This window comes from Schistocerca piceifrons, chromosome X (assembly GCF_021461385.2).
Source record: "Schistocerca piceifrons isolate TAMUIC-IGC-003096 chromosome X, iqSchPice1.1, whole genome shotgun sequence".
Taxonomy (NCBI): domain Eukaryota; kingdom Metazoa; phylum Arthropoda; class Insecta; order Orthoptera; family Acrididae; genus Schistocerca; species Schistocerca piceifrons.
Window position 1 is genome coordinate 971605312 of NC_060149.1, and position 72089 is coordinate 971677400.

A 72089-nucleotide genomic window follows, 5' to 3' on the forward strand; every position below is an offset into this window, starting at 1 on the left:
AACAGAAGAAATACTGAATTTAATTGATGAAAGGAGAAAATATAAAAATGCAGTAACTGAAACAGGCAAAAAGGAATACAAACGTCTCAAAAATGAGATCGACAGGAAGTGCAAAATGACTAAGCAGGGATGGCTAGAGGACAAATGTAAGGATGTAGAGGCCTATCTCACTAGGGGTAAGATAGATACCGCCTACAGGAAAATTAAAGAGACCTTTGGAGATAAGAGAACGACTTGTATGAATATCAAGAGCTCAGATGGAAACCCAGTTCTAAGCAAAGAAGGGAAAGCAGAAAGGTGGAAGGAGTATATAGAGGGTCTATACAAGGGCGATGTACTTGAGGACAATATTATGGAAATGGAAGAGGATGTAGATGAAGATGAAATGGGAGATATGATACTGCGTGAAGAGTTTGAGAGAGCACTGAAAGACCTGAGTCGAAACAAGGCCCCCGGAGTAGACAATATTCCATTGGAACTACTGACGGCCGTGGGAGAGCCAGTCCTGACAAAACTCTACCATCTGGTGAGCAAGATGTATGAAACAGGCGAAATACCCTCAGACTTTAAGAAGAATATAATAATTCCAATCCCAAAGAAAGCAGGTGTTGACAGATGTGAAAATTACCGAACTATCAGCTTAATAAGTCACAGCTGCAAAATACTAACACGAATTCTTTACAGACGAATGGAAAAAGTAGTAGAAGCCAACCTCGGGGAAGATCAGTTTGGATTCCGTAGAAACACTGGAACACGTGAGGCAATACTGACCTTACGACTTATCTTAGAAGAAAGATTAAGGAAAGGCAAACCTACATTTCTAGCATTAGTAGACTTAGAGAAAGCTTTTGACAATGTTGACTGGAATACTCTCTTTCAAATTCTAAAGGTGGCAGGGGTAAAATACAGGGAGCGAAAGGCTATTTACAATTTGTACAGAAACCAGATGGCAGTTATAAGAGTCGAGGGACATGAAAGGGAAGCAGTGGTCGGGAAGGGAGTAAGACAGGGTTGTAGCCTCTCCCCGATGTTGTTCAATCTGTATATTGAGCAAGCAGTAAAGGAAACAAAAGAAAAATTAGGAGTAGGTATTAAAATTCATGGAGAAGAAATAAAAACTTTGAGGTTCGCCGATGACATTGTAATTCTGTCAGAGACAGCAAAGGACTTGGAAGAGCAGTTGAATGGAATGGACAGTGTCTTGAAAGGAGGATATAAGATGAACATCAACAAAAGCAAAACAAGGATAATGGAATGTAGTCTAATTAAGTCGGGTGATGCTGAGGGAATTAGATTAGGAAATGAGACACTTAAAGTAGTAAAGGAGTTTTGCTGTTTGGGGAGCAAAATAACTGATGATGGTCGAAGTAGAGAGGATATAAAATGTAGGCTGGCAATGGCAAGGAAAGCGTTTCTGAAGAAGAGAAATTTGTTAACATCCAGTATTGATTTAAGTGTCAGGAAGTCATTTCTGAAAGTATTCGTATGGAGTGTAGCCATGTATGGAAGTGAAACATGGACGATAAATAGTTTGGACAAGAAGAGAATAGAAGCTTTCGAAATGTGGTGCTACAGAAGAATGCAGAAGATTAGATGGGTAGATCACATAACTAATGAGGAAGTATTGAATAGGATTGGGGAGAAGAGAAGTTTGTGGCACAACTTGACCAGAAGAAGGGATCGGTTGGTAGGACATGTTCTGAGGCATCAAGGGATCACCAAGTTAGTATTGGAGGGCAGCGTGGAGGGTAAAAATCGCAGAGGGAGACCAAGAGATGAATACACTAAGCAGATTCAGAAGGATGTAGGTTGCAGTAGGTACTGGGAGATGAAAAAGCTTGCACAGGATAGAGTAGCATGGAGAGCTGCATCAAACCAGTCTCAGGACTGAAGACCACAACAACAACAACAACAAGTGGCACAGAAGCAATGAGGCCTTCATAGATCACTGGAGGAAGTTGGAACCATATTTATACAATCAGGCCACTTCATTCCCATAAATTCTGGAAGGGGGGATGATCTCTGATGTTATGTTAAATCACATCCTAGATCTGTTCAACCAGGTTCAGGGCTGGCGAGTTGGGTGGCCAACACATTAATTGGAACTCACCACTGTGTTCCTGAAACCACTCGATCACATTCATGGCCTTGTGAAATGGTGCATTGTTTTCATGAAAAATGCCACACTCAATGCAAATACTTGCAGAAAAGGCTTCCTGACACTTAAACGTTTACTCAATGGGAAACATGATCGTCACGAAGGAGTGGACCTAACATGAACCATGGAACGTGGCACTGGTAGTGAGGCTTGTATGCCTCAGCAATACAGATAGTCGTTCCGTAGGTGCAACCCCAACGGAGGGGTATCTGTTGTGGGGCCAGACAAACATGTGGTCCCTTAAGAGGGGCAGCAGTCTTTTCAGTAGTTGCAGGGGCGACAGTCAGGATGAATGACTGATCTGGTCTTGTAACATTAACCAAAACAGCCTTGCTGTGCTGGTACTGTAAACGGATGAAAGCAAGGGGAAACTATAGCTGTAATTTTTCACAAGGGGATGCAAATTTACTGTCCATTAAATGATGATGGTGTCCTCTTGGGTAAAATATTCCGGAAGTCAAATAGTCCCCCATTCAGATCTCCAGGATGACATCATTATCAGGAGACAGAAAACTTATGTTCTACAAATTGGAACATGGAATGTCAGACCCTTTAATCAGGCAGGCAGGTTAGAAAATTTAAAAAGGGAAATGGATAGTGTAAAGATAAATATGGTGGGAATTGGTTAAGTTTGATGGCATGAGGAATAAGACTTCTGGTCAGATGAATACAGGATTATAAATACAAAATCATATAGGGGTAATGGAGGAGTAGGTTTAAAAATGAATAAAAAACAGGAGTGCGGGTAAGCTACTATGAACAGCATAGTGAATGCAGTATTGCAGCCAAGATAGACACAAAGCCCACACTTACCACAGTAGTACAAGTTCATATGCCAACTAGGTCCCCAGATGATGAAGAGATTAAAGAAATGTATGATGAGATAAAAGAAATTATTCAGATAACGAAGGGAGATGAAAATTTAATAGACATAGGGGATTGAAATTCAATAGTAGGAAAAGGAAGAGAAGGAAAAGGAGGAGGTGAATATGGACTGTGGGTAAGGAATGAAAGAGGAAGCCGTCTGGTAGAATTTTGCACAGCTTTGGGCCACCCCCAAAAACTTACTTTTTCATATTTGGTGCATTGTGCTGCCACCTACTCCATATCAGAGACCTCAGTAGTCATTATACATCGTGAGAGAGCAAAATGGGGCGCTCCGCGGAGCTCATTGACTTTGAATGTGGTCAGGTGATAGGGTGTCATTGGTGTCACATGTCTGTATGCGAGCTTTCCACACTCCTGAACATTCCTACGTCCACTGTTTCTGATGAGATAGTGAAGTGGAAGCATGAAGTGTGACACATGCCGCACAAAAGCATACAGGCCAATCTTGTCTGCTGACTGAAAGATACCGCTGACATTTGGAGAAGGTTGTAATGTGCAATAAGCAGATATCTATCCAGACCTGAAAGAACTGCAAAAAGGTAGGAATTGTAAGAGATAGGATCTGGATAAAGTGAAAGGATCAGAGATTGTAGAGTGTTTCAGAAAGCACTAGGGAACCATTGACAAGGACATGGGTAAGAGATACAGCAGAAGAGAAAGGGTAGCTTTGAGAGATTACTAGTGAAAGTAGCAGAGGATCAAGTAGGTAAAAAGACGAGGCTAGTAGAAATCCTTGGGTAACAGAGGAGATACTGAATTTAATAGATGAATGGTGAAAATATAAAAATGCAGTAAATGAAGCAGGCTGAAAGGAATACAAACGTCTCAAAAATGAGATCGACAGGAAGTGCAAAGTGGCTCAGCAGGGATGGTAACAGGACAAATTTAAGGATGTAGAGGCATATATGGCTAGGGGTAAGACAAACACTGCCTACTGGAATACTGAAGAGACCTATAGAGGGTCTATACAAGGGCGATGCACTTGCGGGCAATATTTTGAAAATGGAAGAGAACGTAGATGAGGATGAAATGGGAGGTACGATACTGCGTGAAGAATTTGACAGTGCTGAAAGACATAAGTTGAAAGAAGGCCCTGGGAGGAGACAACATCCATTAAAACTACTGATAGCCTTGGGACAGCCAGCCTTGAAAAAACTCTGCCATCTGGTCAGAAAAATGTATGAGACAGGCAAAATACCCCCAGACTTCAAGAAGAATATAATAATTGCAATTCCAAAGAAAGCAAATGTTGACAGGCATGAAAATTACCGATCTATCAGTTTAATAAGTCATGGCTGTAGAATACTAACATGAATTCTGTACAGTCGAATGGAAAAACTGGTAGGTGCTGACCTCAGGGAAGATTAGTTTCGATTCCGTAGAAACGTTGGAACACGTGAGGCAATACCGACCCTATGATTTATCTTAGATGATAGATGAAGGAAAGGCAAACCCACATTTCTAGTATTTGTAAACTTAAAGAAGCTTTCGACAATGTTGACTGGCATACTCTCTTTCAATTCTGAAGGTGGCAGTCGTCAAATGCAGGGAGTGAAAGGCTATTTACAATTTGTACAGAAACCAGATGGCAGTTATAAAAGGGGAGGAGCAAAAGGGAAGCAGTGGTTGGGAAGGGAGTGAGACAGAGTTTTAGCCTATCCCTGGTGTCGCTCAGTCTGCATATTGAGCAAGCAATAAAGGGAACAAATGAAAAATTTGAGTAGGAATTAAAATCCAGGGAGGAGAAATAAAAACTTTGAGGTTAGCCAATGACATTGTAATTCTGTCTGAGACAGTAAAGGGCCTGGAAGATCAGTTGAACAGAATGGACAGCACATTCAAAGAGGGATATAAGACGAACATCAACAAAAGCAAAACAAGAATAATGGAATGTAGTCGAATTAAATTGGGTGATGATGACAGAATTACATTATGAAATAAGACAATTAAGGTAATAGATAAGTTTTGCTATTTGGGGAGCAAAATAACTGACGAAGGTTGAAGTAGAGAGAATATAAAATGTAGTCTGGCAGTGCCAAGGACAGCATTTCTGAAGAAGAGAAATTTGTTCACATCGAGCATACATTTAAGTGTCAGGAAGTCTTTTCAGAAAGTATTTGCATTGAGTGTATCCATGTATGGAAGTGAAACATGGACGAAATGTGGTGCTACAGAAGAATGCTGAAGATTAGATGGGTAGATTATGTGACTAATGAGGAGATACTGAATAGAATTGGGAAGAAGAGGAATTTGTGGCACAACTTAACTATAGGGTGGCATACAAAATGTGTTACCAATTGTTTCTTTTACAATTTACACCACACATTAGATACTCTGCTGGGATCTCTACAGCAGTACCAGCAGAGCTTGGAAAAACAAATGAGTTACGAAATGACATGTAATTCACGATACTGCCACTAGGAGACTAGTAACCAGCAATGGCTGACAATGGAAGACTGACAACACAGCAACGATCGGCAATTGTGTTACTTTTTCATGAAACAAAAAGCCTTGTTGTGACTCAGAGGCGTTATCGACAACAGTTTAACACACGATGGGTCCATTGCAAGAAGACCATTCACGGGTTGTACGATAAATTTGTACAGGAAGGAACAGTATTGGAATCGAAGCGACCTCAGCCTAAGCCTGTTTGTTCGCCAGAGAATATTTAAGCAGTATGAGTTGCTGTACAGAGAAGTCCCAGGAAATGGTGTAGAAAGGCAGCAGTGAAGCTGGGAATACCCAGTCGCTCCATTCAATGCATTCTTAAAAGTGGCCTCCACATGTACCCATACAAGATGACCTGTGCACAGAAGCTCACTGAAGAACACAAGCAGCAGAGACTACTGTTTGCTCAGTGGGTGGAGGATAGGGAAGAAACTCTCAACAACGTTTGGTTTTCAGATGAGGCGCATTTTCATTTAGATGGTGTGGTTAACAAACAAAATGTACACTTTTGGGCCACTGAAAACCCACAAGTGCTTCATGAATGACATTATGCTCCGAGGATTACACCATGGCCAGCAATTTCCAGTCATGGACTTACTGGACCCTTTTTCTTTGAAGAAACTGAACAGCGAACGTTATTTGAGCATGCTTCGCAATAGATTCATTCCACAGCTTCTTGCTACTGCCTTGCCCTTCAACACACAGTGATTCATGCAAGATGGAGCAAGGCCACATGCTGCAAACACTGTGTTGGAGTTTTTACACAAGCATTTCGACATGCTGATCATTTCACTCAGGTTTCCAGGTTGCTTCAATGATGGACAAAATTGGCCCCCCAACAGTCCAGACCTCAATCCATGTGACTCTTTTCTTTGGGGGTACCTAAAGGAAAAAAATTTCCTGAAATGTCCACGTGATTTAATGGAGCTCAGAAGAGTTATTCTTTAAGCTTTCAGTGAAATTAGGGAAGACATGTGCTGTAGGGTACTCACTAACTTCAGCGTTCCTTTGAAGAAAGTTGGGAATCAAAATGGTGGGCATATTGAGCATGTACTGAGATAGAACAAATCTCCATGGACGGCTCTTCATTATAGCATATGTTCCTTTCGGATTGTATTGACAATAAAGTTTATATTCAAAAACTTAATGGTAACACATTTCGTGCGCCACCGTATAGAAGAAGGGACTGGTTGGTAGGACAGGTTCTGAGCCATCAAGGGATCATCGATTTAGTATTGGAGGGAAGGGTGGAGGGTGAAAATCAGAGGGAGACCAAGACATGAATACACTAAACAGATTCAGAAGGATGTGGGTTGCAGTAGTTACTCGGGGATGAAGAAGCTTGCACAGGATAGAGTGGCATGGAGAGCTGCATCAATCCAGTCTTGCCACTGAAGAGCACAAGAACAATAGAAGGGGTGGATGTGCTTTGCAACCAGTTTACAATACTTCTTTTGTGACACAGTGCCTCACACAAGCTCCACTGGACCCATGGGTGCCCACGTGGTTGTTTCCCAGAGTATAATGGAGGTCCCTACAGTACAGGAGTCAAGAGGCTGTTCCCCTTGTGGGTGACGGAAATGCACCCTCCCAAAGGCACGATGAAGGTATCAGGATTCATCAGACCACGCAGTGCTCGGCCATTGTGCCAACATCCAGCGCCAATAGTTACATACCTATTTCAGTTGTTGTCGATGTCATGGCGTGGGTCATCAGCGGCACAGACTCATCATTAGGAGTGTTTGGAGCATTGTGCATTCAGACAAAATTGTACTCTGCCCAGCATTAATGTCTGATGTTAGTTACATCACAGTTTGTTGCCTGTCTTGTTTTACCAGCCTGCCTAGCCTATGATGTCTACCATCTGTGATGAGGAGTACTTGCCCAACCCCATAACGTCTGGCCATGGTCTCACCTTTGATTTGCCATGTGTTGAAGACAACTGCCATAGTACTACTTCAACACCCAGCAAGCTGTGCAGCTTCCAAAACGTTCATACCAAGCCTTCAGGCCATCAAAATCTGCTCTTGGTCAAACTCAGATTGTGCGCATTTCCTATTTTACAACAAGACAAGATGCTCACTGATACTCCATGCAACGTGTGTGTGTCTGACTAGAAGACAAGGTGAGATGCTATTGCCTGGATGAGTTTATACTGACAGTAGATCAGTGATCATAATGTTTTGGCTGCTGTGTATATGGATTTAGTATTATGACTTCCAAGTGGATGCTGGGCAATGCCAAGGGAACCATTCTGCAACATTTGAGGCAACTGTAAAATGCATCAATTTATTACAAGGGTGTGCCAGAAAATAATGCCTCCAAAATTTTGATTCTGTTCTTAATATCAGTTGTCATGCATATGACACTGATGATGTTACCACTTTGCTGACACAGTATGCAGCACCCTCCTGATGAACAGTTTTGAACTGCAGGGTGTGTGTGTGTGTGTGTTATTTAACTGTGTCAGCATGTGAGAAAACCCTCAGACAACAGAGCACCAATTCAAATAGTTCATCCACACGTGGAGCACCCTCTCCTTCAGCATGACAATGCCAGACCATACACAACTTTTTTTTTTGCACCTGCAACAGTCTGACGCCTTTGATTCATTATTATTGATCATCCTCCATACTGACCCGGTTTGAGCCAATGAATTTTCAACTGTTTGCAAAACTTAAAGAACACCTTCAGGGACTCAACTTTGATAGTGATGAATTAGTGTAAGCATAGGTGAGGCTGTGGATCTGCCAACGAAGTCAAGCATTCTACAGTGACGACGCCAACAACCTTGTGTCTCACTGGGAGAAAGGTGTTCAGTGCCACGGTGACTATGTTTCAAATACACTCCTGGAAATTGAAATAAGAACACCGTGAATTCATTGTCCCAGGAAGGGGAAACTTTATTGATACATCACATGATCACACTGACAGAACCACAGGCACATAGACACAGGCAACAGAGCATGCACAATGTCGGCATTAGTACTGTGTATATCCACCTTTCGCAGCAATGCAGGCTGCTATTCTCCCATGGAGACGATCGTAGAGATGCTGGATGTAGTCCTGTGGAACGGCTTGCCATGCCATTTCCACCTGGCGCCTCAGTTGGACCAGCGTTCGTGCTGGACGTGCAGACCACGTGAGACGACGCTTCATCCAGTCCCAAACATGCTCAATGGGGGACAGATCCGGAGATCTTGTTGGCCAGGGTAGTTGACTTACACCTTCTAGAGCACGTTGGGTGGCACGGGATACATGCGGATGTGCATTGTCCTGTTGGAACAGCAAGTTCCCTTGCCGGTCTAGGAATGGTAGAACGATGGGTTCGATGACGGTTTGGATGTACCGCGCACTATTCAGTGTCCCCTCGACGATCACCAGTGGTGTACGGCCAGTGTAGGAGATCGCTCCCCACACCATGATGCCGGGTGTTGGCCCTGTGTGCCTCGGTCGTATGCAGTCCTGATTGTGGCGCTCACCTGCACGGTGCCAAACACGCATACGATCATCATTGGCACCAAGGCAGAAGCGACTCTCATCGCTGAAGACGACACGTCTCCATTCGTCCCTCCATTCACGCCTGTCGCGACATCACTGGAGGTGGGCTGCACGATGTTGGGGCGTGAGCGGAAGACGGCCGAACAGTCTGCGGGACCGTAGCCCAGCTTCATGGAGACGGTTGCGAATGGTCCTCGCCGATACCCCAGGAGCAACAGTGTCCCTAATTTGCTGGGAAGTGGCGGTGTGGTCCCCTACGGCACTGCGTAGGATCCTACGGTCTTGGCGTGCATCCGTGCGTCGCTGCGGTCCGGTCCCAGGTCGACGGGCACATGTACCTTCCGCCGACCACTGGCGACAACATCGATGTACTGTGGAGACCTCACGCCCCACGTGTTGAGCAATTCGGCGGTACGTCCGCCCGGCCTCCCGCATGCCCACTATATGCCCTCGCTCAAAGTCCGTCAACTGCACATACGGTTCACGTCCACGCTGTCGCGGCATGCTACCAGTGTTAAAGACTGCGATGGAGCTCCGTATGCCACGGCAAACTGGCTGACACTGACGGCGGCGGTGCACAAATGCTGCGCAGCTAGCGCCATTCGACGGCCAACACCGCGGTTCCTGGTGTGTCCGCTGTGCCGTGCGTGTGATCATTGCTTGTACAGCCCTCTCGCAGTGTCCGGAGCAAGTATGGTGGGTCTGACACACCGGTGTCAATGTGTTCTTTTTTCCATTTCCAGGAGTGTAAATATACAAACATGAAGAATAAATATGTTAAATATTAAGTTTGTTTTAATTAAAATGCTTCAATAATTTCCGAATAGAAATTTTGTGTCATTACTTTCCAGCATGTGCTCATGCCCAAAATATACACCAATTAAAAATTAACATTTAATTAATTTGGCAAAGAAGGTGGCTTTCAACTGATACAATGTTAAGGTCATAGGGAAGTTCAGTTCATCAACTAACACAGCACACAGAGTATGAGAAGACTTCTTGTAGGTAAAAAGTTACATTATGGGCACCATTTGGATGTTTTGGTTAACATTAGGCTGTGCTACTGATCAATTTGTTACCACATCCTTTACTTGGCTTTCACATTTCTAGACTTTGTCAGCTCACAGCCACACTGCCACTTTTGAACATAGGCTAAGCCTTGAGATGCACTACGAATCAGACTCCCACTACAACCAATGTTACAAGGGGGGAGTGGGTCTAGAACAACATGTTAACCTTGTAGCCTTTGAATAGTTCTCCAGTTTAGGTCCAAAGTCAATGGATCTTCAAACTGCTTTTCATTTACATGATGTGTCTTGTGCATACATATCATCCTGAATGCCAAACCATCATTACATCAGGGTTCAAAGCCAAAGCCTGAACTGTGTTGGGTCTAACCACTCTTTTACTGTATTTAATAAAATTTAGTATATTTATTTTCCTATCATTTCCTCACAGTGATTGTTTAGGATTACTGTTGTGATAATGCTTGTCAAATGAATTGCAAGCTGTTCACATAGTTTGTATAATCTATAATGAAGTACTCACATATATTCAAATGCAAATGCTGCATTAATGCTATCCCAGTACTTCTGCAGTTGCACTCAAGATGTATGTTGAAACATATTTTTTCAGCACAGATAGTTCACAAGTAGTTTGCGTGATTGTGTCAGTGCGCTCAATTCTCATTTGCAGGATAAAAATACTAGTGGCACCAAGTGAATTTGTTTGCTGCTGATAGGTGAATACTCTACAACTGGTTGCACTACGTCAGATTTCAAGTGACATGTATATGTAAGATTATTTACACCAGTAACTTTAACATTGTGACAGTTTCACAAACAGTATGAGTAACAATGTGCAGCAAATGCAGAAAGTGGTTATGAACAAACCTGTCAATATTTAATGTGTAGCCCCATGGCTTCATCAAAATTTTGCTGAAAAAACATACAAATTCATTCTGCTGTGTAACAATTTATGCTTCCATGTGATATTTGTCTGAAATTTAACTTTGCTGCTGAGAGTTCTACTTACATATGGTTCACATATTCAAAGTACACAAAATGTACTTCTCAGATTAGTGACCATGCAAGTGTCACTTCAAAATTATTCATAAATAATTTATTTTACATTACCAGTAAATAATTACAATTCTCATTCCATACCACGATACACTGCAATAATGCATTAACTGCAGCCATACCATTTATAAATTTAATGGCACTGCTAAGGTTCACTACAGTCATAATCATTCTTAAGTTGCACATTAAGGTTGTCATTCAAAAGAAGTGTATCAGAGCAGAATATACCCACTTTATGGCAACCAGTTTATCAGTATAATTGGGTTGTGCATTAAAAAAGTTTTGCATGTTTACTAACCATTAAATTGAAACTATTGCTCAATTCTATGTGAGGTTTAATACAAGGCTTATTTCAATGCACTGTGCAAAATGTCATATTTAAGACAGTAAGTTCATCAGTTTAGTAAACCGAATTATTCATGTTTCCAGCTGTATGACATCAATTGTATGTATTCACGCATCACACTGCATACAGAAATTAATGAAACCCTGTTAAGAAATACAAGTAAGCCACTTACTATGAAGTGTAACTCAGTTTGTACTTCATCAGTTTCATCTTTTTTTATCCACTTAGTTGGCTCCTGGTCCATCGCTTCAGTTCTACAGTTTGAAAAGAAAAAGCAATCAGATAAGAAAAGTTTTTGCCCACTCAGTTTCTATTTTTACCATGAAGTATAGCTCAAAGGCAGTATTGTCACTCATATATTGCGTGCAGTAAATGGGTGATTACACACGAAACAGATGCAAAGTGGCTGAGGAAAAGTGTGTTCATTGATATAAACTCATTCACATTTTGCAGGTCATGATGAGTGAGAACAATCATAAAATAACACGCAATTGAAACTGAGCATTTAAATTTGCTACTGCTTCTTTGTAACACTGGCTCATGGATACCATCCTGTTGTGACAATTATGGAAGATGTGTAATTTTGTGTGCATGCATTAACTTCAGCATTACAAACAATCACAGCAGGCAATAGATTGCAGCAATATTACTTAATAACATCAAATATTTCATTCTATACTTGGTTCATTGTGTTAATTTCAGTGTGATAGGGACATGAAGAAAATCCGGATATACGGATTGTTTATCAGTGAATATGCATTTTCAACATAGGCATTACCTTGAAACTTACTTCATCTGTATTCATTCACGGATGTATGCTCAATTTACAGGAAGCGTCATCATTTTAGAATCTTTACCTGCTATTAAAGGAAACCAATACCTGCACTGTAGAGTGCACATTGCAATGTGGAAATTCTCATTCTTGATTACCATCAAGATTAAACATTGGTTAGCATTTTCTAACAAAACTGATTTACTGAAACGACTTCATACTAACTGTAAATATGATGAATGATCTATTGAGTTCTGATGACATGTAATGCTTTACGTTAGGCAGATTATAGTTAATCTGTACCTTGTATCTCGCCAGTTCGTAAATGATGTTGCAGTACTCTTATACAGAACTCCATTAAAACCCACACACTACAACAAACTGGTATTTACATATGATTACACAAATACTAACGACACGAATAATCAAAGCACAGTGAAAACTAACAAAATGCAACAGAATTGCAGCATTTCCTTTCATGCGAACATACTCAAACCATGAAATGGTGTAGCTGTGGGCACTTTAAAAAATGCTTACGTTAGCCCTAAGATCTGGAGCCGCTTTATGTCTACATCACATCACAGAAAATTATCATCACAATCATTATTACTGCTAAGTAAGTCAAAATAACCGTACTAACATGGACAACCTTTGAATTTCACTGTCCGCCTTTTCTCGTTAGCCACGAAGTATATGAGGAGATTGCTCCTGACAGCACGTCACACACTCAGCCGTTTCTTTTACGAAGATACACGTAGCGATTTTAACGGTCAGGCCAAAAACAAGCACTAACAACTCAGGTATTTAGTTGTTACGAACATAACCTGAAAAATTACAACATTCACACACTGTCACCAAGCACACTATAGGTGATGTGATCACAATTAAATACAGAATAAAATCTCATCCTTATGTACCCATTAAAAATTAAAACATAAAAAAGTCAGCAGCCTCAAACAGCAGAGTCATCACAAGATATTCGCGAACTAGTACACTCATCAAACTCAACTGTTACTGTGATAGAAATTAAGTACCATGTTAATTTACTTCCGAAACACTTTTCTTCACTTATTCTTGTTTGCAGTTTGAATAGGAAAAGCGAAGGACAGCTTCGCGTGTACGCAAACGTTTGTTTTCATTCTTAAATTACATTGTTAAATGCGCGGGATCATCAATTAAGTAGTGCACAATACTCAGTATTTACGTTTATTAGTGTCATTTAGACTCGATACATTGAACATAGCGGTTTTTATACATTTTATTAGGTCATTTTTCGCGTGTACGTGAACGTTTGTTTACATTATAAATACGAGGGTTAATCAGTTTAAGTCAGTGTTGGATGCTTAGTATTCACGCTTATTAGTGTCATTTAGGCTCGTTACATTGAAGGTAGCAGTTTTTATACGTTTTATTAGGAAAAGTGATACTGACGGTGAACTCTAACGCCACTTGCATACGTTTGACTAGCGTTAACAGTTAAGTAGACGTAAAATATGTGGTAAATTAGTGTTACACTAAAATGTCTGAGTAAATCAATGTTACAATAAAACTTCTGAGCCATTCTTACATACGGTTTAGTTAGCAGAAATCTAATACTCTCCTCGCCATTTGCTTATTTTCCTTAGCTTGTTGTGGGCATTAGTGATCGCGTACTGTGAGCCTATGGGTTCCTATAAAGTAGAACTCGTATTTGTGCTTTTCATTCTGAACTCTTATTGTTAGCTAAAGGTTTTGTTTTGTACCTGCATCTGTCAGTGTACAATACTCAGTATTTACGTTTATTTGTGTCATTTCGACTCAATACATTGAATGTAGCCGTTTTTATAGTTTAGGTCATTTTCGCATGTACGTAAATGTTTGTTTACACTGTAAATGCGAGGGATAACCAGTAGGTGTAGTTTACCGCTGGTTACTGTTTAACATTTATAAATAACATTCACTATATAGCCCCTAGCAGTATACTGTAGGTCACTGTTTTTTCCTGTAGTATCCACTTGATAGCCCTAGCAGCAAAATAAGCACCAGATCTAGCTTCTACCATAAATATTTATTGTTTTTCATTGTTGAGTGTCCTTTTGCCACCTAGAGTGTAGTTGTTAACCTAGTGTGGCAGTAGGCTTCCTTAAGTTTCTTATAGTAAATCACCTATTAGCTAGATGGATAGGGACTGTGTCTGCTGTGTGCGGATGCAGGAGGAGTTAGCCACAGTCCAAATGCAGCTGGAAGCTTTGTTGGCCACAGTCAACTGGCTCCAGAGTGCCACCTTGAGGTGCGGTGGGGATGGGGTACCTGGAGCAGCCTTTTCTGTACTAGATGTGCGGGCAGGGGGGCGGGGAAGAGATGTCACAGCTCTCTGTCACTGAGCTGACCTACACTAGTAACATAAAACTGTTTATTTGCTGCCATTAATCATCAATGAGGAAAGAAGTCAACAAACCTAACTCAAAAACTTCATAAAAAGACTGAAAGCATTACAAAAACACACACACATGGAAAAATATCCTAAATGTAAAACCAAAATGAACTCCCAACACTGAAAAGATAGTCAACAAAAATGTAATAAAGGAGAAATTTTTAAAAAGAAAATCTGAAACTAAATATAATGTGTCATTTCTTATTAATGTGCTCTATTTGTATGTATACAGTCAATTGAATAAAGTTGAAAAAAGGTTCAAGTCATGGCTGTGATAGAAATTTTAATTAATTTCTTCAGCTTCTACAATTATTAAAGATAAAGCTGATTCTCATACACCTCAAGGAAACTTTAAAACCATCAGTTCATGAAATGAAAGAAAATGATCTGTTTTATGCCCAATTGTGCAATAAAATCTTCAAAGAAATGTAAATCCAAGTGTATGAAATATCTTTATTGATTTATGAATATTTCAATACCATAAACAGAGGATCATTTATAATTTTTGTCTGTCTGATGCAGTGTATGCGGTACTTTCACTCCTGTGCACTTCACACGTGTAAAAGAGACATCAAGGGACTCCAAACCCCCTGTTTGCGTATTAGTCAGTACAGTATCTTCTCTGAAAAATAACATGAAGAATGACAGAGAGCTTGGATCATTCCCTGGCTGATTGCTGTGTCCTAAGGACAAGTCTTCAAATGCGTGATTAAGTGGACTAAAATGATTTTTTTTCTAGTCAAATTTGTCACCACCCTTTCTTCCTCGGACAGACTATCAATTACATCTTGTTGACACAAGACTACATGTTACACTTGTTGAGGTACATGACTTCAAGACTGTCATGGTCAGAATCTGTGGAGAAGTTACCACTTGTATCAACATCGAATAATTCATCCCCACTGTCATGCTTCATATCTTCATAATTTCATCCTCAATAGAAGGGAATAACAACAACAACATATTCAATAGAAGGGCTGAAGATAAAAACATTTGGATCAACAGAGGCATCCAATCCAACCCGTCGGCTTTGATCCGTGACGTAAGCATGTTGTGGTGTGTGACGTCATGACGGTGCGGAGTTTAGTTTATGAGTGTGTTGTGTTTGTAGCTGTCGTCTTGTTGCAGTTGGAGGTGTCCTCAAGTGGTGTGTGTATGGTCCGTGTATTATGTGGTGTATTGGGTTCATTTGGTTATCACTGCTTGAAGTGTGCATTTATCGGTCATGACTGTTATAGAAGAACAGAAATTGGTATCAGTGAGTTAAGAATTAAGTTTGTGTTGTGTTTATGTTATTGTGATGTCATTTGCTGTTTGTTGAGTGGTAAGTCATTTAATTTAATTTGTGGCTTCTTTTATTTGGTATGGATATGTCTTCTAAGTTAAATTGGGTTAAGATTGAGGAGGGGGGGGGGGGCTGGTTTGTTTTGGATATGTTTTTGTTTGTTTGTTTGGCAGAGGTGGGGGGATTGGGGTTGCTGACCTAGTGTGTAGCGCTGGAACTTTATTGTGGTAAGTAGCCATTTTTTTGGATCTGTTGTTTGCATGTTATGATGATTGGTGGGGTATTTGTGTGTTGTTGGGTCAGTGTTATTTACTGCATGTGTTGGTGGTTGGTGTTTTGTTATCAGCACTTGTAGTTGATTTATGTATCTTATGGGAAGTACTTTATTTCAATTTTTTTGGTATTGTCAGTTGTATTTGAGTTATATAGGTCAAGGGAAGTGTCCAACTCCAATGACTCATCGTAGCTACGTGTTTTGGTATTGTGAGCTGCTGTTGACCTATATAGGTCAAGTGAAGTGTCCGATTCCCATTTTTGATGGTATGTGTAGTCGCAGTGTTGCAATTTTTCTAGATGTCAATTTTTCTTTTGTGGTATCGGTAATTGTGGTTGAGCTATGTAGATGAAGGGAAGTGACAGATTCCTGTGAATATTGTGAATGTAGTGGAATTGGGGAAATTTTGATTGGTTTTATGTTGTCATGTGTGTGTGTGTGTGTGTGTGTGTGTGTGTGTGTGTGTGTGTGTTTGTTTAGTTTGTCCCCACCCAAAAACCCCAAATTTCCCACACTGGTCCCGTGAGTTTGATTATATTTATGGATTTTGTAATCGTGTTTACATAATGACCTCATAGGCGCCATATTGGAGACATTGTGAATGGTCGTGTCCGCTATATTGGTGACGTCATTGGTCAAAGCTTACAGGTGGAATCGGACATTTCTGTAATCCCAAAACCTTTTTATTCTAATCTTGATGAACAGTAAGATGAAGTAAAATTGAATGCAGTGAAATAATATCGTAGTAGACACAGTACTACTACTACCAACTTAGTAGCCAGAACTGTGAGAAACTGCTAAAAAATAGGTTCAAAGCTCTATTGTGCACTTAAATTCATGAACAGTACACAGCTGCCTGTGAAGTTGCACATTAATACTTGTCATTAGTGGTCAGTGGGCAGCAGGATGGCTTAAGTTAACTCATCACAAGCGCTCAAGGAAAGCCCACAACCTGTGCTTAAACTCGTCAAAAGTACCTGGTGACCAGCAGAACATGAAGACAGTACTCAACAACAACAGTTAAAGGACTATGGACAGATGAGACAGTGGTTGGCCAAGAAATTTATTTGGAGGGTAGGCCCTGAAATTGTCATTTTGTATATAGCTCAGTTGGTCAGTTTCATACTGCATCATGCCCAAAAACAAGTGTGTCCATTCATAGTAGTGAATCATATTAAAAAAAAAAAAACTGTGTTATTAAAAACTAAGTTAAGGAAAAACTGTAGTGTCCTACGATTTCGAACCAAGCATCACAAGAAGTGAACCAAGTATGGCTTATCCCTGGACAATAAGAATAACAATAAGGATGATGATGATGATCTAGTAGTATTCCACATTGATATTAAAGGAAATAATTTTCAACAGACAAAACATCATGCTGCATTAACTGAAGCCTGTGTCATTCGAAGGAATTAATTAATTCATTGTATATGTGCTATGCCAATCAACGATATCAATTCATTTTGAAATGTGAATTGACCACCTAGTATCTGTTAATGATCAACTTAGGTGGCAACCACTGATCAATGCAACTAGCTGATAGTAATAATTTGAATCTAAGCTTGCTTGCTAAAGAGACTTGATTTTGTAACCCCAAATACAGACTCACATAAGTGCCAAGGGCAGACATTATCAACAAATATTGACTGCAATATCAGACAGTTCTGTGTCGCCTCGCTTTCACGCTAATGGAGGACATTTTGAACATTTCCTGTAACACAGTGTTTGAAGTCACGCTGGTACGTTCTGTTGCTGTGTGTTTCCATTCCATGATTAATGTGATTTGAAGAGAAGTAATAAAATGAGCTCTAACATGGAAATTAAGCGTTTCCGGACACATGTCCACATAACATATTTTCTTCCTTTGTGTGTGAGGAATATTTCCTGAAATTTTGGCCGTACCTTTTGTAACACCCTGTATAATAACCATTTTGATTTTTCCAGCATAATTATTCATAGTTTTCTTATCAGGTTGCCTACTAGAGTGAAAAACCATCATGACAATGTATCTAATTGACTGTCATTTCATATGAGATGCTATTTCTCAATAATGGCATGCCTCACTACTTCATTTTCATCACTGGCACCACAGCATGCACACAATGCATTAGGGGCAGCATTGATGTGCCTGGTACATATGTCACTCCATATTTTGATCTACATAATATTGCTATCTCCAAAAACAGTATCAATCAATAGCTCACAGAGTAAATTTTATACATGAGATATTTCATCTACCCTTTTTCAATTACTGTAGAAGTAACATGGGGTCAAATTTCTGACACTACTCTGTTTGTTTTAGTGTAACTCAAACCATGTACACAAAATATGAATCATTCTGTATAGAAAGTGAACATTTCAGAAGTAATTTTCTGTTAATCAGTAATGTAACAAAACAAATCTGTAAGCATGTAAGACTCTGAAACCCTTAACGTGGGATTATAAAAGAAAGAAGTTATTTTGAAATAACAAATGAATGGAGAGGTGAAACAATTAGTAATAGGGTAAAAGGAACTACTACTATCAATAAGTAAGATATTTTAACAGACTACTGCACACAATGAAGTAGAGGAGTATAAATGTAAAATAAGTTACAAATGTAAGACAGGACACAAGATAAGATAAAAAAATACAACATTATAACAAGGTTTATGGTACATTAATAAATAATCTAGAGAAATTTTATAACTGGTAGAAAATAAACTTTTTCTCGCTTGCATTGAAATTTCAACACAAAACTTTCCAAGAAGAGACTTAACTCTGTCAAAATTTTAGGTCTGGTACTAATTTTATATTAACCACAACAGAGCAGAAAGTAAAAAAGAAGTCCATAAATGGAAAAAAAGTCATTAAGATTTGAGCATTATGCTATGTCATCACTAAAAGCATGCACAGTATAAGTGCTATCTTACGTCAATTTTGCCTCAACTTTCCAAAGTATCTAAAGAATCAAGAGTTGTACTCTTATACAGAATGGGTAATGCTGAATATATAAAATTGTACTTAGGAAGCTCGGGCAATAGCCTCAGACCACAGGGCACATACAGCTACTTCTGCATTTGATCACTTGGGCCTTAGAAACACAAATGTTTCTACAACTTCTGAAACAGTGACAATAAACTGCAGAACTCTGGGATCACGATTTAGGTTAGTGGAGTTGCAAGAGGAGCTAATGAAGACCAAATAATATGTAGAAAGGTTATAGAAACGTTGAAAAAAATCCAGACCAAATGGAATTAAAATCAGGCCGTATGTTTTATTACAGATGAAAAGAGTGGAAGTAAATACAAGTGTAGCCTTTGTAGCAAATAAGAAAATTAAAAATACTACAGGTATTAAAGGAAACTCAAATATTATATTAAAACTGGTTTTAAAAATAAAAAAGAGATATACTGTGGCAATCGCTTGAACCTATGGACCAACACTCAGATGCTGTTGAGGTATAACACCTCTACAAATATTTACAGTTATTTCAAGCAGAATGACCTCCTCCAAACCAACAAGCACGAATTCTGAAAACCTCCATCACACAACACCCCCCTACACTTTTTTGTATTTATTTATTTGTTTTACTCCACATACCATCCTCAAGGACAAAGATTGAGGGAATAAGGTAGATGGAATATTTCCTGATTTATAAAAACAATTCGACTTAATACTGCACCAATGTTTATTATCAAAAGTATGGTGATATGGGTATCAGACTACATATGTGACTGGGTTGATGTTTTCTATGTAAACAGGGTACAGCATAATCCCTAGACTGTAAATTGATGGGGTAACAGAATGTAAATTATACCAAAATCTGTTCTAAACATTTCTGAGATTTGCTGGATCCACAACAGTAGATGCTATAGGTATATCTTTATACTTGGTCAAGTGATCAAACTGAGCTATAATCTTCTGATTTGTAATTCAATGTTGACAGGCAATGTGAAATACAGTATCTATAATGGTCTAGTGCAGGGTCATGTAAATTTCTTAGTTCTGCCCAATTTCATGGCAGTTTGTCATAACATTCCATGATCTCCTAATGGGTATATCAGCATCCTAGCATCCTTTCAACTATGGAGCTGTCTCCATGTTCAGCTGCATTGTTCTGCTGAATTCTCTTCAAAATAAATGTTAATCTTTTAGCCAGGTACTTCACTTTGCTGGAATTAGTTTCAGGTGACAGCTTATAAGTCTTGAAACATGAATGGATTTTGTGGTGATAAACAACCTCAAAGGGAATCGACACTGTGGTTTCATGTATTCTGGTGTTGTATGACGAAATCACATATGGTAATAGACAATCCCAGTCTGAGGGGAAGCTAATCATGTTATAAGATAAGATTCTAGGTACTGTTTTATGAATGTGTTCAACCCTGCCATAACTCTTAGAATGAAATGACGTAGCTCTGAACTTCTTTATTTTAAACAGTCAAGATAACTGTATGATAAGATTGGCCATAACGTTTGTCCCTCAGTCTGCTATAATGGCCTCTGGACTTCTAGATTATAGTGCAAAATAAGTTACCAGTGCTCTCACAACCATCTCAGCGGCCATGTCTGCAGTGGGTCACACAATAAGATGATGAGAGAAACGGTCAGAGACAGATAAAATGTATGTTACTTTTTACTGTTAAGGCAAATGGTCCTGCAATATAGAGTGCTAAGACTTTGAAAGGTCCAGCTACCTCAGATATAGTTTGAAGAGGTACATTTGGTTTTTGTTCTTGCACTCTCTGCAAAAAGACAATTTTGAACATAATATCCTAATTTATTTGTGGCACTTTCCCCATTACGATGTGTCTGTATACACTCATGACTTTGTCGCAGTATATACTTGCCAGTAGTCTTGGGATTCTTGTGCCTTCTTTAATTCCTCAGTAAGCACATCATCTACTTGCAGGATCTTAATTTTTGTACTCAAGGCACTTGGATTCTGATTTAACTTTCCAGGCTTAAGTCTGGTTATGTAGTCATATTCACAGAGTTTTAAGGCCAATCTAACAAGTCCACTGCTGGGATCCTTTAAACTCAAAAGGCACTGTAAAGCAACATGATCTGCAATTACTGTGAACTGTCATGCCTATAGGTGACACTGACAGTAATGGGTGCCAAAAACAAGAATCAGAAGTTCATTTTGTGTGGTGGTGTAATTTTGCACAGCTGCTACAGCTGACGTGAAGCATAGCCAATTGGTTTTTCTTCACCATTTTGTATCTGACTCAAAATACAACCAGCTGAGACATTGCTAGCATCACACAACAAGATTAAAGGTAGAGCAAAATGCCGATAACCCAAGATAGGTGCACTTGTTAAGAATGTCTTTCATTTTTAACATGGCCCTCCTGCTATCCATTGTCCAGACAGGAGCAACTCCCTTCGTTAGTAATTTTGCAAGCCATTTTGAGGTGACCGGATAGTTCTCCACTAAACGGCGATACTAATTTATTAACCTGAGAAATCAGTTGCAATTCTTTAATGTTCCTCGATGCTGGAAAATCATTCACTGCATTTTTTAATTGTGGTTCTGGTCTTGACCATCTGCTAAAATTATATGTCCTGGATAGTGCAATTATGATAGTGCAAAATCGCAGTTTTTGAATTCCAAATTTATATTAGCATCACTAAAATGGGTTAGTATGTTTTTTAGTTACTTTGCATGTTCTCTCACTGAATTTGAAAACACAACTGTGTTATCCAGGTATACTAGTCACATGGTTGGCTTTAAACCTCCTAAAAGTAAATCAGCAAAATGTTAAAATTTTGTGGAGGGGGAGAGGCGGATGTTTGGGTGGGAGGGGGTGCGGGAAGGGCTTTCTTTGATATTCATAATGCCCACAGGGTACAACAAAAGCTGTCTTTTTCTCCATCTTTAATAGCTACATGAATCTGATAGTAGCTGGAGCATGGTGAAGAATTTGCATTTGACAAGATGATTGAAAATATCATCAATCCTTGCAAAAAATGCTGCAAGCTTTTCCTCTGTAACTGGTTTTGTTGGGGTTTGCCACTGTAAGGAGCGTACATAAACAAGGTGTATACGACCCGGGACAACCGTTTTTTTTTAGAATTCAAGGTATTTTTCATTGTTTTCAGTTAATTTTTTGTAATTTTGACTGGTAAGAACTGATACTCTAACAAAGGATATTACTGTACCCCACTACTGCAGAATAATACTTCAACAATAAAAGATAAACGAGAGAAAAAGAACGAAAATTACTTAAATTGCAAAGGAAATGCGCCATATACAACGACGACACACAGTGCTCGTGCAAGTGTCTGCCAAATGCAAAATGTGTCAAAGGCTTTAGGAAGACTATGCAATGCTTCATAACAACAAATTGCCTTCGATGAGCGTGAAGTCACAACTGTCTACATTAGATTTGTTTTAGCAGTTATGGCTGGGCTCATGCGCATGCGCAGTTGGGTTGCTTTTGAGTAGTAGATTCTCCTAATTCTGGCTACAGGAATGTGGATGTTGGCTGTGCAAGCAGTCGGATCAAGCAGCTAGATGCTACTGGGAAAAGGGGGTGCCAAATTCATATTCTTGAGGAAAAAAACTTGTATCGCAAAGTGCCTAGCATGCAGCGCATGTTTGTCTATTGATTATTCATATGATTTTGAAACGCATCCCTATTGGATTTTGAACATTTTTGAACACATTTTAAGTTTATTTCTGACTGAATCATAAGTAGATTTTTGAATGCATGCATAGTGTATGTGATGTCTCATCGCATCTAGAAATAAACTTCCTGTAGATGGGACAGGGCTATACGATCTGAGCGGACTAAAGCCAAATGGATGAATGCCAATTGCTGTCTGATTATGTGGTTGATTGGGTTTGTGAAAGATCAGTGTTGTTATAATTACTAGCGAAATCTATAGATTCAGACTACCAGAGTGGAAATAAACAACTGTCAGGAATAACAGGTGTGAAAGATTATGTATTAACTTCTCTGTGTATCAAAGGAAATGAAATTTTGACAGAAAATTTTTGGCCATATCGCTACACTAGTAAGGACCAGTAGCACAGTTCTCATCTATCAGCCACTTAAGTTCTATTCTGGAAGTAACATGGAAAACGTGTTGCACAAAAACGTAAAACGCCTAACCGGAAAATAATTGCGGGATAACCTAACGTGTGATTCTGGCAGGGTTAGTGAAGTTAATCAGCGAACAGATTTTGACAATGGCACGAATAGCTACAGAATTGGTGGTGACAAGATTGTTTGTGGAATGAGGAAGGAGAAGAAACGGGGACAAATTATGGGAGAATAAGATGATCCCAAATTTATATAAAAATTTCGTAATACTACTTTTCGGTCTCATGCTTGAGAAACTGGTGCATATGAATGAAAGTGAAACTATTTCCTAACATTAAGTTTTTTTGTTTGTAGTAGGCCTAATAGGCATTTAATATTGGTACTTCATGAATTATATTCTGTAGTGTTATAAAAATGGCCATTGGTGCCAAAACAGTCTTGTTTATTTGGTGTGTGTTACAAAACTGCTGACATATTAGAAAGGCCTATTTTGTTTTATCTAGCAGACAGCGACAAAATAGATGTAATCAGATTGAGAAACCACACCAGTCTTGGGTATTATTTCTGTTAACAGCTTTTTCAGTATTAGATAATGACATTTTGATTTTTCATGTAGCAAAATGTTTCACGAACTTTGATGAGGTAATACCGTAGATCCTTTCCCAGAAAGGAAAGCACACCATGTAAAGCTGTAGTGAGATTAGAGAGAAAAAAATGCTAGGAGCTAATAATTGAAGAAATGCATAATTTCTTGATTATCTCTTGTCTTTATTGGTTTTATGTATCCTATATTTAATTTTATGTCACACAAAACAGCAAGTTATTAGCCAATAGGCAATAAATAGTTCAGATTTTCTGAAGAGTTCTTGTTCTCCTGATTACAAAAAATCCCATCCGCTATTAATTGTGAGATTTTGTTTTTTGAAAAGGGGCAGGCTGTCTAACTGGTTGACTGGGAACAGGCGAGGCCCCACAGGACATTTCAATTTCCACTGTCCTGAATATAGTTTGATGGCATCCATTACAAAATATACACGTTTCAATTCCACAGAGCGAAATACAGTGACATGTGTTAGAAGAATGATTTGTCAAGAGGCATGGCACTGCACTTTGGCGTACTTAAGACCAAATAATATGTCTTACATTTCCTCGAACACACATGTTTTATGCTTCAGACTTTTCAGAAAGATGTGCGCTACAAGATGAACATATTTTTGAAAATTCGATTTTTTTAGTATTGATTCGGTACGCAAATATCGTAGATATGGGGCTGATGCGCAGAGCAGTCAGAGCAGAGCAGCCCAAATAACAGGCGACACAGCTATCATAACATAGGAAGCCCGTATGTGCGTACGTGTTAAACACTGAAAGATCATACATTATCTCATAAAAGAAACAAGACATTAGAAGATACTCCATGAGCATCGGAATTTCGTGAACCATATTAAAATGTGCACATTTAAAGTGCACACTCATATGTCCAGATTTCCAATGAAGTAGACCTCAACCTGATATTAAGCTTTTCAGTGTGGCTTTCGCGATGTAAATTTTCTTGGAGCACCAGTATTGTACTATATCATATTTGGTTCTTAATTATGGCATAATGTCATATGTGCTAGGGGGGGAAAAAATGCAGCGAACAGTTGAAACCAGCCAGCACTGTGGAATTAAACATCTCGTTTCAAATACATTGACTGCCACTGCAGAAAAGGTTAATAAAAGCCAAATTTCTTTAGCAAACAGACAAAAATAACTTCATTGTTCCACAAGGTGATTAATGCTTGACTGTCAGAAAGGTAGAAATAAAATAAAATCTGAAACTAATGCCATATTTTAGCCTTCCATAATTATGTGAATGTATTTTAATTCACTTGATAGCTCCCGGCCACAGACATCCGTTTTGTTTCGATTTGACGTGACAGTACATGAAGGCGAAACAGCAAAATCACTAAATGTAGACACGGATCACGTGGAGACTACCCACTACAACTCTACTCTGTCTGGCAACTGCTGAAACAAACCTATTCCTGACAGGTCGCGGGAAAATATTGCTACTAGTGGTTTCAAAAGCATTACTTTCAAAGTAAATATCCTTCTACGTAAGTTGAACTATGTGCAAGAATGTGCCATGAATTTATTAAATTAAAGAGCGTATGACTCATTTAAAAATCACATGTCCTATGCTCTGATTATCGGCTGGCGAGATCACGTGACATGAGCTATGACTGGCTTACAAAAGCGCATCGCAATCTTGATTTCAGTGATTTGGAAAGTAACATGTGGTGTTAAGTGGAGTTCCAATGTATACTTTTGCAATACAAAAATACGCAGCATGGATGTTGCTGCACATGAAAGATATTTCCAAATCTTGTCTTTTTCCCTGAGTTTCGTTTTCTATTGTGCCAGGAAATTCTATGCCCATGTATAAAACCATAACCATTCAAAGGATTGATAAGGGAAAATATACTGTCACTTAACATGGAGAAAGCTTGTTTTCACCTGGGAGAAAGTGTATTTTTATCCGTGAAACATCCGGGAATTTTTTTTCCTTGTCCGCGTATACACCCTGCACAAGAACAAAACATTGTACAGATATCATACGTATGTCATTTTGAAGAGAAACCCTGAAAGTTCTTTTTTCATGTGTACCATGCAACGGTTCTTTCGCATTCTCGTCAATACAGTACCGGAACGTTTAAGTTCTACCACTGTAAAGATGGAAGATCCGCGATTCGGAATGTCAGAACTGTGTAGTAAGTAGTGACAGGCACACTCCAAACCATCAACTCTCGGAGACTGATTTTAACCGTGTTCAACCTAATGGTAAATTATCAAACTATTTTTCTCTGAATCATACAGTTTGTGGGAAAAGCAGTGAGAATAATTACTTTTGGAGACCTTTTATCAGACAAAGCCTGTTATAACAATAAACTGTTTCGCTTAATAAAACGGCCGCCAGCCCAGTGTCCACACAAAAAGATGAAGTCAATTTTCGACACTGAATAAATAACTGCTTTCACTTACTATGTAACTGAAAGACAACCACTTAATTTCCATTTACTTGGGTCATTTGGCAGTAATTACTATTAATCCCACTTTCTGTTACTTATGGAATGTACCACTATACTTCAGTAATTATTTAAAGAAATCACACACATGTTCCAACAAGGATACAAAAAAATATTAAACTTATAGCTATTATTCATATGACCAAAACTATTATTTAACACGACTAGATTTCATTTCTTTAGGACTTTTATTTGTTAACATTTAACTAACACCAATATTTGTCTGGCTTTCTTTGACATGGAGAAGCAACACGAACAAATACTGTTAAGATTGTTGCAGTTAAACAATTATGTTATCTTACTTTCAAAAATGCTATTGAAAACTTATCCTCATGGTCACGCAAAGCGGTGGTTCTTAAACCGATATGTGCAAACTTTAGTATTTAACAATGATTTTCAGAATTTACTACCAAAACGAGACTATTGCCAGTAATTTACTATTATTCAAGCTTCAATAAACATCAGAATACTCGGAATAAATTTGTTTAGGTAAGGACCCTACTGAGGTAAATGAAATTGGAAAATTATGGTTAAACACAAAGGTACATTTAACACTTATATTCCACTGATTGAAGAAGGATGGTTCATACTGTGATACACTTCTAAGTAAAGTACTTTGCCTGTTACTGATGTCGAAGGTGGCGTGATGCGGTGCTGCGTAGTAACATTGCACAGGTACGGCTCCGGATGTACATAGCTCTATCTTCCTCTTGTTGGAGACGATAAAATTGCAAATTTCTGAGCTATTAATTTATTGCTGTGCTGCGCCAATCATGTAGAACACGTCTGAGCATGTTCACCACTTGCAGGGCAGCTACCGACTGTGTGTGTCACTTGCGCGCCAATTCTCACTCGCATGCCCCACCACCTTTCCCATTCCACCACAGAACGGAGTTCCGTTCTACCTATGATCCCTACACATTTTCATTTTACACTTCTGCTTACAAAAACCCTAAGTATGAACCATCTACAATTGCATGACAGCACATACATACAAAATTGACATAATTAATTACAGTTGTACTTGAAATATTACATAATTATTTACAAAATATGTTTTAATACATTTATTCCACCTACATCAAAGAGGTTATTTTTAACAGATAAACTACACTTAACAAAAGCTTACTCTCGTTATAGTATTTACTTAATTTTTCAAAATTATTACGGAACAAAAAATTAAAATATACAGATTAATGGCAGTATTATATCTACAATAGCATTACAACTGCCACAGCGTATTTTGGTAATTTGCCGATAGTTGGTGCTAGTCACAAGCATGGTGAGTTGAGGTATGTTGTAGTTTGACAAATGGGAAAGTGAACAGGCATAAATGTCAAATATGGGATTCAAAGCATCCACACAAATGCATTGAATTTGAGCGTGATTCCCCAAAAGTAAATATTTTTTGTGGCTTGTCACGTCAAAAACTGTACAGGCCATTCTTCTTTGTCGAAAGCACTGTCACTGGGTATTCCTACTTGGACATGTTTCAGCAGAATGGTGCTCCACCCCATTTCCATCTTGAAGTTTGTGGGTACCTGAACACGGAGCTACTGCATTGGTGGATTGGCCGTGCTGCACAAGGGGACAGCTGTTTCATGAAATGGCCTTCCTGATCACCAGACCTCACTCCCTGTGAGTCTTTTCTGTGGGAACACATTAAAGATCTGATGTATGTATCACCTCTACCACGTGATACAGCAGAAGTCCGGGAGAGAATACGGGAAGCGACTGCCACAGTCGATGATGCCATGCTAGGATGGGTATGGCAAGGTATCAATTACCATACTGACATGTGCTGGGTCTCTCATGGTTCGCATATCAAATGTTTGTAAAAAACAAAATCTTTCACAGTCTCTCTTCAAAGTGCAATATGTATTAGACCTGTACAATGTTTAGTTCTTTTGCAATAAATAATGATTGAAAGTGTTCCTGGACTTTATGTACACCCTGTATGTGACAACCAGGAACTGAAAGAAGGTTTAATTACTCCAGCTTTTAGTAAATCTGAGGCATTTTTGTCTACTGCAGGCTGGAAGTGATAAGATGTGCAATATGGTTTCCAGGCTATTGGCTTGGTATCATATGTAGGAATCTTGTGGTACATTAAGAAATTTGGCAGAAGTTGTTTCTTTTCTTCAGATGAAGTTGCAAAGTCAGCTAGAATGGGGTACAGTTGACAGTGAGTATATCTAACAAACAAAACATTTATTTGTATGCCTGTATTGATGAGGAAGGTAGAAGTTCTGCTGTTCATTTATCTTGCAAACTTGAGCAATTCCTATCTCTCTTACCGGATTGGCTTTGCAGAAGGGGAGCAACGAGCAGTGGCAGAAGTGCTCCCATTCACATTTCGCATATTCACATTCCTTCGAGCACCTCGTTGACCTACTTGGCTAGCTGACCTGTGCTGTAGAGATGGACAGTTTTCTCTCTCGTGTCTGATTTTTCTAAAACAAGCACATGCTGGTGCCAAACACTAAGGAGCTGTGTAACTTTTTGTCATTTGCAACGAGTGTAGCACACTTTGGCAACGAATGCACATCAAGTGGGCTTTGTCCCGGTGGATGATTAGACGAATTGTTGCACCTCCTTTGTGAGTTGTGTAGCCTAACTTAGTGTACTCGGTGTACTTCACCTTGTGACGTACCTGTGGGGTCAATCCTGCGATTGAGTGAATCTGCAAGCAAGTTTCTGATTTCCTGAGTGGTATCTCATTCCTTTCATTACTTTCTGTTAGTACATATGTACGACAACACACAACTCTTATTCGGTCAGAAAATCACTCGAAATCCTCTCCAGAATTTTGATATTTGCTGGAAAGATTGTCCTTATAGTAGATGACTGTATTTATCTCTGTACATATCCTCAATGCATTCTGCAAGGATGTCAAATGCCTTGGTATTTCTCAGCCCTTCCTTGAATCTACATAAGCATGAGCCACTCCTTGCACTTTCGTGCTGGTACTCCTATAAACTTTTCGTCAGTCGATGGGGACAGTTTCCCTGTATCCATTACATTTTGTACTACTGTGTCAACGTTTACAACTAGTTTAGAACCGCCTATGGGAACAGAGAAATAGGGAAGTTAGGCTAGCTCCAGGCACAGTGCTGTTTCGCAGCATCACATTTACTAATGCCTCACTAAGGTGCCTTTGCAGATCATCATTTTTCACACGGAGTTGCTCCACCCGTGTTTGCAATATGTTGGATCCATCACTAGTTGCCTCTGTGACGTGGTTGAGGGAATTGCTTTAAACTAGACACACACACACAGACCTCGATGATGTCAGTGGCAGCATTGGTCCAGAGACATTTCCCCCTACAAGTGAAGCTTGCACATTTAATATGTAGTAATTGGATAGATAAAAAAATCCAGTCACCAAGTGATGGCAGGAGAAAGGTTTTACTTATGCAAGCTTTTGAAGCCAGTGGCCCCTCCTTCCAGCATAAAGATTGAACGGGTAGGGAGAGGGGTGAAGGGAAGGGAACTTGAGACGTCTAGGGAAACGGGTGGGGTTCTGAAAAGTCACCCAGAATGCAAGGTCAGGGGAGACTTAACAGATGGGATGATAAAGGAAGACACCAACCTTTGCTTGGTGAATGGATTTTTTAGCTATACAATTACAGTATATTGTCAGGAATTGATTATTTTGATTGTTACAATTAAATTGTTCATTGACAATTGATTGGGCAGCAATGCAGTGGCGATGCCCGGTGTCGAGGTGGCATCGGGACATCATAATCATGATGTGGCCTCGTGCGACCACGATAGAGGAGGCAGACGAGGTTGAATTTCCTTGCCTAATGGCAGTGATGGCAGCGTGGCATTAGGCCTGGGTAGACTGTGGTGGGCAGCTTGGGCTGACTGTGCTAAGCACTTGTCTGTTGCACCACAGCATGGAGCCGGACTGTCCTGCATGATGGATTCTTACATCTGTTCACGGCTTAGTAATTTGTATGGGGCACCTCAAAGCTGAAAGTGGGTCAAATTTGGCATCTCACTTCAGATGCCAGTTCTTACACCCACTTGGGGGTGTCGTCAGGATTGGATAGTAATGTGGACTTGTAATCAATATACGTAGTCATGTTGGGAAAAGGAAACTGTATCAGTTTATTTGCTCATAGGGATTACATTGTGAGAATTGTCAGGAGGACAACAGAAGGTAGTTCCAGAACCATCTTGGAGCAGATGGGAAAATGCCAAGGTAAAGAAACTGAGCCATTTAGTGTTTGCTATAGGTGGCAGTTTGAAACATAAGAGAGAGATGTTCTTCAGCTCTGATAGCAGTCAGTGTCTAAAGTCAAGTGATCCTGTGGCATTATTTGGTTGGTAGGTAGGTCTTTACAGTGATGATTTATCCTAGTCCATCATGAACTGGCCCATTGTTGTATCAGCAGCAAGGCGACAGACTGAATGGGAGCCCATTTGTAAAATGAAGTAATAGTAATTTCTTGCTTACGGAGACTGGAGTAGCACCTTGCAAACAAACTACTTTCCAATAACAGTTTTAGCCACGGATGTGACATTTCCTGAGCCTTTTACACAACTATTGTGTAAAAATGGGTGTTTGCGAGACTTTAATATGGTGCATCATTTAAACTATATATTTTCAGAATGAGATATTCACTCTGCAGCGGAGTGTGCGCTGATATGAAACTTCCTGACAGATTAAAACTGTGTGTCCGACCGAGACTCGAACTTGGGACCTTTGCCTTTCGCGGGCAAGTGCGCTACCATCTGAGCTACCGAAGCATGACTCACGCCCAGTACTCATAGCTTTACTTCTGCCAGTATCTCGTGCTTCGGTAGCCCAGATGGTAGAGCACTTGCCTGCGAAAGGCAAAGGTCCCGAGTTCGAGTCTCGGTTGGACACACAGTTTTAATCTGCCAGGAAGTTTCATATCAGCGCACACTCCGCTGCAGAGTGAATATCTCATTCTGGAAACCTCCCCCAGGCTGTGGCAAAGCCATGTCTCTGCAATATCCTTTCTTTCAGGAGTGCTAGTTCTGCAAGATTCGCATGAGAGCTTCTGTAAAGTTTGGAAGGTAGGAGACGAGATACTGGCAGAAGTAAAGCTGTGAGTACCGGGCGTGAGTCGTGCTTTGGTAGCTCAGATGGAGGAGCACTTGCCCGCGAAAGGCAAAGGTCCCGAGTTCGAGTCTCGGTCGTGCACACAGTTTTAATCTGCCAGGAAGTTTTATATATTTTCAAATTACAAAAGTATAAATATGAAAAACACTGAATGTGACGCTTAAGTTTTGTGAACATGTAAATTAACATGGCATCTGGTATCTTTTAACATAACATAGATCCCAGCCTACTTCAGCAAGACATGTTATTTGTCCATAAAAACATGTCAAATCTCTTCCTCATGATGAGATAAAGATGTTCATTTAAAAATATTATTTAGCTAGTTAATATATAAAGTACCCCCCACTGTGTAATATTTGCAGAAATGACGAAAGAATTGTCGGAGGCTTAGGACATCATCAAAGTGTGACAGATATGGAACATCTTCTCCTGCTACGAAGGGGTTATCTACTTATTGGGGTTGTGGCTTGGCAGTGTTTTGGAAGGCAGAGAGGAAGAGGCACTGTCTGCAATATCAACACCCAGAATAAGCTTAAATAAATAAATAATTACTGAAGGAAAACAAATGCAGTGCCTCACTTTTTGGGTAACCCTCACATTTATTTTAATAGTTATTCCATATTATTTTTACTACTTTGTGAATGAAGCTTGTGGTCAAAGCACGAATTGTTGGTAGTGAAATTTAATAGTGAAAAAGAGAGGGATGGCAGTACTGAGCTGAGAAGACACATTACATTTCAAATAACCCTTTAAGGAGCAATGTCACTCTCTTCTGTGGTGTTATGAGATTCAATTTGAAAATGTTGTTCTCGTTAATGAGATCTGTTTACTCAATGTATATGAATGTCACATAAGAGTAACAAAATACAAAAGATTTGTTTAAAAGGCAGTTATGTTATTTTGTGGCTTGAAGACTAGAGAGCTGTCTTACAGCCCTCAATCCTCTGCAAATGGAGACAAAGTCACACGACAAGACATGGTGGCAGTGCATAGCAGGTTTGTTAAGATGGAGAAACTACAAGAAGGTAACTGACTTGAGGTAAATGTTTATGAGTAGCATCAGGGTGACAGATCATTGAAATGTAATGTGTCCTCTCAGCTCAGTACAGCCATCCCTCTCTTTTTCACTGCTAAATTTCACTACCAACAATTCGTGCTTTGACCACAAGCTTCATTCACAAAACAGTAAAAATAATATGGTATAGCTATTGAAATAAATGTGAGGGATACCCAAAAAGTGAGGCACTACATTTGTTTTCCTTCAGTAATTATTTATTGAACACAACGATAAATACACAAAAGAAAGAATGTTGTTTATTCTACATTCCCTATACTTCCACACAATTGCTGCCCTTTGCTGGTATTGAAGCCATTTCTCCACTGTAAGAATCACATCTTTGTCATCCTCAAAATGTCATCTACAAATGTGATGCTTTAATGGGACGAGCAAATGGAAGTTGGAGGTGCGCTAGGTCAGGGCTGTAGGATGGATGAGATGATACTGTCCAACCCTGTTTAATGATGGTTCTGAAGTCCTCAAACTTGTGTGAGGCCGAGCGTTATCATATAGAATCAGTCAATCACCTGGGTTATTATGGTGACAAAATCATTGGAAGCCCCTTTTGGGTTTGGATAATGTGTTCACATCTGCTTCAGAAATATTGGTACTGTGTCTTGGCATCACATCAAAGAGTGAGAAGATTTAGTTTCCTTCCTGAGTGGCAGCTTCATTGCCAAGTGCCAAGTTGTTCTGCATTGGTCTTTGTGAATGAGCACATCAGCAAGCTGTGCCTGGTCAAGTTTGAATGCCACGAATGGGCTCCCTGAATGAAGCAAATCTTGGAGCTCTGCCGAACCAATGTCTCGTAATGGCCTCACTCTCTTTGCCCAGTGACTAACAGAACTTCTGTCTATTGCAGATGCTCCATAAACAGCATGCAAACAATTGGGAATATTCTTGAAGGTTCTATTCTTTGCTGTGGGAAGTTCAATGACGACACGCTGCTTGTAGCTTACATCATATAGAGACACCATTTCAAAACATTGCTATAGGTATGATACCTGTCAGAATAAATGGGATATTTGTGTGTGCAATTTGGAAACTTCAAATAATGTATATCTTAACTGTCACATTCATACAATTTTTGCTGATTGAGAAAATATGTGGTACATTATTTTCCAGGCAATCTTCGTACTTTCAGTTAGCATGACACCCTCTGTTTGCTGCTGTGTGCGGTGGCGAGAACCTGACCAATTGGGTGCAAATTCGATTTACGTGCTAGCTAAAGTGCTATGTGCTATATTTGATGTTGTGTTTGTATCCTGCAAAAAAATACTATTTAACTGATGCTCCACTTTACAGATCTCACCAAACTGTCTCATTGTTGGTACAGTTTGTTACGCAAAAATATTGAGAACTCTGATGTCAGTGGATGAAACAGTACCTATATTCCAAGTTACAATTGAAGACTGCTTCATTATTATGAGAAATACAAATTTTTGATGCTAAAACCAGCCAGCTTTTGTTAAATATGAATGGAACGAATGCTTCAGGGCGGGGTGAATAAAACCGAGAAAGGCACTATGTTGCACCTTCATAATTGGCTAACAACTCTTATGGTGACAGATCTGTATATTTAGTCTTATTCGCAGTCCTGGGCTCTTATTTCTAGTGTGATGATGATGAATTATGTTCATGCTGACAGAGCAAATAGTTTATGTGTGCATAGGATGGCAGGTCTCAGTTGCGAAATATTCTGAAGGGGTAGCAGTACCTTTATAATTTGATGGGAAGCAACTTCCCATGCAAGCAGGATATGTCGACATTGTCAGTTGTCTGGTGTTGTGCTGAAGACATTTGGTCCTCACAAGGGGAAGGTCTTGGAATGGCCAACCAATTTGAGTCATATTTGGCAGGGTGCTTGTATAAACCTAAAAAAAGAGGCCTGAGATATTTTGGCTCAAAAAGCTCCCCCATCCTTATATTTGAGGAAACCACTCCTAATTGATTGATTCAAATTTGACGAAATCAATAGGTAATTGAAAATTGGGTGTTTTCATCATGTGGGGGGGTGCTGCTCAGCATATTCCCATTTCGTAGAATCGAAGAAAGACACTGAGTATGCCTATGGTAAACACTGTTCAAAAGAACTGCCACTGACGTAGTGATCAAGGCATGTGGCTGAGGAGAAGAGAACATATGTTTAATTTCCAAATGCATTCTGCAGTTTTTTCATTAGTAGTTTTGCTGTATTGAATCTAGTAGGAATAGGAAAGTCAAAAGGTAATCAGTGAAAAATAATAACAAGGTAGGGAAATAAATTTCTTTAATGAATTGGATTAAAAAGAATTATAATTTTAATCCTGGTTGCCCTACAAAGGCTCTTTCACTCACTGTTACATGCCTTCCCTTACCTTTGAACATCTACATGGGTGGTACTTGTCATATAAACATTTGAAGCAAATATGCTTATGGCACCAAGAACATATAATGAAAGCAGCTTTCGCACAACTACATCATTCATTCTGAAGATTTGGCAGAAAACTGACTTGGGTTACATTTAAAAATATTTCGTTTTTGGGAATTACACTGAAGTGCCAAGGAATCTGGTATAGGAATGTGTATTAAAATACAGAGAGATGTAAACAGACAGAATATGGCACTGCGGTCATCAATGCCTGTATAAGATAACAAGTGTCTGCCACAGTTGTTAGCTAGGTTACTGCTGCTGCAATGGCAGATTATCAAGATTTAAATGAGTTGGAATGTGTTGCTATAGTCGGTGCGTGAGCGATGGGACACAGTATCTCTGAGGTAGAGATGAAGCGAGGTTTTTCCATTTGACCATCCCATAAGTGTACCTTGAATATCAGGAATCTGGTAAAACATCAGATCTCTGACATCGCTGTGGCTGGAAAAAGATTCTGCAAGAAAATGACCAATGACGACTGGAGAGAATTGTTCAATGTGACAGAAGTGCAACCTTTCCTCAGATTGCCATACATTTCAGTACTGGGCTATCAACAAGTATCAGCATGCAAATCATTCAACGATACATCATCAATGTGGACTTTTGGAGCTGAGGCCCACTCGTGTACCCTTGATGACTGCATGACACAAAGCTTTATGCCTCGTCTGGATCCGTCAACACCGACATTTGACTGTTGATGACTGGAAACATGTTGCCTGGTCGGATGAGTCTCATTTCAAATTGTATCAAGTGTATAGATGTGTATGGGTATGGAGCTGGCCTCATGAGTCCATGGACACTGCTTGTCAGCAGGGGACTTGTTCAAGCTGGTGGGGGCTCTGTAATGGTGTGGGATGTGTGCAGTTGGACTGATACAGAACCCATGATATGTCTATATATGACTCTGATAGGTAACTCTTATGTAACCATCCTTTCTAGATTACCTGTATCCATTCATGGCCATTGTGCATTCTGAAGAACTTGGCCAATTCCAGCATGACAATGTGACACCCCACACATCCAGAATTTCTACAGAGTGGCTCCAGAAACACTCTTCTGAGTTCCAGCATGACAATGTGACACCCCACACATCCAGAATTTCTACAGAGTGGCTCCAGAAACACTCTTCTGAGTTTAAACACTTCACTGGTCACCAAACTCACCAGACATGAACATTATTGAGTGTATCTGGGATGCCTTGCAATGTGCTGTTCAGATGATGTCTCCACACCCTTGTGTTCTTACTGATTTATGGACAGCGCTGCAGGATTCATGGTGTCAGTTCCCTCTAGCACTATTTCAGACATCAGTCAAGTCCATGCCATGCCATGTTGCAGCACTTCTGCGTGATTGTGGGCCCCTACATGATATTAGGCAGGTGTACCAGTTTCTTTGGATCTCCAGTGTGATTCTAATGCATACCACGCATGCAACATCACCTAAAAAATTGGTGCTGAAAATTGATCATGAATTATGCTATGAATTGTTGTGGAATGTGGATAGTTGTGAAATTCCTGCTGGATTTCCAAATGTACATTGCAGTTTTGAAACCTCCAAATAAAGTTGTGTACCATGGCTCATTGTAAACTAGCATAGCATATTAAGCTGTCTGTGGTCCCTCGTGACATTTGTTTTCATATGAGGCTTTGAATTTTAATTTTTCACCAATCCAAGTTGTTTGAGAAATTTATTTACCTCCTTGTTATTATTGCTTAATAACTGCCATATTAACCCTCCTTTTGTTACTAATTTCAATAAGGAAAAGAAAGATGACAAAAAATCCAGCAGACTGCATTTCAGAATTGAACACAGGTTCTCTGCTCCCCAGCCAGATGCCTTGATTGTTGCATCAGCAGTACTTTCATTGAATAGCATTTACTTTACGGGTACATAAGTGGCAGTTGTAATAGTTTCTTTTGCAAATCCCTAGGAAAAAAGTTTGCTTCTGGACACCACCTATGATGATTAAAAGTGTTCCATTTTCAATTGTATATCGATCTGGTCAGTTTTGAATCAAATTCACATCATGAACTGTAGGGATGGTGTTCTCAAAACTGATCTTCATTTTATGTTGTATAGAAGCAGGCTGCCAAATATGAGCTGAATTGGTTAACTGCATTTGTGGCCTTCTCCTTGCCCATGTTAAAAATTTACACTTTACGCTGCTATTTTTGCATTGTTGTGAAGTACTGGTCAATTGGTGGTAAAAGGTTTCAAAGAAACCATTGAAGCTATAATAGTACATTAATTTGAAAACCTTTTGACAGTGTATGGTTTCTTTAATTGATTACATTTAATGGGTTTCATATAAATGATTTCCTTTTTCTTCTGTGATGTCATATGTAACGTAGTTAAGAGGTATATTTTCGTTTTCATACTGCTGGAACAGTGATATAAGCCATTTGATACTTCAAAAATAAACTATTGGAAAGTGATACCAAACTCCTCAAAAATACCATCAAAATTGGCAGAAAGTAATACCAGAGTTGACAGAAAACAGCAACAAATAGGCAAAAATAACTCTGAAATTGACCATAAAATAAAATGGATTTTTCCTGTCTCTGCTTACTGTTTGTTAGACAGACATTATTTCCACGACATAATACTTATTTCTTTGAAATTGTGTTCTTCGCAGTTGTATACCATTGTTTACACCTGATTCTCTTATCCTGAATGTGCTGCCATACAGTGTATGTTCAAGTACAGCGTGTACATAAAATCAAGGAACACTTTCAATTATTTATTTAAACATTGTACAGATGCCATATATACTGCATTTCGAAGAGAAACTTTTTGAAAGCTTATTTTTTCTATAAACATTTGATATGCGAACCATGAGTGATCAGGTAGATGACAATACGGTAATCGAATTCTTGCCTTACCCATCCCAGCATGGCATCGTCGACTGTGGCAGTCACTTCCCGTATTCCCTCCCGGAGCTCTGCCACATCATATGGTAGAGGTAGTACATACACAAAAGGGTCACACAGAGTGAGATCTGGTGATCGGGAGGGCCATTTCATGAAACAGATTTCCCCTTCTGTAGCATGGCCGAGCCATCGATGTGACTGCTCCGTTTTCAGGTACCCAGGAACTTCACGATGAAAATGGGGTGGAGCCCCATCCTGCTGAAAGATGAACAGAGAGTCCAATCTCATTTGAGGCATCAGCCATTGCTGCAACATGTGCAAGTAGGAATTTCCAGTGACAGTGCTCTTGGTGAAGAAGAATGGTCCATACAATTTTTGACGTGGCAAGACACAAAAAACATTTACCTTTGCAGTACAGATTCAGATTCTTTGTTCACCATTGACCACCTGAGGTGGAATAGGCAATTTAAATGGATATCATATAACATTTTCTTGAATAGTACCTTAAAGCTAAATGAGCTTTGCTAATAGCGCCCGTAGATGATATCATACACCATAACATAAGATAAATACATTCAATGACATCACATAATGAAATCCTTAAAAATTAATGTTGATTGATTTTATATTCATAAATTCTGTTACATTGTAGAAAGGACTGTTTAGTAACCAATTTAGTAGCTTGCTCTTGAAGCTACTTATGTGATCCGACCGAGAAGAAAATGGAAGTTTATTAAATATTCTTAGACTATTGATTCGATGGGAATTCGCTGTTCTTGTCAGCCTGTGCCTAGGTATGTCTAATTTTGTTTTGCCTCTGGTATTATGGTGGTGCATGTTTTCCCCCATTTCAAAATCTGCTATATTGTTTTTTGCATACAATTCTGAGGTGTATATGTAAAAATTAATAACGGTTAATATTTTCAGCTGAATGAACAGTGGTCGGCAGTGCTCTGATCTACCAGAATTGCTCATTGGCCTTATCACTTTCTTCTGAATTTTTAGAAGTTCAGTGATGTGAAGAGAGAGTCCCCATATCAGCAGTCCATACTCTATCTGTGACTGAAAGAGTCCAAAATAAATAACTCATAAATATTCTCTTGTCACCAGGCTCCTCAGTTTCCACATTAAACACGTAACTCGAGACAATTTTGCGCAGGTGTGGTTGATGTGTGTTTCCCACATTAACTTAAAGTCTACATGAATTCCTAGAATTTTGACTGCTTTCACCTATACCTCTTTTGACAATCCCAGTGTAATCTGTTGGTTTTTATAAGGATTGCAAAGCAGTGTCTTGGGTGAGAACCAAATTAGTGCTGCTTCCATGTCATCTTGCAGAACTGATATGTTCTCGTGCTGAGCAAACAAAGTTGTGGCATCAGCATAACCAAATAACAAAAGTGGGGATACAATGAGGTAAATCATTGACTGCAGTTATAAAAAAGAAGGGCCTAAGGACAGAACCTTCTAGGACTCCTGTCTTAACTTCTAGCAACTGTGCGTCTCTGTTGCTGACATAGGCAAACTGCTTCCAATTTTTAGGTATGATTCAATTACTGCCAATGTAGAATCTTGTATGCCATAGAATTTGAGTTTAGCAATTAAGATATCATGAGAAATCCAGTCTAATGCCTTACTTAAATCACATAAAAGAAGTGAGGCTTTATTTTTATTCTCAAAGGTTGTTATTACTTCATTCACAATTGAAAGAACAGCAGTGGTGGTATTTTTTCCCTTGCGGAAGCCAAATTGACTATTAGAGAGTAAGTTATGTGACTCAAAGTAGTGTTTCAGTTGGTTATAAATAAGAGATTCAAGTATTTTCAAGAAAATGGGAACTATTGAAACTGGTTGGTAATTTTTGAGATCATGTTTGTCCCCTTTTTTATACACTGGGATAACTTTTGATATTTTTAGAGTTGTAGGATAGACTCCAAACTTTCGACACCTATTAAACAGAAAGGCCAATGGTTCACTAATTATATGCACTGTTTTTTTAATTATGTAATTGGACAACCAAGAGCAGTCCATGCTCTTGGGAGTTTGAGAACTTTGCCACTACCTTTGTAATCTCAGTGGGTGTGATTGTCCTCCATGTAAATGTATTGTTTGCAGGTTGTTGTTGCTTAAGTAGATCACTTGCATTGGTGGTTGTTGTTTCAATTTTGTTCCTAATATAACTTACAGAGTCCATGAAAAAATGATTAACTTTATCCGGGTCAAGAGCTATGCGATGTTCATCATTCTTGTAATGCTCTTGTGCAACAGCATTCCATGCAGCTTTGCACTTATTAGGAGCCCCTTCAATGTATCTTGTGTATGCTGTTCTTTTTGCCATTCTAAGCTTAGTTCTGTAGGTTCTCTTACATTCAAGATATGCTTTGTACAAATCATCTTTCTGCTCCGTTCCATCTTTATGAGAATTTTTATACATGTGGTACAATGATAACACATTTTCCCTCATATTGGTAAGTTTATCTGTGTACCACTTAATGTTTTTCTTTATAGGTTGGCTTTTAAGTTTGATTTTTATAAGAGGAGAACAAGAATACCACAAATCTAAATAATTTTTAATGAAGCTCTTAAAAGCAGTTTCAGTTTTATTTATTCCCACTTGACAGTTATATATACAGTCCCACTTAATATATCCGAGTTTCTGAATGAACTGGTTTACTACTTCTTCCTTCTGCCCTCTAACCCACATTACCTTTTCCTTAGCATTGGCACCTATGTTTGGGGAATACGCTCAAATTCAGTGCATTTGTGTGGATGCTTCATACCGTAGATTCGACAGTTGTGCCTGTTCACTTTCACAGTACTGTGAAAAGTTACTTGGTTGCTAAAAATGAAGTGTTCAACAATGCCATACCCACCCCATTCACTTGTTACAACTGTGAATAAATCTCAGAATGCTTGTCTTTGTTGTTGCCATTGACGTTCTGCACTAGCTCCAATTTTAATGGTTTCATAGACAGCTTCTGTAGCAGGACTTTTCACACTGTCATTGGAGTCATTTCCAGTTCAGAGGATGCACGATGCGCCGATTTCCTAGGACTCCTTATGAATATCTCTCGTAAGTGCTCCACATTCACTGCACTCAGACTAGGATGTCCGCTTCTCTTTGTCAGGCACAAGCTACCTGTCATAACGAATTTGTTGTGCCGGTGGTACATGGCCTTTCTTGTTGTTGGCTACTTACCGTACTTGGTTCTAAACATAGGGGAAAAAAAACTTTCAGTGTTTATCTTCGAAATGACATATGTGTGATATCTGTACAGTGTTTGGTTTCTGTGCAGTAAATAATTGAAACTGTTCCTAGACTTTATGTACACCCTGTATTTTGAAATCTCCTATGTTGGCAAACATATAAGTGTTATATCAAATATTGATAGAAACTGCTTACCAAGCATCAAGGAAGACATTAACACAGACGAGGAAAACCTAGTCAAGGAAAACATAATTTTTTTTTTAAACTGGAGTTATATTAATCTGCCAAAAGAGAAGAAAGTAGCAATATTATGAAAAGGAAAGTTACCACTCACTATAAAGCAGAGATGCTAAGTCATAGATAGGCACAACTAAAAGCCTGTCACAAACAAGAAGGTTTGGCCAGTAAGGCCTTACTGGCCGGAAGCTTCTTATTTGTGACAGTCTTTCAGTTGTGCCTATCTGTGACTCAGCATCTCTACCATACGGCGAGTGGTGACTTTTATTTCCATAATATTGTTATATTCCATCCTGGATTTTCCTTATTTGAAAAGAGAAGACAGGTTGGATGAAACAATGCATACTGAGATTAAATAGAAAAAGTTCTCAAGAGTTCCTGGAGCAAGGAGGAGGTGAACAACTCAGTAAGAGCACTTGTTTTTCCTTTCATTCTTTCCATTTAATTTCAGTTACTATTCCTGCTTCTGTACTTTCTTCATTGGAAAGAACCCGAAAAATGGCGCTGTTATACTTCACTGTGTATGCCTGTATCTACAGCTGCTTGGTAAATAAAAATTATATCTAATGTTATTTGACTGCAATTCTGTATGGGGTGTAATTTTTGCTAGCAGAAAAATATATAATTCCAGTGATACACTATGGCCGACCACTACTTATATTTAGGAGGTGAAATTGCCAGTGCTGCTGATTGTCACACACAAAATGAGGGGGAATGAGGAAGGGAGATATCTCATAACTTTGATGTTCCCCAAGGAGGAAAGATTGATAGCTTGGGGATGATTGGAAGAGGTCCCTCAGACATCAGGAAACTAATGAATTCGAATTTTTTTTTTTTTTTCGCCCCATACACTTACAAGTGTCCATCAGCAGTACTTGAAATTCCACCTTCTAAAGGTAAGTACTGCCCACCCCATCTGTCTCTTTGTAATTTTATACACAGTTCAGTCACATTAATGTGAGCACTGCCTATGTTTTATATCAACATGCAGTAACCGCTCACAGACGGCAGATGCCAGCATTAGCATTGGAGTATATATAAAGTGGGTCAAGGGGTGATGCAGAAAAGAGTGCGGATGTTGTCATAATGCTGAAACAGAGCTATTTATCGGACATCATTGGTTTTTGGGCCTAGTGTAGAAGCATTTCCAAAAAGGCTAAGAATGTAAACTGTTTACACGCCACCGTGGTGAAAGTATACTGTGCATGGCGAATTAGTGCCATCCAAAACCAGCATGCAGGCAACTGTGGTGCAAAGATATGTGTGGGTGAATGAATATGCAACTGTTGAGCAACTAACCGGCCAGATGAACCAAGGGGCTACCAACCGTGTCTCCTCAATGACCGTTCAACAAATGTTGATGCATATGGGCCTCTGCAACAATGGTTTGGTTCATGCACGTATTCTGGCTGCTGTCCATCATCGAGAAAGGCAAGAATTTGCATGCCACTGAGTGGCAGAAGATGGCCTTTTCAAATGAATCGTGTTTTATGCTCCATCAGACAGACGGCTTTTGGCATGTATGGCACTGCAACAATTGTTGAAGGGTTCAGGCCGGTGGAGGGGGTTTATGGTGTTGCAAATATTTTTGTGGTCTCCCCTGGGTGATTTCATCATTCTGGAAAGCACAGTGGTTCAACACAAGTAAGCATCAATCCTTGGGGACCGCATCCACTCATACGCGCAATTTATTTTCCCTTGGCAAGATAGTGTCTACCAGCAGAACAATGGAGTATGTCACACACTTCGTAGTGTAAGTGTGTGGTACCACGAGCACCAGAGGGAGTTCACTGTGCTCATGCTCCCCTGCCTCCCCCTACCCGCTCCCTGCCCCCTCCTCTACCCTAAGGCTGAATTCAAAACCCAGTTGAGAATATGCGGTGACTACTTTGATACTGTTTTTGCCACGAATCTTTGGCCCTCGGCTGTGAAACATAGCACACTTGGCCACAATAGTGGATCTGGAGTGGGTCCACATCCCTGTTGGTACCTTCTGGAACCTCACTGACACTCTCCATGCATGTCCTCACTGTGAAAGATGGCTATTTGGGCTTTTGACAGGTGGTTACAAGTAGTTTTGGACCAAGCAGCTTCCTCAAGTTAATTTTACTATAGGTAGAATACTTGGGCAAATTCCTGTGGTTTTGTTCACAACAATTTTCTTTCTTGTTTTGTTCTAGTGGCAGATTGAAGGATTTGTTGAGAAGTACAAGAAAATGAAAGACAGGGCAGCTCTTTTGAAAGGCAGTTTACATAAGGTAAGGTGGCATAAACCATCTTTTTAAACACAAGAACACGATAATGAAAACCTATCACCATTATGCATTACAGTTTGCTATTATACTCCGAAATATACAAGGTACATCCAAAAAGTTCGATGAATGGTCTCAGAAAATAAAGAAAATGAGAGTTACAAAGTAATCACCATTAGCTACAACACATTTGTGTCACTAATTGTAAAGCTATTGAAAACTGTTCATAAACACTTCTTGTGGAATAGTTTTAAGTAACGTGGTCATGCGTTGTTGGATTTATCGCATCATTACAGGAGGTGAGACCGGGTGCTACCAGTACGATCCAGAGAGTGATCGACAGACATTTCCCTCACCACCCTCAGATAGAAATTCATGATAGATCAAGACTTTGCTTTTGAAAAAAGCAATCAACATCCTTTAATCTTGGATTTTGACAGAAGACTTGTTTTGGGAGGTGGGGAAGACAACAAACATTGTGCCACGGACTGTCACTCGGTCTCAGGATCTTATTGGTAGCACCAGGCCTCATCACCTGCTATGCCACAGATATGCAACGGTGTGTGACCACAGTGCTTTGAGCGATTGCACAAGAAAATTTGCTGACAGTTTCCAACAGCTTTACAACTGATGTCAGAAGTGTGTTGTCGCTAACAATGGTTACTTTGAAGGCCAAGACTTATTTGGTTCACCTCTTCTTGTTTGTCTTTTCTGTACAGATCTTTTTGTTTTCGTATAACTGCTGCAATCTGCATCCATTTGGCTCTGCATGCTGTTGTCAAAAATTGTTCTCCCTTTATAATGTTACCCCTGCTCCCTCCTCTTGAACTTCCCTCCATTACAAAATTGAAATGTTTTTCTGGTGACCTCCTCCTCAGTATTCACCAACTGGGAAATCCAAAAGGAAAAGCATTTCTCCTCCAGAATATTATCCCCAAGGGGATGCCATTATCAAGCTGTATAGTATAGGTGGATAATAGTGATGTGTTGTGTTGATTGTAGCAAAATTGGGAGTTGCACATGCTCCTAATTTAGAAAAGTAAAAGTATGTGCTCTGAAACACCTGCCATCAGAATAATTCCTAATATGAATGAAATATTTTCATTTACTTGTGGATTTGTGAATGTTTTCTAAGGCAGTTAATGGGCAATGAAAAATGTCTACACCCAAAATGAGATTATTAAAGAGTTACATGTGTCTCGTCACCCGAGAAATCTCCTGTCAGCCTTTTTAAGAATGTGGGAACATTGACCGCAACCAAACATTCTCTCTCTTCAATCATAACTTTCTCACAATCAAATGTACCACAACCATAATATAAGAAGAAAATGTGACCCACATTATGATCTGATGAAGCTTTCTGTAGTACAGAAATGTGTGAAATAGAACTAGCGCTGAAATCTTTTAACTTGCTTGGAAGTAACAAAGATTCCTAAGAGATAATAACACGTTATTTGAAAGTAAGAAGAAGAAAATTTTGTGTAATAATCGTATTATTGTCTTACTTAATTTTTAAGGCAGAAAAATTTGGAATATGGTCTGATTTGTTCAAGTTATGTCTTTCTGGTTTTGATTGTACATGATTAATAATGCATTCTATGTTATATAATTCATAGAAAAGTTCTTTAAGTTTGAGAAATCCAATGCAATGTTTATGTAATCAGGGAACAGTGTTATATGATTTGTTATAAAGTCTAATTTTATATTTATTTTTGATTGACGTTTATGTAATACTAAATTAAATTTTTTGAGAGAGTCCACCTCCGGATACACAAAAGAGATATGCGACGGCGCACGCGCGCGCGTGCCCACACACACACACACGCGCACACACACACACACGAACACACACACACACACACACACACACACACACACACACACACACACACACACACACACACACACCTATCATCTCCGCATGCTAAGACTGATATGTTTATTTCTGGATCTTCAAACTAATCTCACCACTTCTCTTCACCATCATTGTATTTTCCTGCTCCTGCCTGCACCAGACATATAGTCTCACATATTCAGTGGCATAAGTTGCAAGATCCCTTGCCTTTTGATATGCTGAACTGTAAAGTGCCACACAGCATAACAGGAAAGGAGAGACAGTGCTGTCAACGTACTATATGTTTACAACTATATGCCTACACCATAAAACAAGGAAGGAAAAGAGCAATTCACAAGAATCACAGCCAGTAAAAACATTGCTCCTGATGTGCACATTTTTGTATGACATGATGTGGAGTTGTAAATGGATTTAGTAACTGATCTGCAATTTTATTTGTCCCTCCTACAGCATTTTAAGCTTTTCACAACTGACACTTGCATTTCTACACGCATGTCAAAGTAGTATTAGTGAATGGAGATAATACAAACAAGAGTTGAGATGCCACAGTTCGAATGTATTAGACTTTTCTGAGGGATGTTCAGTGAGTCACTAAGGAGCTGAAAATTGCATCCCCAGACAAGGATAAGACAAAAACTGAAAGCATATTTGTTTCTCAGTATTAACATGATTTTATGTCTATATGAGAAATAAGTTGTGTATTAAGGTAGTCTTTCTAGCTGCACTAAGATCCATATAATTTTTCCTATTGTTTCCAACTGTCAAACATTTAAGTAAAACAAAAACCACTAACCATTTGGTCTAGTAATAACAGCGTTTCTGTGTTGATGGGCTGGACTAGTGTGATCCTGTTTTACACCCTTTATTACGAAGTACTAGATGCCACTGAGGCCAACCATTCTCGTACCGGCTGTGTGACAGTGTTCACCCATCGGCCCTGCCAGGTGCCAGGAAAGTGACTACTGGTTGGTGGGCGTAACACTGATCATTTTCTTGAGAGGTGAAGATATCATTCTTTTTGTCACCTCTACGAGTTTCGAAACTGTGGTAGACATAACAATTAAAATGTTATTTTAAGTGTAAGGTGAATATAAGCTAGCTGTCACATCATTCCTGCTTTCTGTTTATAGTCCCCATACATTAATACCAACAACTAAAAATGTTGACAGTGAGTAGTGAACCTTTACTGCTGCAGGTAAGTGATAAAAAAATTAAAGTTTTTATCAAAATAATTAATGATAATTATATGATAGAATGTTCAGATGTAATACAAACACGTATCATGATCTGAAGCAACAACTCAGAGCACAGTTTGTGAACGGTTAACAATATAGATCAACAAAGGCAAAAGTCAGTTGTTCATGTCCTGTCCTTATCATTCTTACGTTACATTTCCACATATTGCTCACTGTGTGTATGCTACCACAAAGAAAAATGCTTTTATGACCTTAATGTGCTGAATTGAAAGCAAATACTACAAAGATATTATTGTGATCATGTATTATTTAGAATCTTGAAAAAATCTGATTAGAAAGAAAAGAAACAGAACTGTGTAGCACAAAAAGGATTGCTTGAAGCCATCTACTCACAAATGGCTAAAGACTTTCATTTCCTATTTTTTGATAATGACACAGAAACTAAATTTTGTTTGTGACACAGTTTCCAGTTGCTGTGACAACCATCCGTGGACATTGCTTAGCTGCAACTTTGTATTCTGCATTTGCTCTCTCATTGACAGAAGATCGCACTATTAGTGAACACCAGTTCTGTGGAAAGTTGTCCTGTAATGTATGCCAAAATAAATACTATTATAAAAACAAAGATGAGGTGACTTACCGAACGAAAGCGCTGGCAGGTCGATAGACACACAAACAAACACAAACATACACACAAAATTCAAGCTTTCGCAACAAACTGTTGGCTCATCAGGAAAGAGGGAAGGAGAGGGGAAGACGAAAGGAAGTTAGTTTTAAGGGAGAGGGTAAGGAGTCATTCCAATCCCGGGAGCGGAAAGACTTACCTTAGGGGGAAAAAAGGACAGGTATTCACTCGCACACACGCACATATCCATCCACACATACGGACACATGGATATGTGCGTGTGTGCGAGTGAATACCTGTCCTTTTTTCCCCCTAAGGTAAGTCTTTCCGCTCCCGGGATTGGAATGACTCCTTACCCTCTCCCTTAAAACCCACTACCTTTTGTCTTCCCCTCTCCTTCCCTCTTTCCTGATGAGGCAACAGTTTGTTGTGAAAGCTTGAATTTTTGTGTGTATGTTTGTGTTTGTTTGTGTGTCTATCGACCTGCCAGCGCTTTCGTTCAGTAAGTCACCTCATCTTTGTTTTTATAATTTTTCCCACGTGGAATGTTTCCTTCTATTATATTGATATCATTAAAATAAATACTATAATTGATCTTGAGTATCTATTCCTTGAAGTCAAATTGATGACCGCTCTCAGATCTTTGATAAATGTTTATTACCGGTAAAAATAACCCACAATCCGAAACGGTAGTGTGACAGTGTTGATGTAAACACAGAGCATTTCATCAGATGAAGAGTGACATATTAACTTAACCACTGTATTCCTGGTGCTTACAGTTTGATACATCCAGTTTCCAGGAATGTAACCCATGTACACTGTCTTTCATAATGTTGACACAATTACACAACCCATATGCTGCCTACTGAATGTTTCCAAAAAGTTAAAGGTAATGCATGTCACTGCAAAGACTGTAGAAAAAGAAAAGAAAGATGTTAATGAAGATGTTAGGTGGACTGACTTTTGATAATATGAATGCAGATAGGTTAATCATGTGAGAGATTGCCACTGACTGACTACTTTGGGTAGGATTGGTCTTATAAAGGGTGGTGTAAAGATTTTTGCTGCATTCGGAATCTTGTAATTATTTGAAAATGACTAGGTTAAGTTTTACTACTTTGGATGGGCTGTATACTCAGAACAAAATTGGGTTTATGAAAAATGTTGTGGATTATTACATTAGAAAAATTCATGCAACCACTTTATTCATCCATGTTAGGAACACCCCAGCTAAAAGTTTGACAGTCATATTTAAATGTATAATGCCTTATGTTAATTTTATTAAGTTTTTAATTAATTACTTTACATATTAATAAAGGATGACATGCAGTCCACAAAAATAATGTCTATGATAATACACAGGTGAACTTCAGAAGTAAACAGATATTATGACACAAAACAAAATAGTGTGCCTGGTTCCAAACTTTAAGTGTGTATATATTTTAATTGAATTATTTTCCAGTGAATCAAAATATCTTCTCACAGATAATGGAATGCTTTCCGGTGGGTGGTGTCACTGCTTCAGATTATTCCGCTCAGCTCATTCTAAATTTCCTATCTCGTATAATAGTGAAGTTTTCAGTTGATAACTTTTAATTAGTACAGTACTATGCACCACAGCATCATCAGCAAACAACCCCAGATTGCTGCCTATCCTGTCCTCTAAATCATTTATCTGTATATAGAGAACAACAGTGATCTTATCACACGTACCTGGAGCACACCTGATGATACCATTGTCCCTGATACTGGGTTCTATTACTTAAGAAGTCTTCGAGCGATTCACATATCTGTGTGAACTTATTCCATATGCTTGTACCTTCATTCAGAGCCTGCAGTGGGGCACCGTGTCAAATGTGTTCCAGAAATCTATGGACTCTGCCTGTTGCCCTTCATATGTAGTTCACAGTATATCATGTGAGAAAAGGTTGATCTGAGTTTCACACGAGCAATGCTCTCTCAAGCTGATTTGTGGACATAATCATCTCAGTCTCAAGAAAATTTATTATATTCAGACTGGGATTATGTTCAAGGATTCTGCAACAAACTGAAGTTACTGATATTCGTCTGTAATTTTGCAGGCGTGTTCCTTTACCCTTCTGCCACTTGGGACTTTGTGCTGGACGAGAGATTTGCAATAAATGCAAGCTAAATAAGGGATAATGCTGTGGAGTATTCTTTGTAAAACCAAATTGGGAGTACATCCGGACCTAGTGCCTTATTTGCTTTTAAATCTTTCAGTTGTTTCTCTGCGACAGGAGCCTGTCCGATGGTCATATGACTGTATATTTGTATGATTTTGCTGCGTGAATGATTTCTTGGATATGAAATTTAAAACTTCAGCTTTCATTTTGCTGTCTTCAAGTGCCACACCTGACTGTTCAACAAGGGACTGAGCAGAAGCGTAAGACGCACTTAGGGATTTTACATAGGACCAGAATTTTCTCAGGTTCTCTGCAAGATCTTTTGCTAAGGTATCACGGTGGTAGTTGTTGTATGCTTTGCGCATAGATCTTTTCGCAAACATACGAATCTCTATTAACCTTTTGTTGTTGTCATTTTTGCGGTCTCTTTCGAACTGAGGGTGCAATAACCTCTGCTTCCACAGCATCTTCCAAATTTCATTATTAAACCATGGAGAGGCTTTTCCATCCTTTATCCACTTACAAGGTGCATAACTCTCCAGACCATGATTTACAATCTGTTTAAACTTTACCTGTAACTCCTCTACTTGCATCTTACTGGAACTAAGTGATGTTAATTCACTGGCTAAGTGAGATGCTAACAACTGCTTATCTACTCTTATCTACAAGAAACACTCTCCTAGCCTTCTTACTTGATGTAATATCTTTCATAACCATGGTTAATTGCTAGTTATGATTGCTAATCCCCATTTCTATACTGATATTGTCAGTAAGATCTGGCATGTTTGTAGCTACAAGATCTAAAATATTTCCATTGCGTATGGGCTACCAAGCTAACTGCTCAAAAGAGTTTTCAGAAAATGTTTTCAAAATTATTTTGGCCATCTGTCTGTCAGTATCCTCAGCAATGAATCCATAGATATACCAGTCTATACTCAATAGGTGAAAGTCACCTCCAACTAGTATTGCATGGTCTGGGAATTTATGCGCAACTGACTGTGGTCTTTCTTTGAAGTTTTAAGAACTGTCACAGTGGAATAGGGTCGCCACTAAAAACATCCGTCTGTTATACAGGACCAGATAACTTCACTGTCGCATTCCACTTCAACCTCAATAGAGGTAATATTTTTGTCAGCTGCAGTGAACACTCCCCCTGCCTTGGAGTCTAATCTGTCTTTATGACATATGTTCCCTGACTTTCTAAATCTCTCAGATCTTTCCACTTTAGGTTGCAGTGAGCTGTTGGTCTCAAGAATACTTTGAGCATGAGAGCTTTCCTGTAGGGCAGGCAATTCAAGAAATTTTGTTATGAATTCTTTGACGGTTTACTGATAAAATGTTGACAGTCGAAGTTTCTTTAGACCTAAAGTGGTCTGACATCCTTTGCTGCGTATTGACTGGGGAGTGTTCTTCAGAGTACTTCAAACTACTGTCTAGTCAGAAAAAACCTCATGTGCACTTCATAAGCACTCTGCTACCTGAGTAGCTGCTTCCTTCATGTAGACCACCCCCTGACCTGACAAAGGGAGTCCTACAAATCCCCAAATCCCCACCAGATAATGCAAGTCTAGAAATCTGCAGTCAAGACAATCACAGAATCAACAAAGCCTTTGGCTGAGACCCTCCACTCGGCTCCAAACCAAAGGACCCAATCACCCCTGGGAACAATGCTGCAAATTGCGAGCTCTGCCTGCACCCCACACCGAGGCTAGCAGTCTTCACCACCACCACTTCTTCCTCCTCCTCCTCCTCCTCCTCCTCCTCCTCCTCCTCCTCCTCCCCCCCTCCTCCCCCGGCCACCTGTATGAACTGAGTATGGCGACAGAAATCATTGGTGCCAATGTGAGCCACAACTTGCAGACTACTGCACCCTGCATGCTCGATAGCTGCAGGCAGAGCTGCCTCCACATCTTGGATGAGGCTCACCGAGACACTACCGAATGCACATTGTCTTTCTTTCCAGCCCTGAACAGTGTCTGTCTAAGGGGCTCCACAACGCACCTAATTTTGGAGTTCCCAATAACTAGTAAACCCCTCCTCCTGTGGGCCTGCCCATATCCTACTGAAGCAGCAGCCACATATTTACTTAAAGGGCGAATGGGTGAGGCCAAGCGACCGGTCTCCTCATTGGCTCTCCACCTTGATTGATGCAAATGCATTACCTCCCTATACTCACCCTGCGGTGAGGGTGAATCCACTGCATCATGTACACTAGGAGGTGCCTGGTTTGCAGAGCCCATGGGCAGAACAAGTGACACCTGAAGTGTCCCATACAACATGCCAGATTCTCCACTACCACTGTACCCTGAGGCAGCAGTCTGAAGGTGACCGATTGTAGCCAGAAGCACCTCAAGCTGTTCGCGGACCACAGCCAACTCCTCGTGCATCCACATACAGGATGCACACACCTTAATCATCCTAGTAAGACCAACTGAGAAGCAAACTATAAAAGCAGATAGAATCTCAGGTACACAACTTGTTACCCTCCTGACGTGTCACAAATGGGTATTGATGCATTACTTAGCTAGCTGTTCAGTGAGCAATTCTGCGCGACAGGCTGAAGGATTTTTCCTTACAAAAATGTGAAATTAAACCTTTTAAATAGAGCAGCATATGCTAAATTTAGTAAATGTACTACAAGGAAAAGAAGGAAATTCATGAAGACTTAACTTATTGCTCTGTACGATGACTGGTATGTTGTTGTATTAATAATAAATGAAAAAAGGAAATGACATGACAACTGGCTTTTATTAATCTTATATTGAAATTAAGATTTTAATTGTTAAAAATCAGATAGTGTTGAAACTAGCGAGGGCAAAAATAAGAATGAAACCTTCACTTTCAAGGAAATGTCAGTGTTCTGCCACAGCAACAGTTGGGACCTTCATAGCACCCAACAGACCTGGTGGGCAGAGACTGGTATGCAACCAGTCCAAAAATTATTGGCGTCAGTGGCCTCCAGTGCATTAAAATGCTCTGGGAAAAATAAAAATTCAAATCAGTTACTAAATCAGTTTGTGAATTCCACATTATGTCACACATAAATACATCCATCCTGAGGAATATTTTTACTGCCGTGATGCTTGTAGATGACTATTTTCATTCTTTGTTTTATGGTCGAAGAAAATGAACCTTTTTGTTAAGCCACTGATTTTAATTGAAATTAGTCTTATGTTAACTCCTAATTCAGGTCAGTTGGTATCTCACTTTTTGTTTGCTATAGGGTACAGTATGGACCTGTGTGAATTGGTAGTACATTGGCAGCACTGTGTCTTCTTACCTTTTAAGCTGTGTGACAGGCTTTACAGTGCATCATAACGAAAAGGCAAGATACTGACCATGCCCAACCCATTTACAACTGCTGCCTGCTTCACTCATACCTACATACCAACATGCATTTCACACTGTTATTGTATTATTATTTATTTCTATTCCTGTCTTCATTTTAATCTCATCCAGTTTTCTTATTGGTCTTATTTACATCTTGATGTCTTACTACTGTGCTTCATGTAGCTTTATCCTTCCTTTGCTATACTTAATCTGGTTTTGTCTTTTTCCAGTTTTCAGAATATTCCCATATGTTTTAATGCTCTGTTACTATTTTTTTTTCTCCACAATCGATTTTAGTTCCTTCCATCTGTGTAAATACAGAAAAGTTTCCCTACCCCTATACCGAATCCACTTCCACATAACTTGTTTCTGTGTTGCTGCTTAGTTTGTGGAATTGCTCCCAAACAGCTTTCCACAGTGATTCTATGTTATAATTCTGTCATTCCACAGCCCTCACCAACTCAGCCCTACACAATATATAACTGAGTCCTAAACATTTTCTCACTACCTCATCACTGCCTGTAAAATATTTCCACTCTGCTGTACCAATTACCACATCACATTGCCAAATTTGAAACCCACGTACTGCAGGAACAAGAGCAGCATGCACAGTGCCACCTTAAAAACTGTAAAGTCTATTCACTTTGTACACTTATATTGGACTACCACAATCCAGCACCACTACAAAAACCTCTGTCAAACCTCCTTTACATCAGTTAATAGATGCCTGACCCCATCTTGCAGAACTACATATGCTACACTCTCACAAGCTCCCGCCCACCATCCTACCGAACCCAGCACCTAAACAGTCCTGTAACATAGTAGTGAACCTCTCCTCCAAAAGCCTCATTTCAAAGGGGCTTATCTTTTGCCACATTCACAAATTCAGTCATTCTGAGCTTGTTAAAGACCTACTCTCCTTCCTAAAGTGGAAACACTGCTGGACCATTTGTGAATGTAATGAAATTTTATCAGAAGGTTCCACAATGTCTTGAATGGATATGTACTAATATTCAGCTCCATATCTCCTTTGGTTCATTTCTACAGCCTCTCGTGAATAGGGTTCCCGAGTTTGCACCACCTACACACGTGCCAAAGTGTGAACTTTGGATAACTTTTGTGAAAGGTACTTTCAGTTTAGAAGCCCTTGCTTATGTGCACTTAAACAACTTTTTGTGCTGAATTAGAAGATATTATCGTTGACATTTTTAAATGCAAACTGTAAGAGCCGTAAGACTACAAAAATGGCAGAAAATTCATTGCGTGACGTTGAGAGCCCATCTTTAACCAGTCACAATTCACAATTTAATCAACAGATTTGGCCAACAACTGTGCTGTCTTCTTGTGCTTTTTGTTTGATAGCCTTGGGCCTTTTCTGTCAAATTATATGCTCCTACCAATTTGGTGCAAATGTTTTGGGTGCCAAATTTGTGTAGTTTTTGGAGTCTGTATCTCAACTGTATGTTCTTTAATCTCTGTAATCTTTCAACTTGAGAGGCACTGTAGTTTAATTTTTTACTCTTGCCTGCTTATGACTGAAAAAAAAAATTGCTCACAGTTATTACTTTTCATACACATTTTTATGCTCAAACGTGATATTAATGAATAAACAGAAAGAAAAATCAGTGAAACCTTTTTTCTGTCCATAAAAATACAAGTGTAGTTATGTACGAATCAACTTCAAGCAATAAGCAGCAATAAAACAAATGAAAATTCAGAATGTTAAAACTCTAAACACAGCTGGAATAATTCTTTTTCACATCAGAATGAATAAATTGCTATTACTGTCTTGTTCATATTCTGAGTAAATATATTGGATTCCTGATGTTTTGGTGTTTTTATGACTTTTAGACATGTATTGTTCCGGAATTGGTCTTCTCAAAATTTTGTGAACACAGGCCAAAGTAGTGCTGCTGGTACCAGAGTTGTTGTAATTTAACCTTACCCAAAAAGATTGTGTTTTTAAACCCATTGTAAAAAAAATCAATAAAACCCAACTATATCTAATATGAAAATTCAATTAACATACAAAATGTTACATAGTTACCCTTACACGAACTAAAGAGAGCCATCATATTTACTGAAGGCAAATATGTAGTGTCACAAGAATTTATTTTATTAATATTGTGTTTTAACTTTCCTTGCAATTTAAGAAATGCAACTAAAATAACATTTACACTCCCAGCAAAAAGAAACTAACTTGATGTAGAATTGTCATGAGAGTAAAGTACTATTAACTACTTTTTGGAAGCATGCAGAAATTTGTAGATCTTCACTAATTTCTCAGTTCTTTTGTCTCCTAAATTTTTTATTAATTTTGCCCAAATGAACTGGCAGATGGACAAGATTCTTTCAGGTGCATTGCTGGCAGGGCACGGAAAGAGGCACTAATAAAGTAGTTGTAAGAATGGGTTATTGTTTTCAATAGAGTAATAATAGGAATTTATATTGAAATGTTTAATCATCAATCTGAAAAGAAAGCAATAAAATCCAATTTCAAATACTTTTCTTTCATTTTTTAAACCCATTTTTATTTTCTCCCTGATCCTGGCTGGTATACTCAGTTCATGTATGTGTAATACATAAAAATGGCTAACTGGTGTTGGCTGCAGCTGCTATCAAGGATGGTAACTATGAGGAATTAATGAAGAAAACTGTGTGCCATTTGGAATCAAAGAATGCATGCTGCAATATTGTGAATCATGTCCTGTATAACCTGACCTCGAATCTTATTCAGTACATGCTTTTAAAAGAATATGACCCAGAAGAAATTATAATAAGAATGTTGTAGAGATGCATCATTCAACTGTAGAAGAGTTAATAGAGAAACTGGTTCTTTAAAAAAGAAAACAAATAAAAAAAAAGTCATGGTCTGACAAGCTACCATTCTCTCTCTCTCTCTCTCTCCCCTTTCCCAAATTGACATCTGGGTACACCGTGTATGCTTCATATCACTGCCTTTTCATTTTTGCTGAGTGCTGGAAACTCTACAGCAGGCTGCTTCTGTGCACCCTACTAAATGAGAGAAATTTCTTCTTTTGTAAACGACAAACATTGTAATGCTTTTTACACACAAGAAAGACTTCAAATAATTCTGTCTGCTTGATAAGCACATTTTGACAACATTTGCAATGAACAAAGTTACAGATTAGAACACACCCTACTGTCATGTTTCTTTTGTTCCATGACTTTTTTAAGCACTGTCAAGAATGTCTTCTTCCAAGGAGCCTGTCACAACTCTGAGGTGGTAATCTGCTGCACAGGGAAAACAAAGTACAGCAAGTGGCCTAATGATCTTCATACCAATTAGTAATCTATTTGAGACCAGTAAATGCTACTCGAGCTACTGTTTGTACGAAATCTGAAGATACTTGCAATATCTGTAGGGTATATAAGAATCCCAGAATGTGACAAGCAGTTGTTCGTCTAGCCTAGTACTTCGTTTTTATGTAATATTCTTCTTTACAGTGTCGATATTGTAGAGGCCTCCTTTTCCGTTCAAGAGGGTCTTGATTATTATTGGTGCAATCTCTTCCTTGCATAGTATGTTAATCTGTCCCCAATATTCTGAGTTCCACTTTTCTTGTCACCTGGTATTTTTAAATAACACATAAATAAATAAGTAGTGTGACTATAATTAATACCAGTGTAAATAAAATCCTTGTATACTCTTATTAACTAAATAATACTACACCAGGCCATGTGAGAGACATTGTGTCAGTAGTGTTTTATGATGCCCTCCAGATGAAATACTAGCACCACCTCCTAGGTTGAGAGTGTAAATAAATCTTAAATCTTCTCCATCTAAATTTAATTCTTCCGATAGTTCTGGTGAAAGGCGATTGCTTTCATAAAATTTCCATTTACTTAATTTATCTCTGGTTTTATTAAGTCCATCCCAGAGCTTACCTAGTTCCTCTTCTGTTTTTCCTAAATCAACTGTGAACCATAGTGTACTGACTGATAAATCTGTTGTTTCTTGTACCTTTTGAGTAATTAATTCACTTACTCATGCCTCCAAAGTTCTGAAAGTGGAGCCTGGTAAAGCTGTTATGTCCAAATTTTTACCCTGCTCTAACACATGTAACCACATTTGCGTGTCTTAAGAATTGTTCATTTACTTTTGTAAACATTTGTTTAGTTAATTCTTACATATATGTTTTACATTCTGACCTACCTCCTTTAATTGTTCAAAACCAGCATTTCTTACAAGATCACATAGTTCGTTTATCTTAGTACTTAACTACTCTTGTAAAATGGGTAAAATGTTAGCAAGTTAGTTATTTTTGTATTTATCTCCTTTTTTTTTTCCTCTTCGTGAGATTCCTGAATATGCTGTTGGAGGCTACCATTTGTGATATTTGTGATATCTACTTTTGCATTTAATTCCTGTCGGTCTTCCACCATTCGTTGCCTAAAATTTATTAATGTAAAAACGCTAATGAGTTGTCTGTTGACTCAGTATTCTAAGCCCAATAACGCTCAACTTTTTGGCCAGCCACTGACTTCAAATTTCTCACAACACATAGTACCACTTGAAGGCACGTTATTTTGATTCAAATACAGCTCACTTACGGTTTTCAGTGGCTCTAGGCACGGCGAACTGCCAGTGCAAAGTGGGACTGTCATGGTGGGAAGGCTACAATAGAAATTGCTGCAGCAGTGGCCAACTCTGGTGTTTGATATACCGCCAATGTAACTGCAGTTAACTGGCGTGTGATGACAAGGAACTGAAGACTAGGAAACAGCCACCGGCTCGAAATCTCAATCTTCTGGATTGTAGACATGTATTTTATTCCGTGTTGTAATTATTGTTGAGTAACTTAATATTCTTGTATTGACAACTAAATTCCTTCTGTTCTTTCTGTATCACTGTATCACTGTATTCTCATCAACAGCTCAATTCTTCATAAACTTTTCTTGAATAAAGTATTATTAATGATTGCTGCATTGAGTAACCTTCACAGTTGACCACATTTTCATGGACAGTGTCCTTTTCTACTGGAACTCATTATGACAAAAATACTAATTTCTTTCAAGTATCTTAACAAATTTTTGCAGATTCGCCATTCTGTGGGGCATTCACCACAAATGAAATTTTTCCTGGGTACTTACATGACAATTTTCTCTGATGAGGGCAGTACATTAGCTACTATTGTCAAAACAACTTTTGCTCATTACCTGCATAAACTGCTCCCCCCCCCCCCCCCCCCACCAACCCCCTCTCCGCCCATCTCACCGCCCCATCTCCAAATCAGTCTCCTTTTTGGCATGCTGCTGGCTGCTGAAGGCTCAACAACAGACTACTACTGTGCACACTACTACATGAGAGAATTTTCTTCTTCTGTAAAACACATATATTATTATAGCTTTTTACACACAGGAAAGATATCAAGCTGTTCTGTTTGCTTGGCTAGTATATTTCAACATCATTTGAAACAAACCAAGTTAAAGTCCATAGCATTTCTTGGTTCTGTGTATGTCTGATGCATTGTCACATGTGTCTTCATCCTAGGAGCCTGGCACATATCTGAAGTAGGGATCTGCTGCACAGAGAAAACATTAAGAACAGCAAGTGTGGCCAAATGGAAGCCACTTCCAGTGTTACTCTGTCCAGTAGCAACATAGTCTGCCTCACCATTCAGTCAATATACACATGCAGAAAAACCCAGTGGTCAACACGAATGTCCCACTATCCAAACTACTTTAAATAAATGTGCTCCAGTAGTTGATGGTCATCATTCATCAGTCCTAAATACCCTGTGCAATACATTACTTTAACAAAGTGATAGATTGATAGACTGTAGTCTTGATCTATTTAAATTCAAGGACAACATTTCAAGCATCATCTTGTCTTACATTACAGAGAAAGAAATTAAAGAAATTGAATTTGATCAAGAAAGGTTAGCTGAAGTCCACAGAGTTGCTAGGATAAGAGAAAATCAACAGTTCAAGCCCATTGTTGTAAACAATATTAGGGGAAACAGAGGTTAGAATGATTTTGTAGTATTCAAAGTCAAAGTGTTTAAAGTAGGTGAAGAAATTCCAGCACTTATCAGCTTTTTGCATCCCACTGGCTACGTCCGTTCCTTCCATTGTCCATCTACCTAAGGTACTTAATGGTTTCCGGATCATCACATATTTAAAATCAAAAGCACCATCAATAGCATCAGGAAGCAATATACTTGTTCAGAATCTAAATGAGACGGTATTTGCAATTTATTTAGTCTGAAGTGCAAAGACATTATTCCAGTCATACAGTGTGTTTAAAGTTCTGTCTCTCTGGATTTTCATTTGTTTTATTGCTGCTTATTGCTTGAAGTTGATTGTACATAACTACACTTGTATTTTTGTGGCTTAAAAGCTGTTTTCTCTCATTTTACTTTCTATTTACTCATTAATGCTGCATTTGAGCATATACACTCTTTATGAAAACCTACAACTTTGAACAAGGTTTTACAGCTGTAAGCAGACAAGGGTCAGCTGCTGAAGCTGAAAGACTGCTGAACAGGTCCAGAAAAACAGGGACACTTCATTGAAAATATATTTATTGAAATATAAGTTTCAAAACTGGGCAAATTAAAGCTGAAAGTACATATTTTATACTGTAATTAGGCCTTTACAAAACATTCATTGTAGAACACACAAATTTGACCATCCGTTATTTCCTTTTCTCTGGTGAACAAAACACTAGAACAGTGTATTATTGCAACCCCGTTTGTAGTCCAGTGGGCCATTCTTGAGAGCACAAGACAGATTCTTAAAAACCAAGTCAAAAATAAGTATATTTGTCCATTAGAAGTTCATTTGATATGAGTATTGTTTCAAAATTAATTAATTTTAATTTCAATATGAATTGTCCCACCCGTAACACCGAACATCATTAAGTTGTACAAGAGAACACTGTGTAAGCAACCTAGTTTGCGTGTAGGATTCAGCTGGTAAAATTAAAGTATGTTAAGAATAACATTTGCATTTTATGGGTGGGACTTTACGCACTGTATTCTCTCCAATGTTTGAAGCTTTGTCAGAAAATGGGTTAAGAAGAATATTGTTTTAGAATGAAGGTACATGTTTTGGGCACTTATTTTGCCAAATAAAATAATAATAGATATTTTTAACTAAATTTCAAATTACAATACATAGCAGTAATGGCATCAAAGACTAGAGTCCAAAAGTCCTGTATTAAAGAACCACATATTATACCAAATACATGACAAAATAGTAAAACCAAATAAATGTCATTGGTGCCAACATGTATCGTCATGTTTCTTGTGTGTTGAACTAATATAAAGTACTCGGGTTTCCAGATGCGACAGTTCGATGAGTGTCGCTACCATCGTCTTATGGTAAAGTGTTGAAATGTCATCTTGCTTGATCTTATACAGGTACTGCAGCGAGTGAGTTGTCCTTGCCCTTAACCCAGCACAGATTGGAGCAGATGAGGGAGTGTACTCGAATCCCAGCATGTTCAGTCACATACCAACTAGCACATTGTACAGATATCTCTCAGCTCTGAGTGCTCACAGTGTGTTATGGCCAGTAACAGGTCCAAAGCAGAACTTTGTTAATAGCCACCATCTCTGTTTCTGAGGCCGTTATTAGCCCTAAATTTGATGGATTCCTTTATCATGCTGTCCCAAACTACATTGCATTACAAAGCACTCTCGCTCATTCAGAATACAACATGCAGCTTTCTTCCAAATTGTGCTCAGTGACTGCCAATTTGTCTCTGTGCCCCAGAGCTGATGTGCTCCAGGCAGTACTGCTGAATACGACATTGTGTCTACTCCGTGTAACATGGCCTATGCTCACACTGAATGCTTTAGATGTCATATGGGCACATCTCCAGATGAAGAAGATGGTGATTATCTTTGAAAACTTGAGTTTTAACTCTTGTTTGTCCTGCTCTGGAAACCTAGAAGATTTAATTAGTATATCCCAGTTGTTCTGGAACGCATTTCACACACATATATATATAACTAGTACTGATAATAACAAACAGCTGGTACATAAAGGGCAGGCTCTATTAAAGGGATCCAGTCGGCTACAAAGTGTGGTGGTACTTTTGGAGTGGTATTCTAAGTGAATTTCTAATCAATCATGGGCTGGTTTGAAAATTGTTTTTCCTTATTTCTTTGTGTTCTGACATACTTTACATCCATTAGGACCTCCTCACTATTGATCTATACATTGAACTGTGTATCTAAGGCAATCTAATCTAGTGAAGTGAAGAACAAGCATATTTTTTTGAATGGGTTTGTACCAGCTGGAAATGAATGTGTCAGCTTGCGACGTTTGCCTACTTTATTTCTTCACTGATGGTCCTCAGTGTTGACGTACTGTGTTGTGAGACTAGCTGAAAAATGGGCGGTGGAATTTCAACACTGACTACTGTAAATAATGTAGCCGACAGGTGCACAGTTGCGTTCCCAGTTCTTTACTTTCACTGTTCACAACCCCACAATATACACAGTTAATATGGCCAGTGCGCTATTGTTTAACTTTGGATAAGCCTCGTTAATAGTTCTCAGGCAAACATCAGCATACTGCTACCATAGTTTACTGTCGAACATCTATTAGCAGTAGAAAACTGGTCACACAGTTATTGCAGAATAATATGCTACATATTGAATAAACACTGTCATTGTTTTAACATATGACCTATTACACATATTTCACAGTTAATAATACCTCTTGTTTAGCACACGTTGGTAGCTTACCAGTAGCACCAATAATTCTTATTCCAGAAACATGCATCACCACTATACCCTCTGTGTTCTTAATAGCTTCAAAAATGCCTGTGAGATGCCTTTCAAATCGCTACCATTGTCCAGAAAACACTTACCATCAGTTGCTTTTGTTACAGGGTGCCACACTTCCTTTTTACTTACCATTTGATCTTCTTCATACAACAAATCCTCATTAATCCTTTGCCTGGAAAGACTATAATCCAGATTACCAAATTAATTACCAGACACAGTCAAATGACAAATAGCATGGTTCTCTTCCTCATTACCACTCTCAAACTCCAACTCTTCATTACACCTAACATTATCTTCCTTTATTGTTTCTTTATGTAACACATTGTCATCATTATCAATCATAAATTTAAATACCTCATCCTCGTCACTACTGAATTCGTCACTGCTATCATCATTACAGCTACTGTCAGAATCAGACCCACTGTCACTTTGATTGTCATCAAATACTTGGCTTATTAGTTGATTATTGTTTCCAGTATTAGACCATAAAGCAATACACCTGAATTCCTTATGTTCTCTTAAAAATTTACCATCTGTCTGGACACTTTGGACATCCTGGGCAATAGCAACACACTGTGTTTCATCACTTGATTTTATTATAGTACATTCCTCCTCTACTTTTATGGGATATACATTGCTACCCACACCATCATTCAACATATCACTAGAATTAGAAATTACACTCATCTTACTACTATCATTTACATTACCCTTACCTGTGATTACATTACATTTATATACACATGGTTCTTCATCACTACCTGCTCTAGTGCGAGCCAAAACTGGAGCATTATCTAGTTTAAATGGTTTGATCCAGAATCTGCTCCATTTCTTTTACTTGAATTTCTCCTACTATTTCTGTGTCCATTCTGACTATCTTCCACCCAACCATTCCTTGAATTTCTACTGTAATTAGTCCTGTTCATCCTATTTACCTGAAATTCTCTCCCTAATTGATTATTGTCATCAAAATTCCTCCTACGATCTTCCACTGAGGGCTGCACCCTCTCCACTTTATCAATATGACTCAGATATCACTAATATTACCTGTAGGGGCAGGTATGAGCAATTCTCTAACTTTCTGAGGCAACTTAGTTTCTAAACCCACTAGCTAGCTCTTTGTCCAAATATTTCAGTTTTTTTTATCCAAAGCTGACAGAATCCTTTCATAGTACCCTTCCTAGAGGCAAATCTCTCTCCTCCACAAAATTCACTCAAAATTCTCTGCTGCTTCTCTTTGGACCAATATTCATCTAGAATTGGTTTATCAAAGCTGTGCCATGAAGGCATGATCTGTATCGCTTCATAGGCTCAGATGTTATTGAATTTAGCATCTGTTAAACTTCAGGAGTAAGTAAACAACCCATAATTTTTTGTTCTCTCCAAAAAAAATTCCTACCCCGAGATACAGGCCTCCGAAGATGAGACTGCGAACACCATTTTGAAGTTGCGAATTTAGGAAAAATTTTTGAAACGCTTTATCTCTGTAACTGTTATTGATATTTTAAGAGTTTTTTTTTAATTTAAAAGATAATTGCTTTATGATTACAATGATATCCTCCATTTGGACATATCTGCCAAAGTTCTTTTACTGTCGCCTTTTGAATTTTATTTTTTTAATAATTTTCGGATTTTTTTTTTTTTTTTTTTTCAAAAATGCTAATCCAGAAAAGTTAGATTTTTTTGGTTGATTAGTACTATGTAGTACTCTCTGTAAAGGATAGCTTCCACTTTTAAGTTGGACAGGTTTTATTTAAAAAATCTTTTTTTTTCAACTTTCGTGGGTAATATATGACTCCACTGAAGTTGTTTCTTACTAATTTCTTTGTTACAATGTTTATTTCTATTGTCTTTGTTGCAGTTATTTTTTATCACTTTCTTTTTTGCATTTACTTCTTTTCACTTTCATTGTTGAAGATATTTCTTACACTTGGTGGTAGTTTCTTGTCAGTTTCTTTGTTGTGGGTGTTCAATGCAGGTTTCTGTATTGTAGTTGTTCAGTGCTAATTTGTTTACTGAAGAGTTTACTGGGGCCATCCAGTGAGTTATGTGTTTTCCTGAGGAATTTGCCAGTTGACGCAGTAGCAGCGTGTTTTTTGAAAATGACTGTTTGAAATGTCTTCTGACTGGGCCCACAGGAGAGTGAAGTGTGCTGACTATTTGGATATTCATAAAAGAGTGAAATATAAGACAAACAGAAAAAGCAGACTTTGTTCAGGTTGGGAATAAGTGTTCTCATTTGAAGACTCTGTTTCAAAGTAAAGATGTTTCCAGCTATGACTTTTTGTGTTATAAATGTTTTGACAGAATAACAACAATGATAGTATCAGAACAATGTGAAGCCTCCCATGGTGCAGATGATGCAAATTTTGCATCAGTAAAGGAGAAATTAAATACCCTGAATCAGTCAACTACAGAGGTAGATGTTTGTCCTGTTATGAAACCGTGGTCAGTGAAGTCGAATCAGCAGCTCTATGCATCAAGAAAGTGCAGAAAAATTACTAAAGCTATGGACGAATACACTACAGCAAAACTGACCATACTCTTGAAAGTAGAAATTCAGAAGAAAATGAATCAAAGCCCTCTTGCACCTCTAGCCAGGAATTTTTCACAAATATCAATTCAGCTGTTGTATACTGTGCATCCTACAGTGAAAAGGCGCAAGTTTTAACTATTATTCCAGAGACATTTTCAGAGAAAACAAATTTGAACCACTTTCCGTCAGTATCAAAGTACATGGTAGACAAATCAAGAAATGTGAAGTCTGTAAAAGGAATCTTAGGAAGACCAGATCCCTGTTATTGTCATCCTGTAGAAGCAGCTCAGGTTCTAATAGTGCAGTCATTTTATCTGGAAGATAAATGGGACTCTTCTAGTCAGAGTGCCAACAAAAAAGACGCTATAACACTAACAGGTGAAGGTAAAAAAGTTGTGAAAGTGTAGAGGTACATGACTTACAGTATTAAAGAAACTTTTGCAATTTATAAGATCAACAATACAACTTCACATATCGGAAGATCAAAATTTTATGCACTATGACTTATGTGGGTAGTTCCAACCCACCTAGAGATGTCTATTTATGTGTGTACGGCATGAATTTTGAACTTAGGGTGGTAACTTTGAAGAACTTACTTGAGCACATGACATATGACGCCTCTGTTAGGCGTGTGAACTCATTGGTAGTCTGTAACATAAAACAAGGGTACCATTGGTGTAATGACCAGATTTCAATTTTTACAGGAGGGACATATTTTCAAAACAAGACCACAAGTGTTGCAGCTATAAGTGATGACACAGGACATGACTCAGCACATGCTTTGCTAGTGGTGCAGAAAATTCTTCAACTGCAAACAGGGGCAGACAAGATCGTTATTATTTCTGATGGTACTCCTAATCATTTTAAAAATTGTTACCAGCTGTTTGAATTGAGTAAGTCACTATTGCCAACTGATTGGGTACACAGTGCTACTGGTCACAGGAAGGGACCTTGTCATGTTGTAGGAGGCTTGACGAAACAGCATGCTCCAAAACATAATCTTTACATCCGAAACATAGCTGCGATACAGAATGCTTAGGATTTTATGAGAGTTGTGAAATCTTACACATCCGCAGCCCTCATTCTTTTGTCCAAAGAGGAAATCGAAGAATTCCATGAGCAGAAAAAAGAAAAATGGTCCAAAAAAATTACTCCTGTGAAAGAAATTCAGAAGACACATTTTTGGACTCACTTTAAAGAGCAAGAAAGAAGACATTTCATTCATTCAGCCAACACCTCAGAAACAGTAGGATAATATTCAGGTTCACAACCTGAGAAGGGGGATGTTTGTGGCATGTGTGTGTGACTGGGATTGCAGAGATTTATAGACACTAGTTATGAGTTAAACGAAATTGTAGTGAAATTTATGCTACAACATGGACCAGTGTCCAGTTGAAGGACAGCAACAATGCCATCAGTGCTCACCTTCTGTTCACAATATTCTCAAGTGCTCCAGTTCCTATTGGTTCAACAGGAAGTGTCCAGTTGAAGGACAGCAACAATGCCATCAGTGCTCACCTTCTGTTCACAATATTCTCAAGTGCTCCAGTTCCTATTGGTTCAACAGGAAGGCATCACTCTATATTAAAGGAAGATACTGAAGCACTGGGACACATTTTTAGTTCATTAACTGGCTAATTTCGGTACAAACAGAGTACACATAAGTTATATAAATTGAAACTTTTTACTCTTTGGACCTTTCACATACGTTTTGGAATAATTAAAATGCTTGAAAAATGTGTCTCTTACTCATCTTTCAAACTACTAAAATTTTGTTAAATAAGGGTAGTTTTTGATTTCTATGAGCCTGTTATGTGATAATAAAACATGCTTTATGTATGGCAAAAATTTCAATTGTTTGTGAAACCTGTTCAACTGAAAAGTGGAGGCTCCCCTTTTCAGGGAATGTAAAATAATATGGTACTAATCAACAGAAAAAAATCAAAATTTTACAGATTGGAATTTCTGAAAAAAAAAAGTTCCATAAATTAAATAAAAAAAGTTCAGAATGTTATAGTAAAAGAACTTTGTCAGATAAGTCCAAATGGAGGATTTCTTTGTAATCATAAAGCAATTAGCTTTCAATTAAAAAAATCAATAAAATATCTAGAGATGTTCCAGAGATACATCATTTTAAAATTTTATCAAAAAGTCACATCTTCAAAATGGTATGCACAGTGTCATTTTTGGAGGGCTGTATCTTGGAGCAGAAATATAAACTAAATTCAATAACATCTGAGACTATGAAGGTAACATTTTTTCCTACCCTGCCTGTATTGTTATGGACTATGCCTGAAGTACAACTATCAGCTACCTGAGCTGCCCGCCCGTGAGCTACCCCTTTAAAAAAATCTTTCACAAATGACATTTTCTCCTTGTGATTGCATGTTTCAAGCAAATTATTAAATTATCATATGAGATCCTATGGATGCACTTGAACATATGGTTCAAAACTATTAAATTTGTTACAACTAACAAATGAAGTTCTGTTTGGGACACTACATATTCTATACTTTAGATTTTGTATTTCTTCCATCTTTTTTTCCATATCAGCCAATTTGGAATCTACATTATTATTTACTTTTACCAGTTTTTCCTCTACCACTACTGCACACTTGGTTTCCACTTCTGTTTCTAAATCATTTTTAATCTGATTGATTTGGTTCAAGTTTAACCCTGTTTTCAGCACAAAATTTCCTGGCTGCTTTGATTTCATCTTTACGCTGTTTTTTGGAAGCCTGCACCCTCCTACTATAGTCATCACAAAGCTTCTTTCTGTCTTCTACACATTTACTACTCATTAATGTTAATTTCTCATTAGTGTTATGTGCTTCTTTCTTTAACTTTTCATCACAATCATTAGCTACTGCCTCAACCTTCTTATTTAATTCTGAAAGATTAGAGCTGACTACCTTAATCTCCTTTTTAATTTATTTCTCCAATTCATCCTTGAAGCTAACCAGGTCAGTTCTAATGCTATGAGTTTTCTTTTCCACCTTAACAATGTCTTCTTTCGTACACATACTACTCATAATTTCTTTTAACATTCATTCAAATTTTTCGTCTGCCCTAACCTGTTGCCCTCGCTGACTTTCACTTCTCCCCCTTAACCTTAATGATTTCATCCACTTCAGTACTGTTTTCATCCATTTCACTTCCATCACCATACAATATACATGACGCTTTTATCGTTTCATCTACAATAGGGCTTTCGTCCCCATCATTCAAAGTTACGTGCATGTCATTTACAGAACCAGTTCCCCATTGTCCCTTCTCTCTCATCACCCTGTCTTGTTCGTTAAGGCCACTCATTATGCATAATTTAATATAAAATGACTTTTTTATGAAATTACCTTATTCTTATTGACTCGTCTTCTGCGGCTGCTGCTGCTGCTGCAGTTGCAGCAGCAGTAATCATCATCTCGATTCATCGTCTGCACAGCTGCGTCTATGTGTGTGCTGATTTGCTGCTCCTGTACTCAATGGCTGCTTCCATAGAACCCACTAGCTGATTGGCTGCTGTCATACTGTGGCCATGAAACCCATTCGCTGATTTGCTGTTGCACTTCCTTCGTTATAATCACTGTATTGTAAACTGTTCTTGAGACAGTGTTCATAGTTCGTGAGTCCTAGTTTATTGTGCCCAATTACGATAATCATCACCCAGAAGGGAACCATACATGATGTTCACCTGCTTTATTTGTTTGTTGATGGTCCTTGGTGTCAACATATTGCGTTGTGTTACTGACTGAAAAATGGGGAGTGGAATTTCAACACTGACTACTGTAAATAATGTAGCCAACAGGTGCACAGTTGCATTCCTAGTTCTTTACTTTCACTGTTCACGACCTGCCAGTAAACACAGTTAATATGGCCAGTGCACTATTGTTTAACTTTCGATGAACCTCATTAATAGTATTCAGGCAAACATCAGCATACTGCTACCGTAGTTTACTGTTGAACACCTACGAGCAGTAAAAACCTGATCACACAGTTATTGCAGAATGATATGCTACATATTGAATAAACACTGTCATTGTTTTAACACATGACCTATTACACATATTTCACAGTTACGTTGATGCATTGTTGTTGACGTAACCAGCACAGGTTTCTCGTCTGAAAATCGCCCGTGGACTGATTGTCTCGGGACCAAAAATTGGGCCTTTATACATCATCTCAGTAGTAGGCACTGAAACTACACATTGTTCAGTGTTTAAGTTGCAGAAGTTACAATTAAAACATAAATCATTAAATTAACTGAATAGATTGAAAAATTGGTTCTTTTTAACAGTTTGTTCTACACAGGGGTTAAGCCGAATTATTTGTTTAAATGATGAAATTAACAGATATAGATATAGAAACAATACTTTTTACAAACCTGTTAATTACTTTGGAATTAATGAAGGGCTGGATTTGTTAATATATTTTCAAATAGAGCCAAATAAATACTTCAAGAATTCTAGTGATGCTTTTTCCAAATGTGTATAATTAGTACAGAATTTATATTTGTTTGTAAGTCAGCAATAAAATCTAAGCCACAAAACAATTACTGATTTCATCCTATAACAAAAGATATTAACAATAAATTGTCAAAATAAATTAGAAAATCAATTACATACATAAAACGGAGCACAAATTTAGATCTGGTGCTATATTATTTAAAACTGAGGGCCAACCTTTCTCTTTTACGAAATTGCAGATTACATTTACATATTTTGATGGTAATTAGTCAAAAATTAAAAAAGAAATGAATTTAAGGAGGCAGATAACAAAATAAGAGGAAGTAAGAAGATCCCAGCTTGCTTTGTCATAAGCTTACATTTTGACAGTGTAAGAAGACTACTGCATCTCACAGGATGATTAAATAAATTTCAGACATTGTTTGTAATACCTTAAAGCTGTTTGTATACTTTTCATTTGATACACAGCAATTAATGTTCCTTTGAATACTCCTCATTGAAGCATTGAGCCTAGACTGAAATGCTTATTTCTTACATGTGTATATGCTGAAGCTTATGTATGATTTATATCCTCAACAGATAGTTTGTTCAAATATTTACACTATGTGATCAAATCACATGTTGAAAACTGCATTCTTCCCTTAGGTGAGAATGGTCTCTTCTACATTTCACAATGATCTTGGTACTTCCTTAAGCAGGAAAGTGTATGAAATTGGTCCATAATTTGAAGAGTCACCCTTATGGTGGTTTTGAAGGTACTGAAAGTTCATTGGATAAACAAGTCAGTCACCTTTGTTCTAATAGCTTACAATACTTCCTGAAGTCTTGCTCAGTGCATACAAAATAACCTAGACAATAGCTGTTGTGCAGATGGCGTGGTTGGGGAGGACAACAATAGTTATGGAGACTTTGTTGTGGACAACCACAGCATGTTGGGGGAGGTGCAGATCAACAGCTGAAGCATCTGCACAAATGTATTTCTTCCATAGCTTGTCAGCTACAACTACTGAGCCTGTGAATGATAATATCAACTGGTTATGCAAGTATGACCAATGGTTTGACAAATGTAGATGTTAAGATTAAGTACTGTCTCACTAGAATACTGAAGAAGGACAAACCACATAAACAGAAGATCATTCAAAGTGAAACCAGGTGGACTGTGTGCCGCCAGAAAGAAATCTCCTAAAACAAAAAATATGTCATAATGGCCAACACTACTTAATATGGTACTGTCAGTGTAAAATAAAGAAAATGTCACACATGGGGATTGTGTGGCATCCCCCTGATAACCATTTCAGCAGGCATTACCTAAAAATATAATGTTCATTTTCTTCTTCTTCTGGTTTTTCCGAAGTAGTGAAGCCTGAGGAAGTACTTTCAGTTATTATATGAGCATGGTGTCTATTGTTTTGGACATTTCTGGAAGAACACACACCACACTAAATCCGCAGCTATGACAGCAGTTGTAGTTGGAGGAAGAGGAAGGCAGAGAAAGGGAAGGGACTAATGATATTAGCTGCATCGAGACTTTACACAGAGTCAGCAGCGATGAGTGAAAATGTGTGCTGTAGAGGGACTCAAACCCGTGATCTTCTGGTTACTAGGCAGCTCTATGAGTGAACTGATGACACTGAAACGAAAATGCGGTAATAGACACCAGTTTGATTTTTGTTGCTGTTAATTGTGGTATGTCGTACTTCTGCTATTGACTTCTTAACTTTGGCAGTTGAATGCAAATGTTGTACGAAAGTTAAATGGTAACAGTTCATCACATATGTCAATTATTGAAACTTCATGAATGTGGAAATTCATTCATGCCAGAATGAAAGAAACAAGAAAATGCTTTTCTGATGTGGTTTTCCTAATATCGTTCCACACTTCACACAAATGCTTCAAGGTGCATTCACCCCTCTGTTAAGCCCACAGCAAACAGTATGTCACATATATTAGATATCTTCCTCGTGCTACTTAGTTTACAATGCATAAACAATGTTAAAAAGATCAAATTATGAAAAATCCAATTCATAACTGCAAGTCAAATACTAGAATTTTAAATTAGAAAATGACAGTTGATAAATACACTCATACCTTTTGTGTAGCTCCATGTTCACTTGGTTTACTAAAGTTATTTACTGCAGAAAATCCAACTATGCTAATAAATAATTTCATGCTTATCAGTGTGAGAGCATAAATTTACTCCAAACGCAGATGCACCACATTCATCTGTTCGGACTACAACCAGTGTCAGATACCTGGTGGTGAGCAGCTGGGTGGCAGTGGTTATGTAGGGTTGTGATCTTGATGCAGCCAAAGGCTCTTTTGTTATTACTGTGTGGTTAGAAAGTGAAGCAGATTACCTTTGAGGTTTCATCAGGTTCACACTTTTAGCAGGCAGTCAAACTGCAGTTAAAAATAAAGGAATGAATAGACTGGAGCATACAACTTTGCATCTACATTGCATGACATTTACCACTAGACCACGAGTGGTACAACACTCTAACAACTCAAGTGAAAGACAATGTCTACATCTTACAGTGTCTGCATCCTGTGTTGTCAAATCATGCATATGACAAGGCTTAGAATTCTGAGGGGTGGGGAACTTTCTGTGCTGTCAAGTGTATATGTAGAGTTGTTTCATTTAATGTGGTCTGGTAGTTGCTTCACATACTCATTTGATATAACTTTTTGTTAATGGTAACTACATTACCTGAGAGCTTGTATAGTTACAAATATTATTGATTGATCAATGGAAGGTCCAGCATGTAAGAACAATAATATAGAGGATAGATTTCTACTCATAACGTAGAAGAGTCATCGAGTTGTGGGTCGGCACAATGAAAAGGACACTGGAAGTATGCACAATCTCTGACAAAGTCCTTCCTCAGAAGTAGAACTCTCTCTCTCTCTCTCTCTCTCTCTCTCTCTCTCTCACACACACACACACACACACACACACACACACACACACGGCTACTGTCTGTGGCTATTAAGGCCCGACTGTGACTGTGTTTGACATGGGCAACAACTGCTGAAGTGAGTGACAGGTAAAAGGAGGCAGCACAGGTTGAGGAGTGGGAGGGATAGTGGGGTAGGGGTTGGGGAAGAAGTGAACCAACTGTGAGCTACTACCTGTATTCTGTAATGGTCTAACTTCTGTATCAATATTTTGTGATCAACACAACTGAACACCTTAGTTGATTCAAAAAAGATGGCTAGTGCTCGAAACCATTTGTTTAATCCATCCAGCAGTACCTCACAGAGAAAAGAGAATATAGCATTTTCAGTTGTTAAACCACTTCTAAAACTGATCTGGACATTTGATAGCAAATTATGTGAAATAAAATGATCAATTATACTTACATACACAACCTTTTCTCCCCTTTTACAAAGTAGCTTTTTCATGCAAACAGATAGCTTGTTAGTGGTCGTGCCACATAGAATGTGCCACAGATGTTACCGCTTATTTGGTAGATCGTATGGCTGTTTCCACAGGTGGCTCTGTCTTTGATCAAATAGGAGATGCCAATGATAGGACTGGAGTAGATATGGCTTCTGGGTCTGTTGCAGGAATATAAACCTTGAGGCAAGGGGCTAGGAGCAAGAGAGGAGTAGTGATGGATAAGAGTATTGTCTAGGACTGGTGGGCAACACGATATCATTATGGGAGGGTTGGGGAAGACAGTAGTGAGGATATTTTAGGACAGGTCGGGAGACAGTCAAAACTGAAATGACGAATATCCTCCCCATCCCTCCCACAGTGTTATTCCACCAC